Here is a 72,089-nt window from a genome sequence, read left to right on the forward strand (position 1 = left end):
TAAGTGACGTGTAGACTACAGGGTGGGTTAATGTTCGGAATCGTGGTCCTCGCGGATTTGATGCACAATCCTAAAGAACCTGCTAGCGGAAGCTATCTTTCATTGTGTATCCTATTAAAAAAATGATGTCTATTTTATTTTATCTCTATTGTGTAATGGTAGTTTAAGGGTGATTGAGAGATGAGGTATTTTCAAGGAATTGAAAATTGGCAGAACTACAAAAATGTGGAAACAAATTAAATTTGTACACAATGCACCTCAAACAAACACTATATAAAGGGTATCATTGTAAATTCAAGTCCAAACAAGTAAGTGAGGACATGCACTATAAAAAAAACTCCTTTACTGCCGACCTATAAAAGGATTTCACTGCCGATTTTAGAGCCAACAATGAGCAACGAGCAGTGATAGTCCCTAACTATCACTGCCGATCCGAGGACTGACAGTGAAGGGGTTATTACTGCCGACTGAAGACTTCAGCCGGCAGTGATAGTCGGGCACTGAATTAATCTTTTTGGGTTAGAAAAAATTAAAAAATATATATATATTTTACACTCGAGGAACCCCCACGCCGTCGCAAGTCAAGTCACACGATTTTTCACGCGAAATACGCGTGCGTGCGATTCGTGGCACTCGAACTTGGAACCTCTCAGCTCGCGCGATACGTCCTTACCATCTCACCATAGAAGTACTAGTGATACCATTAAAATATGCAATCCTTTTGACATCTTCTTTCTGAAACTTCAAACGATTATTTGGATATCTAAATGACATCGAATGAAAAGTTTTTAACTACAAAATTGTAGCTCTCGTCGAGGGCTACAGTTTTGATATAAAATTTGTCCTCATCCAACTTCATATGAAAAAATTATAAATTTTTTAAAATAAGCTGTCATCCACTGTCACTCCCGTCTCGAGCCATGAGCCGACAGTGATAGTATTATTACTGGCGCGTGACTAGAGCCGGTAGTGAAACATTGACTATCACTACTAGTTCTTTTCTAATGATCTTTTAGTGCCAGTTCATGATTCGAACCGCAGTGATATTTCATCACTATCAGCTCGTAAAAAATCAACAGTGATGGACTGACATATAAACCTATTTATATAGTAATGATGAAGGATCATATCCGGAGGTGGATCCTTAGAGGTTAATTGTAAATTGAACCAAGTGAGAATTGACTGTATCATATGAAAAAGTCTAGACTTATTACAATTGGTCAGAGTATTTATAGTTCATACCCAACTACATAAATCTTTGTTGTTCTACCCCTTACTAGAAGCATTTTCTATGTGTATAAGGGGTCCTTTTACACTGACCCTAATAACAAGTTATTCTCCTTTACACATCACTGTTCTGGACCTGCCACAAAGCGGTACTCAGCCTAAAGTCCTTCACCATTGGCGCCATGTATAGAGGATCTTCGCTTCATCTTCATGTGGTTCCTTTTCATCGTAACCTTCGTCACTGATAGGAGGCCCACCTTATAGCTTCACAGTCAGTTTCGTTTTATCTGCGCGGAAGTCTTGGATACATTTGTCCACATTCTTTTTCAACCAAAGTGAGTGATGATGTGCCATTCCCCCGATAGTAATCCCTCACGGTAAAAGTCCAGTTCGAGGTGCAGAACCTGTGAACTTCACATATTCTGGCTCATCGGCTCCCCTTTGGCCACGCGAAGCTTCGTTATATCGATTAACTATTATTTCCGTAAGATATATAAATGTGACATGTGAGAGTGTTCGTTATATCGATTAATTGTTCATAACACATGTAATTATTGTGTTGATCATAGTGCGTGATGAAGTTCGCAGCAACCCCGTTGGGGGACACACGTCACTTTGTGATGTACACGTGTCACATGGGTTTGAAACGGAACACAACAATTATTAAGGCATGTTTGGATCGTGACGACAAATTGCCACTTTACTACACTTCAAGTTAGGTAAGGTTCACCATGTTATTAGCCCGTTTGAGAATTACCTATTAAAAGGTACTTAACTTGTGGATCGATAGTATAAAATGGTGGATCCGAGGTACCTTCCCTATTATTTTCCAACCCTGTTTCCATTTCTATCAGAGGATGATGCCTCTCACGAAGCTAGGGGCACCGAGAATCATATGTTAGTTTTGGTGGTTGTCCTATCCTGTGAAATTTGTTTAATGTTTTTTCCCAACAGATGGTTGTTGCTACAGTGTAACTGGGCTCTAGTAAGTTGGAACAACGAATTTAATTTCACATCATTTCTCGACTTTAGTAGTTCGTAATTTTAACTAGAAAATAGTGTGCCATTTGGCACGGCCGTTGCCCTTAACAAGTTTGTAGCAAGGTGTTGGAGAAACATGATAGCTCTTCGATATTTAGATGGTGTATCGTGATATTACTATAGTGATTCTAGTATCTCAGTTATCATGTATCATATAAAGGAATGGAAGGTCTAAAATACCCTACTACACACATAATTATAATATAATATCATAAAGACAGGGTGATCCATCTCTAGACTTGAAGATAGCTTCTCTCCCTGCTCCTTTCTACCATCTTGGTTCTCTGTTCATCCTTAATCTTGAGCTTTCTCGTTAGAAGAGGTTCTCATCGTACTCTATCTGGAGCATGTTTCTTAACTCAACAGATAGCGCTATCCATGGGATCCGGAGCAAGAAGTCACGAGAAAGGAGATAAGGATAAAGAGAGTAGCAGGAGTTAAGATTCCCATCTAAGGTGGCTGCCAGCCACTGCGCAGTGTGTCATGTAGGCCAATCGATTGTCACATCCAAACTATGGCCCGACACGCGTGGACTCGCCAGCGTGACACTCGATGCCTGCAACTGCCGCTATTGGCACACGACGTGTTGCTTCGCTGTTTGCCATGGGCTCCATGACGCCAATACCCCCTAGGCCACTACCACACTCCCCGGGCGAAGCGGCTCCCATAGTCGACGTGTCGGCATGCTGAGGAGGTGAGCACCCCATCGTCGTGACACCTCATTGGCAGCGCGCCTGCAAGGGAGTCAGGCACCACCGCACAACGTTGACGGCACACGCGTGTTCTTGGACACTCTCACGGGTACACATGGACCTGTTGAAAGGACAATGATGTCGCCTAGAGGGAGGGTGAATATGCATTTTTACAAAAATTCGTCCCCTTTTTACCGTTGGCCTAAACTTGCAGCGGAATATAAACTAACGGGTTTTTCACAAGTGAAAAACCTAAATATGCTAGGCTCAACTAGTGCATAATCACCGTAAATAAGTGTAGAAATTATAATCCTAAGGTGACAAAAATTACTGTAATCTAGCAAGAGATATGCAATAAAACTTAAATTGATAAAGGCTGAAAAGCACTGTTTATATACCTGAAATTACTGTTCATCGGATAAGACCAGATTCTTCGGGTTGTACAGGTCCGGAATCTCCGGCAAAGTCCGGATTCTGTATAGAACTGAGCTCGAAATTGAATATAAAGGATGGGTAGAGAGTTCTAGCTCAAACCAAGTGATATCGTGTGTTCCTGGAGATGATTCCAAGTAGATCCACAGAGAACCTACACTCAAATACACACAAACAAGTAGATCGAGCAATATGCACAAAGATTTGAGCAAGAATTCAAAAGTAGAGGAACAAAGAGGAGACACAAAATTTGTTTCCCAAAGTTCGGATTCACCACCGTGAATCTGGCGTCTCCGTTAAGGAAGCTCCAACGAGTCGGGTCTCTTTCAACCGCTTTCCTCGATCCACTAGCTTTATCTCTTCCCTTTCGGAGGTGAGATCAACCTTCACAAACTTTCCCGCGGCTCACCACACGTGCGGGAGCTCACCGGGCAACACCTAGCCGGCTAGGAGGCTTCACCTCTAAGAGTAACAAACGCTTCGAGAACTTCTTGTCAAGAACTCAAGTGCTCAAGATTGGATTTTAGCTCACTTGCACTCAATCTTCCAATCTCTCAACCCAACTCACTTTTCTTCTCAAATCACACACTAGAATAGAGTGGGAGGGGTTCTTTTGGCTCTAGAGGATGTTCTTTTCGTGCCCTTACAGCTGCCCAAAGGATGGGGTGAGTGAGGTATAAATAGCCCACTTCAAAAAACTAGCCGTTAGGCTCTTTTCTGGACTTTACCGGAGAATCCGGCCTACACCGGAGTCTCCGGCCACTCCAGGTACCGGAGAATCCGGTCTTCACCAGAGTCTCCTAGTACATCACAGCTGACCTCCGAAAAACGGCGATAACTTTTGATCCTGGAGTCCGATTTTGACGATTTTGGACTCTATGGAAAGCTTATTCAGAGGGCTACACATCTCAACTGAATTCATGACCTAAAACACATAGGATCAAACTAGAAACACTCCAAACCCATTTTGGATACTTCCACACTTTCCGCTCCAGACTCTTAACAACAAACTCTCACTTTGTGTTTGGTTGGGAACTCTTGAGCACTGAGACACGACAATTAGCTCACGTTGCATCCCTCTTAATAGTGCGGCATACCTAGACTTAATTTCAAAGATAAAACACATTTGAACCAATTTGAGCCTTTTGAATACTTTCAAGTATCGCTTCTTGCTTTCACATCTTTGAGGGTTGCCAACTTCCATAAAATATTCACTCCATCTATTCTTGATTCCTCATGTGATTGATGCGAATCACTCATAGCTTCTCATGGCCTTGCATGATCCATTGGCGCAAAGCTTCACTCGCTCTTCACCATCGCCTTAGTCCTTCGGCGCCAAGCCATTTGCTTGCCCTTCACCACCGGATGGTCCATCACAGCCGAGTCTTACTTGCCCTTCACCGTCTTGCCATAGATAACCATTTTGTATTCGACATCTTCAAAGAATTCACTTTTTCATATATAGAGTCCACTTTTGTTCTTCACTCTTGGCATATGTGATTTCAATTCAACTTATACCTTTTTATGGATCCTAACCCCAACTCACTCTTAAGCACAAAGCATATGGGTTAGTCCATAAAACCTAAATGACAACTTTTATACCTTAAGTTACTTGATCTCCACAAGTAACTTATTAGCCTTCATGCATATTGTCAATCTTCATATAGAACTTAACCCCACTCATTCTTAAACACATAGCACACGGGTTAGTCCATAAAACTCTATTAACAAATCATACCTTTAGTTACTTGATCTTCACAAGCAACTTAGCCTTCAAAATTATTGCTAATCTTATTGAGCTTCTTCTTCTTCTTATGAGCATCACTAAAGTCTTAATGACTTTTGATGCAATTATTTGAACTCATGGCATTTCTCAAAGAATTCATGCTTCATCATTTATGCATCTTCTATGAAATAACCTAATAGCAATTCTCAATATGATTGTTAGTCCATAGGTATTGTCATCACTTACCCGAGCATCACCTAGAGCTTATTCATCTTGATGCATTTTCAATCTCCCTATTTACCTAGAGCTCATGCATATCTCTCATCCATGCATCACCAATGGAACAACCTACTAACAAACTCAACATCATTGTTAGTCCATAGGTATTATCATTAATTACCAAAACCACACATAGAGGCTAGATGCACTTTCACCCGTAAGTCTCCCTTAAACCTGACGTCACCAGTGTCTCCGAGGCCACCTTCCCCGTGCTCGTAAGGGCCACCGAGGGCTCCATGCCAAGGATGTGGCATCCTTTTTTCACTTGGAAAGTCTGCACAATTGTTTATTTATATGTAACTCAGTAGCTAAGTACTATTCCATGTGATAGCAATAGTTTTTTTTACTATGTATGGTGCTTCACGTTTGCTATGGCAGAATAGGGTGGCTACAATGTCATTCTGTGATTGGCTGACGGCATGCTCTGTGGCTGGCTAAACTGCGACGTGTGTAGTCTATATTGCTTTCTACTGTAGGAGTCATGTGTGGCTAGGACTGCAGTGAACTTCGTATTATTTTGTGTCTAGAGAGGCAGCATGCGGTGGCGGTTAAAATATCTCACGCTGGCTGCCTATTAGCCACTCCTAAAAAGATAGTACACTTAAATCAATCTAGGGCATGTAAACTTGGGGCATGGTCAAAAGACCTATAGTATTTATTAGGTGTTGTCAAATCACCACTATCTCCTGTCAGATAGTTGACCTCTAATATTTACTAAAAGCAAGCTAGTTGTCCTCTAGCTTGTACCAAAAGCAACATGGTCACAGTTGGACAGCGCTAAAGGTTAGTACATCTTGAAAATATTTTTCTCCGCTAAACCATGCATGAAGGATCCACTGTCACATGAGAGGTGCTTGAAGAGCTCGTTGCGCCTCCACAGATTGTTGCATCGAGGCTGTCTGCACGGGCCATAGCTCTGAACAGGGCTTCGAACGGCCTCTGAACCGATCTACGGAGGCTGAATTTTTTTGTTTATATATTTTTTTCTTTAATATTTGCATGAATAAATGCCTATTTGGAAAAATCGTAGAAGTAGGCTACCGTCGCTCGTCCATCGGTTGAGTTCTCGCCCGATAAATGAGCGACACCCTTTGGGCCCTGGCTGTCAGGTAATAAAAAACTGGTGGACATGTAGGGCCCACAAGGTCTCATTCGTTCAGTGGACGAGACCATGATCTCGCCCGTTCAAGGAGTGAGATCTTGCGCCAGTAGGCCCACCAAAACATATCGCCCATCGGGCGAGTACTTTTCGTGTGCACTGTTCACCCAGCCATGTCCGGTTTGTGTAGATTTGTAATGCTCCATTTATTTGGTGAAAAATTGAGTTACATTGTAATGCTCCATTTATTTGTATTTTTGTCATTTCAAGTGATATTCTCTTTTTAATTCAATTGGAATTCAAACAAATTCAAGATGCACAATTTTGGGCTCTAAATGACTCTGGTGGTCAGACCGATAGACCAACAGCGCTCGGACCACTAGGAGTATAGTTCTCCCGGTTGGATAGTTTCTAAGTGGAATACTTTGGGAACAAACTCTCCATTCAACATGGTGATGATTAGAGACATGTGAGATGCTCCAATATGCAAACATTACAATGATATTTACAAGTTCTCAAAAAGCTCAGGATATTCAAAGCGGATTTTGCTCTCACGCTCCCAAGTTGCTTCGTCCTCAGTGTGGTTGCTTCATTGGACTTTGATGAATTTAATAGAGTGACATCGAATCTTGCGTTCCGCTTCATCCAAGATTTGAATTAGTCGCTCGCAATATAAGAGATCCTATTGCAATTCTTGATTTTCAACCTTAATGACTTCAGTTTGAGATATGAAACACATTATGGATAGCGGAGAGGGACAGAGGTAGGTCCAATTGATAGACCACCTCTCCACGCCGAGCAATGATTTGGAAAGGCCCTACATAACGAGATGACAACTTCCCTCGGACTTGAAAGCGTTGAACCCCTTTGAGAGGCGATACCTTGAGATATACAAAATCCCATATCAAACACAAGTTCTCGTCGGCGGCAGTTCGCAAAGCTCTTCTAGCGGGATTAAGCTATGAGGAGACACTTGCGAATAGACCGAACATGCTATTATGCCTCTTTGACCAAATCCGGGCCTAGAAAAGTCATTTCACCAGATCCAGACCAATTCAATGGTGTTCGGCATCTTCGATCATAGAAAGCTTCAAACAGTGACATTCCAATGCTCGACAGATAATTGCTGTTATAGGAGAACTCGACGAATGGCATGCAAATTTTTCACTTCTTCCCATATGTGAGAGCACAAGCTCGCAACATATCTTCTAGGACTTGATTCACCCTCTCGGTTTGACCATCGGTCTGAGGGTGGTAGGTGGTGCTATGGAAGAGCTCTGTAACCATAGCTTCATGAAGGCTCCTCCAGAAATGTGAGGTAAACTGAGTGCCTCGATCAGAAATGATCTTCTTCGGAATCCCATGAAGGCAAACAATCCGAGTGAGGTATAACTATGCATATTACTTGACCGAATACGTGGTCTTGACAGGGAAGAAATGAGCGGACTTAGTCAATTGATCCACAATGACCCAAATTGATTCATATCCATGAGAGGTCTTCGGCAATCCAGTAATGAAGTCCATTCTGATCTCCTCCTACTCCCAGGAGGGAATAGGCAAGGGCTGAAGCGTACCGGCCGGCTTGAGGTGCTCGGCCTTCATTCTTCGGTAGACATCACACTCAGCAATATATCAAGCAATTTCTTGCTTCATACGAGTCCACCAAAATCTTGGTCTGAGGTCTTGGTACATTTTGGTACTCCCCGGATGAATAGATAGCAAAGAGTCATGAGCTTTGTCTAGAATCTTCTTCCTCGGTGCCTTAATCTTCGAAGCACTAGCCTTACCCTGATCATCTTCAGAAAAATATGTGGTCTTGCCTTCCTTCATTTTCTCTCGGATTTGGGCCATGCCCATGTCATTCCTTTGAGCTCCTTTGATTTGATCCATGAGGGTGGATTTGATCTCCAAGTTTGTAAGAAATCCCTCTGGGACCATTTCGAGTTCAACTCTCCAAAAATCATCACAAAGTATGGCATTTCTAGGCTCGACCATATGACAATTGCATCGAGTCTTTCAACTTAGTGCATCGGCGACCATGTTCGTCTTGCTGAGATGATAATGCACTTCTAACTCAGAATCCTTGATTAACTCGAGGCATCTTCTCTGTCTCATGTTCAGATCAGCTTGAGTGAATATGTATTTCAGACTTTTGTGTTCCATATAGATATGGCAAGGATTACCCAATAGGTAGTGGCGTTAAATCTTCATAGCGTGCACAACTGCCACAAGCTCTAAGTCATGAGTAGGGTAATTTCCTTCATGGCGCTTCAATTAGTGCAAAGCATATGCAACAACTCGGCCTTCTTGCATAAGGACACATCTGAGGCCTATGCGAAAAGCATCGCAATAGACGTTGAAACCCTTATCCACTTCAGGCTGAGCAAGAATAGGAGTGCTCATGAGCAGTTTCTTTAATTTCTGGAAAGCTGACTCGCACTCATTCAACCACTCAAAAACACTCCCTTGCTTCAACAGCTCAGACATAGGCTTGGAGATTTTGGAGAAGTTCTCGATGAACCGACGGTAATAACCCGTGAGTCCGAGAAAACTCCAGATGTAGGTGACATTCTTTGGTTGAACCCAATTAAGAATTTTTTGCATCTTGCTCGGGTCAATGGCAACACCGTTCTCGGATAAAATATGCCCTAGAAAAGTGACTTCTTTGAGCCAGAACTCGCACTTGCTGAACTTGGCATAGAATTGGTGATCTTGAAGTCAGCCAACAACAACACAGAGATGCTCAGAATGTTCTTCTTCAGTGTTGGAGTATATGAGAATGTTGTCAATGAAAATCATGACAAACTTGTCGAGTTCCACCATGAAAATTGTATTCATCAAGTACATGGAGAACGCTGGTGCATTAATCAATCCGAATGAAATGACGGTGAACTCATAGAACCTGTAACGGGTAGAGAAAACCGTCTTTGGAATATCCTCCGGTTGGACCTTTATTTGGTGATATCCCCATCTTAAATCAATCTTGAAAAATACCCAGGTACCAGTCAGTTGATCGAACAGAATATCAGTCTGAGGAATCGGATACTACTCTTGATAGTGACTTCATTCAACAGACGGTAATCAACACACATCTGAAGAGTTTAGTTCTTCTTCTTCAAAAAGAGTGTTGGGCATCCTTAGGGTGAGGAGCTCAGACAAATGCAATCCTTTGAGAGTAACTCCTGAAGTTGCTTCTTCAATTTTGCTAATTCATTAGGCGGCATCTTATAAGACCTCTTCGAAACTAGGACCGTACCAAACAAGAGATCAATAGAGAATTCCACTACTCTATCATGTGGTATTCCAGGCAATTTTGTCTCTGAAGACATCAGGAAACTCACACACAACCAGAATGTTTAGGAGACCCGTGACTATGACAACGTTCAGGGCATACATGCAAGGATTAACTTCCTTAAGCTTCAAATGGACTTGGGTGTCAGACATGACGTTAAGAGTGAAAGTCCTATGAGCACAATCAATGACAACCTTATTCTTGGCAAGCCAATTCATTCCCAATATGACATCCACTCCCCTAGTATCAAGCAAAATCAAGTTTAGAGAAAACTGAACTCCCTCAATGAGAATCTCGGCCAAGGGAACAACTCAGTTGTTTGCAACTGGGTACCAGGCACATCAATATGATAAGAAGAATGAAGTGTCTTGGTGATCATATTATGACTCAAGACATAACTCTCCTTGGCAAATGAATGAGATGCACCGGAATCAAAAATCACAATTGCAGTGTAAGAATTCACAAGCAACAAACCCATCAATACATTGACTCCATTGTGACCTTCCTCGGCGGTGGTGTAATTTACTCGACCGCGCTTGGGAACTTATGCAACCTTGGAGGCTTGGGGAGAGGGTTGAGCTGACAGTGATGGCCTTGGAGCTGTCAGCATGGCTCCCGGCTTCTAGAAGTGGCAATCCTGCGTATAGTGACCGACACGGTCACAATTGTAACACGGGCCGCGGAGGCCACCTGTCACACTCCCCTGAGAACCGACGAGTCTTGGAAGCTACCCTTGCGAAGCAGAGAAAGATGCGTGTCGCACTATCCACATTGGTTGTGGAGCAGTCAAAGCTGACATGTGAGATGGAGGAGGTTGACTCTCCATCCGTGTACGTTGAGGGCTCCCGCCCATGGAAGGAGATGGAACCCTCTTGCACTTCTTCTCCTCTTGGTGGTTCTTTAGCTTGAACTCAACCGTGAGAGAGGTGCTCACCAATTTGTTGAAGTCGTCGAACTCATGAACTGACAAGCGGTCTTGCATCTTGGAACAGAGACCATTCACAAAGTGGTATTACTTCCACTCGTCATTGTTGACCTCTTCTGGCACATATTGTGCAAGGTGATTGAACACCTACACATACTCCATCACCGACCCACCTCCATGCTTGAGGTCTAGAAACTTCCACCTTTTGATCTCCATAATCCCTTTAGGAATATGATAATCACGGAAGGCTTGGCGGAACTCCGCCCAAGACACTCGATGATTGGCAGCGTGCATGGCTAGACACTTGGGCCACCATACGTCAGCAACACCCTGAAGCTAATGGGCAACGAAGAGAGCCTTCTCATGGTCCTCACACTAGAGAAGCATGAGCTTCTGCTCGATGGTTCGGAGCCAATGGTCGGCATTGAGAGGATCCTTAGCCCACGTAAAAGTGGGCGGCTGAGTCCTAAGGAAATCCGAGAAGTCATCCTGGCGTCCGGCTCCACCTCCTTCTTGAGGGGTCGTGTTATGCACGAAAGCTTCGAGGAGTGCTATCTGAGCAAGACGGTTTTGCTCAATTTTCATTAAGACATCCGCCATATTCGACGGTGGAGGTGGTACGGGGTTATTCTCATTGGAACCCTCAAGAAGATCTCCCAGAATTTGGTGGGTTCTGATCCTATTAGAGATGATAGAAAGAAAAATGGTGAAAGGTTAAACTCTGACTTGATGGAAATAGCACCGATTGAACCAAGGAAAATGATGCACACTAGAGCATCATAATATTAGGAGAATGCATGATCAAAAGTGTAGTGCAACATATGCGAGAACGTAGCCTAGCTCACAAATCACAACGCATTTGGTGCAAGTGTCAGCAGTTAGACCGCCGTCTGGCGGTTAGACCACGGGCACCGGCGGTTAAACCGCTGCATGCATGGTGGTCAGACTGCTGGGAGTCTAGCGCCAATAGAAATTTTGCCACTGCTTTCTACACACGATGAGCTTATCAACATTGGAAAATGACTTGATTCTTATCTACGCAATTCTTTCTCGAGCATACCTCTCCGCAACAAAGATCAAGATCACAGGCATTCATACATACCACGACTACCAATCATCATGCCTCGTGCTAATTTTTCTTTCTCACGTGAACGTACTTGTGCATCTCGCTACACAAACGACATTTCATATGATGTTGCCAATGTATTTACTTCTCGTACGGCCGCTTTACGGGACCCCCATCTAATCGCCACATTGGTAGACGACCATAAGTACCATCGTATGGTGGATGTTCATACGTTATTGCTAACATATTCACTCCTTGTACCATCATCGTACGGGGCACACCAGGCCCCTGCTCGCACTGGTTGAACCCCTAATATTTACTGCCATCGGGATGTGTTTCTTACCTTTCTCGTCGATGCAACATGATTCACAAAGACATTACAATGCGAGAACAAACAACTTAAATGAAGCAACCAACCATACATTACACTTAGGGGCGTATTATAGCAGTTTATACATATTAGCATGAAGAAGTAAAAAGAAACTTTAGTGGGTTGCTTAGTGATGTTGACACCCTTTACTAACCCACGTCTTAAGTTTTTTTAGGCTACTTCACTAAACCAAGCTCTGATGTCACACTGTAAGTAACCGTCCAAATTGTATTCTAATTAATCATTAGGAATAATTATTAACATAATCACATCCTCAAAGATTAACCAGAATCTAATTCTGGTAGTCGCAACACGTGTTTTTGTGCCGAAAATCGGAACATATGCCTTTCCAACATATAGCATCATAACAAATTAAGAAAGAGTGAGTAATTAAATTATAATATAAGTTCTTAAGCATTCAACTATTAACAACAATTTACATCAAAACGAAGTTAGGAGGATAAAGAACAGGTCTAACCAAAACTAGAAACTACGTAGTGGAAGATTAACACCTATCAACACCAAAAGCTAGGTGAAGTCATATGCCTTTAGGCTCCACCCAAAAGCACGTCACACGAGTAGCTTGCACTACTCATTTTCGCCACCTACATCGGTGAGTGTGAACTAGCCAAACATGAGCTCCTCCTCACTGGTAGAATCTGAAAGAGCAGCGTGAGTAGGAAGATACTCGCAAGACTTAATACATAATGGATACATATAATAGTCCGACTCCAAGGATTATGCATTGAGTCATTAGCAAGGAGTAGGCCACAAGGCTAAGTATATTCATATGCGTAAGCAATCTAGACACCTATGTATGAGCATCTATACTTAACCAAAAGCACATTTCTATCGTGTAACCAACAACTTGAACATAAATGTAACTGGAAACATCTCATGTAAGCAATAACCATAAACAACCATCCCAACATACCATATCATATCATACATTCCCAAATTTAGAAACTCTACGACCGATGCAAATGGACAGAAGCATGCTTATGACCGAGAGCTCAACAATTTGAATTTTATTTTTACACCATGCAGGGGGTACTCTTGTACCTACACGACTTGAGGATCATTCGGCTCACGTGTCCACACAGGCCCACGTAAGGGGGTACTCGGGTTAAACTTTCCCAATAAGCCATAACTATTTGATAATTCACCGATAGGTGCGGGGTCATGCAGAACTACTTTCGGAGCAAACTAGATACCCCTACAAGCCTAGTATGCTCATGGCATCATCGACTCGCATGCCAAAAGGCCACAACTATAAACGTATTTGGCTTATCATTCCCATATGCGAAATGTAGTAAGTACAAAAAGTGCTAAAGCCAACTGCACTAACGGACGTTGCTTAAATGATGCAAGCGGTATATGTCATCTAGGTTCCTCTCCCGAACTACACCGAGAGACTCCTCCAGTGTAGAATATACCCCTAGCACCACCCACATCTCACCTCATCCTCATAACTCATCCGACCAACATCATTGTCATTGTGTTTGTAAATAACAAGTAGGCCCTAAGCTCGTGAACAATGGTGGCACTATCGCTCGACTTCTACCGGGGACCTATGCATTGCTAAGCATTTCGAATAACTCTTAAGTTAGACATCAACAATATTACCAATGCTACAAGGATATGGATAATCAACAACTTAAGGTAGAGGTAATGTAATTCAATATGGGTCCTACCCATATAAACCCGACAATGGACCCACTACTCATGCAAACAAACATAAAGTATAATTTACCAGATTATACAATACGAGATCCAAAGTAGTAGGTTGATTATGCTTAGATGCTTGCCTTGCTGCTCCGGCGATTACCGGATACTCTCGGCGCAACACTCACAGAATTCTTGGGGTCCGGTGTCACCCTCAACCACTTGGACTAGTGGCGCAACACTCTCTAAACGAATCAAGAATGCACTGCATAAACAAATGAACGATGGAAAAATATACAAATGATTCATGCTTGGATAACAATAGAGCGTCGTGTTTCAAAAACATTTGCAAAAAACCGCCAAAAGATTAAGGTTTTAATGTTTGAAACTCCGGACAAGGTAACCTAAGTACGCATAGCCTTGAATGGCGGGCGGTCAAACCGACATGGAGGTGGCGGTCTAACTGTTGACCTACAGAAGGTTTTGGCATCTGGCGATCAGACCGATGGTATGTCAATGGTTAGATCGTTGTCTGGTGGTCAGATCAACCCTAGTGGCCGTCAGACCGTGAGACTCTGTTGGTAGCACCTTTCAAAGGTCACCGGCGAAGGTTCCGGTGATGCCTTCAATCATGAAGGGTACCGAAATGCTCTATGAAACTAGTGGAGTACTTCTAAGATGATTTGGGCAACATTCACTGGGCTAAACTCAAAATACACTATAGAGAAGCTCTAGGCTAGAGTTAAGCTTGGGTCTAAACGAAATAGGGATCGACTCGAGCTCAAGAACCACAGAAAAAGGGTAGGGGATGCCTCACCTTAGTGTAGGAAAGCTTTCTATTGGAGGGGTTCACTCCAGGGGAGCTCCGATTTGGAGATCGGGCTCTGAGATGGTGTAGGGTATTGAGGTTGATGAACACGCATAGGAACTCCCCCGACAACGAGGATGAAGGGGATGACCTCGATGAAGCCTTCAGAGAGCTCAAGGAAGTTCCCTCCATCTATCTCCAGTCATCATGGACGTCGAGGTGGTCTCTCCCTCTCTCTTGGTGTGGGTGAAGGGTGAGTGAGAGTGAGAGTGTGAGAGAGAATGGGTGTGAGAGAGTTGGCCGATTTCGTTTAGTGGAGCCTCTACGTTGTGGCAGTCAGACCATAGGAGGTGTTGGTCAGACCGTGGGAAGCTTATGTGGTAAGCCTATGTGGCTGCCTGCTGGTGGTCAAACTGTGGGGAATCCCGGTCAGACCGCGAGAGGGATCCTTAGACGAGTTTTTCTAAATTTGCCCCTCTTTTCTTTCTTCTATCGTTTCTACTTTTCTCCAAGGAATTTAGGGCTTTCCTAAGTGTCTCTAAACCATGTTCACTCTCAAAATTATCCAAAAAAACAAGTAATCATATAAAACATAGCACTATGATGACTATGCATGCTTAATTGTGTAATTAGTGTTTTGGGATGTGATAACTACCACACCTACGCATCTACTCCGAGCATCTCCCTCACACCAGCTGCAACTCTACCACGATCTACCCTAAATCATCAAGACCTAATAATATCACTGAACTCAGGTGTGTTCACGCTTCCACATTAAGTTGTTTGATCTTAGGGCTATTTATTTTGATGATTATGTGTACAGTAAGACTAACACCTCACAAATCACTTCTCATCCTGTCCCTACCGCTTGATGTCATCGACTCTCCCCTCCACCTTCCCGCACTTTTGTAGGGCTACCACCACTCCTCGCTGCTGCCACCTAGATTCGGCTGATGAGTATGGGCGCAAATGACGGGGTCCCACAAAACGTGTTCTGCAAGATCGCAATAGCACACGACAGAGGTGATGAGCGCTTGTGGGAGGAGATGGTGGTATCCACCGCGGGAGAAGGCACACTGGTAGGAGGAGCACCGTGCCAAAGCATAGGGGGTGGTGCGAGAGCAGGGTGCAGGGACACGACAACCATCTCAGGGGTGACTTCAAGGCGGCGGGGATGAAGGAGGAGGAGGAGGAGGCTGTTTGCGCCGAAGAAGGGGCCGCACACGGCGTATGATGGCCACGACCATGGCGCGCTAGAGAGTAGGTGGTGAGGGAGGCCAAGGCATAGAGGGCGGGGCGGCGTAGGGAGGTGAAGACGCAGCTAAATTAGTGGCATGCAACCAATTTTCCTAAAGTCAGGCGAGGCAACCTTTTTTCCCTTTTCGGTGGCAATAGGGTGGCGTTAACGAAGGGGAAGGAAGAATTGCGAGAACACTAGATGTATGTGAGGCTCGACGTTAGCGTTGCCTCTGCTTATTCCAAGCAGATGGTGCAAATTTACTCGTACCATGATCCGATGGTTGAAAATAGTGGCACTGATGTAGTGTGACGTCATGCCGAGAAATTGACGGGATTTAGGCCCTTTTTGTTTTTGCTTTGAATTGTCACTATCTGGATTTTGTGGAGAAGCTCCTTCCTATCAGATTATGAATTGTGGGATTTTGTAGTACAACTTGGCTTGTGGATTGTTAAAATCAGCTTTTAAAATGTGATCGTTTGTTTTTACTTTTGCTTTTAGGACTAGAATCCATAATCAGAATAAAAAACAAAACAGAGTCTGAGATTATAAATATTTTGTATGCAGCGATTGTGATAGTGAGATTGGACGATTGGTAATACTTCTAGTTTAGCCTTTCTGTGATGTGAATTCAGTTACCCATTCGAATTGAGCGATAATCGATACTCTGAATTGGGCAAGCGCATTATTAAAGACGCGAGTTTGTGAAAGATGTGATCTTGAGGTGGTAGGATATACTCATATAGAAGTAGAATGTGGCTGAGTAGAGAACTCTGGTTTCATCTCGTGCACCCGCTGGGCTTGGGCGATCTGATGCCACCAGCAACAGCTTAACTGTCGGACTGGTGGCTATATAGCCGTAAGCGAGTTCCGGCAGCCATCACGAAGGGATTTGACTCTTCGGCGGTCCTTGCCACATGGACATTATAGTGCGAAAGCAACAACAGAGTTTTGCAGCAGGTTTCCAGGCACACCGTCGACTTGCTGAATCAGATAAAGATGGAAGCACGGGTTTGGCAACTAGAAGGAAACAGGTTTTTGTCGGTCTTTCTACAGTTATAATGTGTTGCCGCTCTTTCTTTTTTCTTTCAGTCGCGTTTGAGTTGTGTAATATATAGCTTGTTAGGATAATCTGTTGCACGGGCTTATATCTTGATTCAAATTTGTAATGGTGTAGCACACATCTAAATACACTATCAATGGTGTACCATAAGGGGTACCTGTGTGCATATTTGTTTTCCTACTGAATTATTTCTTCCATTTGACTGATGCATCATTCTAAAATCGAAAAATGCAGGGTGATGACAAAGACTTCTTCAAGTGTAAGCTTGGATCAGGTAATTCACTAGTTTCGGCAGTACTGATCACCTAGTTCGTCGCGTATACTATCTATCACTTTCGATAGTGTGTTATATTGACATGTCCATACACCATGCTATGGGATGCTATGGGACTGATACCAGGGCCTTTCTGACAACATTGGTTACAAACGTTTAGAATATCAATTACCAAACAGATGTTGTCGTTTTTACAGAAAATATAGCAAATGTTTCATAGCTTTGTCACAGATTTTACCAAACAGAACTCTGTAGCAGATTATTGTCAATACCTTTGTAACAAATAGCATTTTCAATAATATAGGTCATACCAGCTTTTGAGGAGGCTATAAGGGGCATGACTCCAGGAGTTGTTAGGAGGTAAGGTGCTGTCCATTTCCTGAGACATGGTTTTGGGATAAGTTGATCTCTAATATTGTAACCTGCAAGTGTACTATTGAAGGGCTCACACACTTCAGGATAATGACTACAACAAGTTGGGTCCAAAATCAACAACATTCTCGGTAAGTTTTGCCTTATTTAACAAGTTATCTTTGTCAGTTGTTGATTAAATCACATTGAACATCTAATATATGTCTTCCAGGGACTAAGAGCTCTTGATGATTTCGTTCTGCGGAATCAAGGCTTGATAGACAAAGCTCTACTATTCGACATTGAGCTTCTCAATTCGAAGCCAAGTATACGAGGTTCCTTTGTTACTCGGAAAGTGATTTTGGCTTGTAGTAATGTACATTTTGCATTCTTTTGTTTCTCCTGCACGATTCAGTAACATGACAGAGGCTTGCATTTTGCAGGGAAATTCTGACGATTATTTGGGAGGAAAGAAACACATGCCTTGAGCATTCTATACATCTACAATGGAAGATCGTTGAACATTAAATGTATATACCATGTAATCGAGTGCGAAAATAAAATTTCCCAAGTATATGTGCACATAATGATGTGAACGCATCTACATACTTCTCCATTGATGATGTTTCTTTATAGAGAGGACAATATGTACATTTGCAGTTCTGCAAAATCTGTATTTACCTGAGTGATTACACCTACTGACTACTAAGTAGATAGAGAAAGTGATCACCACTGCATGTTTATTTTCTAGTTGCCAAAGATGTAAATGGACCAACATCTTGCCTCCGTCTGTACCATACCGAGTAATTCAATTGTAGCGTCAAAGCAAGGTTTCCGCGCTACTAGTTGACTAACTGCATCATTGCAGGAGCCAGGAGGAAGAAGATCAATTTGATTTGTTTCATCCATTGGATTTGTAGACACCAGCAGAGTTCTAGGAGTCACAGTCATCTATATACCATCTTTGGCTGCAGTTTTCAAATCTCCTCTTACATTTGTTGTTATTCTTTTCTAGAAAGAGATTGTTCTCGTAAAGGGGGAAAAAAGGGAGCAAAATCATACATGCTGAGCAGGGAATATTCGAGCAATATAATGAAGTACAACTCCGTGTCTGTGGTGGCTATAGAAGTGGTGGCTAAATTGTGCATCTGTAGTTTGCATGACATGCTAAAATTCAAGAAGTTCCGGTTGGATGAGGTTCTGATCAGCATGTAAAAGCTAGCACAATCTCAACTTTGTGATTGTATCATTGCAACATCCTTGCTACTATGATATGCATATGTTGAGCTACGAAAAAGAAAAACAGAATCACTAATCACCAGGCGACTAAAATTTATTCGGAATCAACTGCAAAGGTGCGAAGCACAGCACGGGCTGCATCTTGTCGCGGCGACTCTCGACTCTCGTTTCTCCGGCCCACACCAGCCAGTCCCCGCAGCCCATTCACGCGCATTGGCACACCTCTTTGAACTGACAGGTATGATATCCGGACCATCCTTCACTTTACCCGCGGCAGACCGGGTCCACCAGGGAGGGAGCTCCAGCCCCGGAAGCGAATATATATACACCCTTTCAGGACAAAGCTCATAAAGACTACTCCCAAATCTATATCTGCGCGAGCATCCGAGCGCTGGCTCCGTTGGCCAGGACGGCACACGCAGGGCGCGGGCGTTCTGAGTCGGCCCGCGTTTGAGCACGTGCATGCATTCGTAATCTGCCTCCAATAAAGGTCGTAGATATAAATCTCACTTTTTAAGATATATATATATAGTAACAATAATCTATAGTTGTCTCTTCATCCGCACAAATATTGTCTCGCTTGAATGAACGCACTTGTCGGTCTCATCGATCAAAAATTAAAAATTATGGTGACGTGGGGTCTCGCTCACTAAACGGTGGTGAGCGCATCCAAAAGGTGTCGTCCACTGTTTAGATAAGATCTTTTGTGTATAAAAAACGGACGCAACAGCCCTATCGACGGCGCCTCATTTCTTTCCAACCGAGCCGCGAGAGAGGGGGGGAGAGGGGAGAGGGAGGAGAAAGTTGAGGCGAAGTCCTGCCGGAGACTGGAGGTATTTTTTTATTATTATTTTTTTACAAATCCGATAAGATAGTTATTATTACTAGATTTTAATATAGGTTAGAGGTTAGATCTATAATTTTTTTTACAAACCCAGCCAAATATCTACTAGATGTAAATTAGAATGTAGATCTAGGTTTAGAATTAAGGTTAGACATAGCTTAGCAATTAGATTATATTTGTACGTATATTTTAGCAATTAGATATAGTATTTAGACATATGTTAAGTATTAGATATAGAATTTAGACATAGTATAGACATAGCTAAGGTAGTAAATATATGATTTAGAGGTGTTTGATGTAGCGACTCGAGGATATTTTGTTGCAATGTAGGTTAACTGTTGGTCTATATTTTTTTAATGAATATTGCATTATTATAAATATATTTTTGCGTAATTTTTATGTTATATCGCAATAATTTAGGGTTTTTTGTCGATGGTTGGTATGTATGTTGGATAAGTGACATATGATTTTTTATGAAGACAATGATATATTCTATGGTCTAGAAGTGGTAGTACTTTCTATATTTGAGTCAATGAAAAGGGTATCTCCAAACCTATATAGAAGAGTCTCGTACACTTGCACGCCTAGTTGATGCGGGATTTTAAAATAGACGTCGAGGTTTAAGAGATGACTATTAGTATTATGTGCAACCATATGAAAGATGGTGTGTACTAGAAGGTGTACCCGCTCAGGAAAGATTAAGTCTAGATGATATACCTGCATGATATTATGCAAAGAGGTTGGACACCTATGTTGCTTGTGCAATGAAGAATAAGAAGGCAATTAAGGAGATACAGGGTAGGGGTACGTGAAGGAGGAGGGTGATAAGGAAGAGTGTGATGAGTATGAGGGTAATGACGATGTCTCAACCAGTAAGTATGTCCTAAAGCGATGCTTCTTCGTATTAGGACCATGTATCAAAGCTTTCGAGCATTATCAGTATATTCTCTATATTAACGGTACTTTTCTTACCGGCATGTACAAGGGACAAATCCTAACTACTATTAGGGTTAATAGGAACAACCAAGTACTACTATTAGTGTTTGCATTTGTGGAGAATGAGAATACTAACAATTGGTATTGGTTCCTGTATCATGTCAAGATGACAATTGTGGATGCTCGGTTGAACGTGTGCCTTATACTTGACCAGCATGCAAGGATGCTGAAGGCTATTCAGGATCTGCAGAATGGGACAGACGATTGCGTGATGGGACATGTGTGGTGATATCTGTAAAGTAGGTGATGCATGAGGCATTTTGGTGTAAAATTTTTCTGACAATTCAAGAACAAGAACCTCATGAACATGTTCAAGCAGTTGTGCGGTCAGAACCAGTAACAAAAGTTTGATGATCCTTGAAAGACACTGGATGAGTTGACAAACAAGCAAACACAGGAGCGTTCACAGAGGCTCTCGAGGAGACCAAAGGACAAACCAGTACCACTTGAGTCCCTGCAAACGAAAAATGAAGATGCTATAACACAGATGATTGGGTCATCTACTAGGTTATTTAGTGAGTGGATTGAGAAAGAGTCAAGGAGAAGTGGGCTCTTCTCTATGACACAAACAGGGTTAGGTTGACGCATGCTAGATCTTGAGGTTTGTACCATTTGAATGTAACATTTTATACGACTTATTATCGCTATTGCTCGCTAACTGTATTTAATTTGTAGGTTGCGTGTTGTTGGACTTCTTCCACTATGTCGGATGGTGGAGGTGAAGCTTTGTTGGGGGCTTGGAGGCAACCATGCAGTTCAACTACGACATGACCCTGCTCATGGCCCTTGTTGGTAGGTGACGTCCCAAGACGCACAAGTTCCACCTCCCGTGCGGCAAGGTGGCGCCCATGCTTGAGGACGTATCCCTACTGATGGGCTTGCCTTGAGAAGGTGTTGTTGTTGGAGCACGGGACGTGGGCGTGGAATGACACGACGACTTACTGGGACACTTCTTCATCGTTCAACAGAGTGACGATATAGCCCCGTTCAAGGCTTTTCTAGGGTCTGAGAAGCACGGCTCGATGAAGACCTTTCTCGTTCAGTTTTTGGTACACCCGTCATGTACTATTTTGTCATATCCTTTATGTTACTAACTGACAAACATATTTGTAATTGTATCTTCTTCGACAGGCGGACAACATCCACCCACTAGCAGGCGACGAGGATGTCTCTCACCACTTAGAGGTGGTGTACCTCATGTGGTTATTCGGGTGGATCATGCTCACCGAGACCCACGATGACATGGTATCGTGGAGCATGATCGCCTACACCAGAGAGGTTACAGACGCCGACCGAGGGGAGGTCCCACATAAGGGTGGAAACATATCATATATGACTCAGATAGTAAATATTTCACATTGCTATCTATATTTTAATTCGAATATGAATATAGATCCAATTATCCTTTAATACGAATATGAATACGAATCGGATAGTTTGAATTCGAATCCACATTTAGATATCTACTCGATCGAGTTGTATGCAAATATCCTACACCTTTAATGACAAGAATTTTTATTTTGGTGCGTATAAAATTCATTCACATTTGGAATTTATTGGAATTACCAAAATTTTAGAAATTTTGTTCATGTCAAAATTAAATTTTGGTTACATTTGACTAACTTTGTTCAAATTTGATTGGGTTGGAATATATCAATTTCGTTCACCTCTGAAATTTCTAAAACTTTAGCAAAATTTGGTTTCCTAGTTGGCAGATACAAATATTATCCTTTTTGTTTCTCTAACTTAGTTTGGTTGGACATCCGACTTGGTCCAATGTGCAAGCACACCGCGCGTACCCAAATTTCATTCACCAATTGTTACGTATATCATGCTTTATCAGTGCTAGCATGTTTTCTTCATTGTTCTATGTGTAGATATCGATGATCTCGAAGACATAGAGGCACATGGTAGCTATATGGAGATGCTCCTTAGGGACAGTACTCAGGTCCTTGCGTACTCCTACATCTTTGGATAGACTGATGAGCTTTGTGCGTTGCAACTATCTGGTGTGTCACTTATGAGGACACAAACCTCCTAGGATGACTACGCCACTCCACCACTTGATGGACAACCTACGCGGGTGATCGTTCCATCTGAAGCGCTCATGTACTCATCTCACCTGGTGCGAGCGAAAAGGCGTAGGGTTCTGATGGCGGATGCGACCAGGGGGCCATCCCCATGAGGGGACGTAACCTATAGGTTACTATATTATTATTAGTTTTATGGTGCTATGTTATTGTCGGTGTTATGGTACTATGTTAATATCAGTGAATGTTACTTTTTTTATGTTACTATGTTATTGTTAGTGTCATAATATCTTTCATGTACCATGTTTTTATTCTGTGATTCTATTTGGATCATAGAGTCATACCACGAGCATTCCATAACAATCATAATAAACACATCGACCTAACGTACAATGGTATATACGATACCCGTAGTGGTGTACCGGAGTTTCACCTAATATGCCTTAAGGAATGTAAAAGGGCGAAGATCGATGGAATAATACACAAATAACAACATCATCCTAATAGTGGTTCTTATCGTATTGACTTAGAATAAACTGCGATGAGGCTCCTGAGTCCCAATAATATCCACCATTGTATTGCGCTAACAGAGGAGGAGGAGCATCCCTATTGTGGCACTGGCAGGTGCACCATAGATCGATACATACAGAAGGATCTTTCAGGTGTATTACAGGAGGACTTGGCACTTTCTTCACCTCCCTCTACAAGTTGAAGATTTGGTGTCGCAGGTAGTGGACATAATCTTGGATATGATGCAGAACAAGTGGATCAACCCATCTCGTGTACTGTAAGTTGTCGTGGTCGTTGTCAGAGGCTTGCAGAAATGTGAAGATCACAATGTATAATGTTTTCAAAAAATGATACGGATGATCATGGTGATATAGTTCTCACCCTACCAAGATGACATTGGAAGAATCGATGCCCCCCATGAATGCTCCCATCATACATCTAAAAGACACAATTGTATCTATGGGAGCACTTGGGTCAAGGCTCATTCAGGTACTCGTAAATCCTTAGGTGATTTGGAGGATAAAAATCATTCATATCTTACAAAGGAAAGTTGTTGAAAGGCTCCTCGTACTCAGTTGGACTAAACGAACCCTCCCATCTCACCCCCCTCCTTCCTCGTCCCCTCCCACCCCTAGCCTCTGTTGATCATTGTGACTTCAGTTTCTAGATACAAGTGGTCACATTAGTAAACATACACTCCATTTTTATTTTCGGCCTAGACTTATCAGACCAAGTCTTTTCATAATTAGCCTTCTCATCAATAACCTTTTCAGACCAACCTTTTTCAGATCTAGTCTTTTCAGATGTAAGCTTTTCAAAAGTAGGCTTTTTGGAAGTAGGTTTTTTAGAAGTAGCCTTTTTCATATATGGGCTTTTCAAAAGTAGGCTTTTCAGTTGATATGATCACACCTTACTGTAAAATCAATTGTTTTCCCATGACTGATTTTTGTGGACTTAGTCCATGCACCAGCACGAATACGTTGTATAAATAGATGATCTCATGGCCACATATAGAACCAAACCACTACCCTCAACCTCCACAACTCCGACGAAAATGGCATCCGATCTTTCCCCAAGAAATACTTGCTGGATACTACGCCTAATAGGGTCAAAGTACCCATATGTTGTGTGAAGACCTTTGTAGGGTCATGAAGTCATCGAAGTTCTCCTACACCTATAGAAGGAGGTTCTTCATGTGTCGCAACTATGAGTACGATCTACCCAGTGAAGCGCCAATGTTAGCTCCCACCGCTAGATAATAACTTCTAACCAAACTACTCCAAAACAACTAAGATTTACCGCTTAATATTTTAGTCTTCATTGCAGTCGCCGTCATCACTATGTAACTTCTTACATTGACTGGATACTGAGAAGTTCGAAGCGGATGTGTTCCTCCTTCACACTCTGTACCGCATCATTTGGAGACGCTTCCATGAGATGGAAACCGGTGAGAGGAGGGAGGCTACGCGCAAATGCATTCAAGAGGAACAACAGAAGATGAGGGAGGAGCATAACCGTATGATGGCAGTGGCCTATGAGGTGGAGAGGGAGAGGAAGCGCGAGAGGGCACGAGTGCGTGAGGCAAGACTGGAAGTAGCGAGGAAGGAAAAGTACCCACGTTGCACTCAGTAGATTAGATGTTGTAATCCTGTTGTTTACATTCCCTAAAGCATGATAGGTTTAGACTGGTACTTATTTATGTTAGAATGATCGTGTACCGTACATGCCACCGTGTGTAGCAGTTCACATTAAAATCACCGTGTTCAGCTTTCTGTTTTCGTCAAATCTGGGTATCCAAAATATCGTACAAACATCTAATGGTACTAGATGAATCGACAATAAAAAAAATTGTGACGCATAGATGCCTATTCTGATGCAAATTAAATTAAATTCAACCACAACAAGGTGCTGCCCATTCATTGGGTGACACCTTGATGTCACCTGTTCACCGAGCGATACCTTAGTCTCGCCTGGTGAACAGGCGACATGTGGCACGTCATCGCAAATTTTAATTTTTGACCGACGGGGCCCGTAAGGTGTAGCCCGTTCGGGTGACACCTTGCTCTCGTTCGATGAACGGACGACTGTAGCCTATTGATGCAAATTTTTGAAACGGCTATGTAATTTTGCAAATATTTTATATATATATCCCCACATGGAAACCCCCTAAGTCAAATATTTTATATATATATCCCCACATGGAAACCCCCTAAGTCTCCGCAAGTTTTGTTTTTGCCATAGATGAGGAAAAGAAAGAAAAAAAGAGAGAGAAAGAAGAAGAGGAAGAGGAGGAAGAAGAAGAGAGAGGTGGATGCGTCTCATACCTGACTCCGTTGCATTCACCACTATCAGCGGGTCCCGATAAAAAACATACGGGGCAAAAAAATTCAGTCAAATTTTGAATTTTCTTTTGTTAATATAGGTGGAATGCCCCCTAAGATAAACCAGCTTAGGTGTGTAGCACAATGGTGAAGTCCTCATGTACACAACACATCCACTTTAGTCCCACCTTGCACCATATTCTTTTCACTAATTCTTCATCACTGACCAGAAGGGCCCACATCTGTCATTGAGATAATAAAGTTGTGGAGCATGGATGGAACACAGAACCTTCCTCTCTCAAGCGCACAGAGTATTACCAACGGGCTAGAGACTGTGTAGTTTAAATAAAACAAATGGTCTAAAGATTTGAATTTTTCAAATTTTAAAACCGTTTTAACATAAATTCAGAATGAAAAATCTGAATTTCATGAGTTCCGGTTATTTTGCTAATGAACGAATTTTTTTGGAAAACATATATTGAGATCATTGTCTGTACATGCAATGGCACATTAGATGAATATTGGCTCCATGGATAGACTTTTACACTAAATGTGCATTGCCGTAAAATAAACTATGTCAAGCTTGTTGTGGACATTTGAAAAATCCAGTAAGTGCTCCCATTGCTTTTTCGGACCTATCCGAGTTTGGTGAAGTCTTTGTATCACTATGACGTTGGATGTAACGAAGCTATCTAATGTGCTACAAAGTTGTGATATTGTATTCTTACTTTGTTGTCATATGCATGTGTGACATTTAATTGATTAGGGATATCTTGTGCAAGTTTTCAGAGAAAATCATGCCAAAATTCAAAACTTATTTGAAAAATTCCACAGAAGAATCAGAGATATATCTAGCATTTCCGGTTACCAGATTGGCGGATTTGCCGGTCAATTTTATTTAGCCGTTCCATTTTATCTACAGGTAAAGTGAAACGTTATGATAGGGACATCCAGCGAGGCGAACGGACCCGGCGGCACGGTGGGCGAATCCAACCAGCGGCGGCACGACGAACGGCGACGAGGGCATGAATGGTATTTCAACGGATCGAAGGTGACGGATGCTTGCTCGCTTCCATTCCTGCTGCTTGTATGCGCACAGGCGCAGACCGCTCCCGTCGCTTTCGAGCGCGTGTGACCCGCCTCCCACTCCCTCGGCCTCGCTCCCCTCCCCTCCCCTCCCCTCCCCTCACCACCAAGAAGCAAGAACCCGCCAAGATTCGCTCGCCCGCCGGCTCGCCGGGCATGGCCAGATCGGCACCGGGGCCGCCGCAGTACTACAACGCCGCGCGCGCCGGCTCCTCCTCGTCCGCAGCGGCGTCCTGCGTCGTGGCGCTGCTCTTCCTCCTCCTCGCGGCCGGCGGCGCGGCGGCGGCGCTGTTCCTCCTCTTCCGGGCCCGCGCGCCGACCATCGCCGTGACGGCCGTGCAGCTGCCCGCCTTCGCCGTGGCCAACGGCACCGTCGCCTTCACCTTCCAGCAGCTCGCCTCCGTGCGCAATCCCAACCGCTCCCCGCTCGCGCACTACGACAGCTCCCTCCACGTCGCCTACGCCGGCGGCGAGGTCGGCTCCATGTACATCCCCGCGGGCCAGATCGACGGCGGCCGCACGCAGTACATGGCCACCAGCTTCACCATCCCCGCCTTCGCCGTCTCCGGCCCCTCCTCCGCGCAGCCGGCCACCATCTCCGTCCCCGCCTCCGGCCCCTCCCCGGCCGTCGTGGCGCTGGTGGAACAGCAGGCGCTGCCGGTGATGGAGGTGGACTCGCTGCTGGTGGTGAAGGGGAAGGTCACCGTGCTGCGGGTGTTCACCCACCACGTCGAGGCCGCCAAGGTGTGCCGCATTGGCGTCTCGCCCGCTGACGGCCGCGTGCTCGGCTTCCGCTGCTGACCGCCGAAGCTCACTACTACTGCTGGGCCAAGATCTGACAGTCTCATCAGTCGGGTTGGTAGCACTCGGAATATCAAATTACTAATTTCTTGGATTCGATTCAGTCAGTGTCAATTGTAAGATAATGTTGTTTGATTTGTAAATTAGAAATGTTGCTGCAGAATGCAAGACGAGATGTCTCTTGCAAAATGCAGTTGAGAAGTTCTTGCCAAGTCTTGAGATGCAGCTATTTTGGGTGATTAAGGCGAGCATATTCTCCGATCACCAGCTCGAGCTGCTGCTGTTGTACGAGCCATGCTTGGCCAAGTACCAGTCGGTCGGGGTAGCTGCTGTAACATACTCTTACTTTCAGTGGTTGGTGAGCATGGTGGTTAGCAGAAGAGGACGGCAGTGGTTACTGGTGTGAACTGTGATGCATGTGCTGCCGACGTTTCTCGTTTCCCCCGTCTTGTGACCTGACACATTGGCCAAACGAATCAAACATGCTCGCATGGCATACCCAAGGTACAACAACAAGATTTCGATTAGTTTCGACGTAGTTAACAGAACGAAAACAAAGGCGCCTTGAGACTCAGAAATCTAAGGAATCCGTACAAATCCCGTCTGAAACAGGAGACCAATTTTTACGTGGATTGCAGGAAAAGAGACCTGAGTAATCTGTACAAATCCCGTCTGAAACACGAAACACGAGTCAGAATGTTCCCACCTTTCAAACGGGGTTGGACTTCGGATCCGGAGTACATGATGGTTCCTTCATATCTAAACTTTCGAAGTCCAGCTTCAGGGGGAAAAAACCATAGCAATCCCGTCATTTCTAAGCAATGATCAACCACAATGTAGCACCCTAACAAAAAGGAGCTGCTGGAACCAAATAGTAACATGAGCCGAACAATGTACTGTCGTCCTAAATACCATGAATGAAGGACATGTGTGCCTGACATTGAAAGGCTGCAATGTTAGCTTGATCACACAAAAGCAGCATTGTGATTTCAGTGACAAATTATTGCTGGGGCCATGTCGGCAAGAGTTTGCTAACGCCATTTGTTAGACCTAAGTTGTGCGTAAAGTATACCTTTTACTGACGGTTAAGATTGTGCACGGTTTTTGTTCGCTCGGCCGCATGCCCACCCATCCATCCAATTTTGCAGCAGACCTTCAAGTCACACATGGTATTCTTTTACTTGCCTATTTTACTAGATTCAGACGCGATTTAACGAGTGACTTTGATACCCCTAATTCGAATATGAGATCCTAAGACCATATATGAGCGTGTGCACGATATAAGGAACAAAGTGGACTGAGTCTTTTATAGAAAACCAAAATAGCGTCGATGAAGTAACCATGAGAAGAACAAAAGCTTTGGCGAAGCTGGAAATCGCTTCAGAAAAAATGCACAACCTCTAAGGAGTACAAGGAAATATCGCTCTCTCACAAACCTCTTTAACCTTTGAGAACCTCTGATCTCTGCCCTTCAAAAGAATCGTGCACAAAAGAATAGTCTCCTATCTCCTTGCACACTATTTATTGTGTCCAATTTCTCTTGGATGACATTTCTGTCAAATCGTCAACATAGAATTCTGTTCTAGAATCGTTACTCTTCCTATACAATTCTTCTAGGGTGCCCATGATTTCGGCCTAGCTCTTAAGAACACTTCTCCTGGTTGAACTAGGGTCAAATCATATTTCTGCACACCTTTATAAGTCCTAATAGGATCAGGATATGGGTCACCTTTTGTGTTACAATCTCCGCATCAACTCTTATCCCCCGGAAGTTATCTGACTCCGCCAAAAACTTGCTCCAATGTCCAATCCAATTACAAAGGCTTTTCCACATCACCGCAACATGCAAGCTCATGTTTTTTATTTTATTTTTTAGATAAAGAAAAGGTTTCAGCTTTTTCTTCAACCGATGCATACATCATGCATTCATTATTATAACATTTCATCATAAAGAAAAAGGAAAAAAACATTAACCACATATCCTATGGTTGTATGGTCATCCATTCTTGGTGAAGAATTGCATTGCCACAACCTCTAAATAATGGCATATCTTCATAATATCTTCACTTTATGTTTCCTTTTATAACAACATACATAAACACAACCAATAGATTCTCCTAAAAATTACTTACATCAAAGTCATATTAGATTTTTTTATTGAAAATAATATCATTACGGCAAATCTATATAGACCAAAAGATGACTGCTAGTCCTACTTAGAACCCGAGATTTACTATTATCTCCCCCCATTCCTCAGCCAATTACCTATTATGTGGCACATACTATTAGGTTTCTGTATTCCCAAGGCAATAGTGATTATGTGTCAGATGGATCTAGCAAGATGACACTCGAAGAATAAATGTTGTATGTTTTTGTTGTGATTGCAGAAACTACGCTTTAAGCTACCATTCCAAAGTCTTTTGGCCAAATTATCCTTGGTCAAAATAACTCATCTACATAAATACCATAAGAAAACCTTGATCTTGAGTGAGAGTTTAAGCTTCGATAGACCTTTTACTTGGACGGATATGGCTTATGTCATCATATATTTGTACATGCAAGCTCATGTGTGAGTTAGATCGCATAGATACTCTACTTGCACTATCACAGAATCATTGAAAGTAGGCAATATGTCACAAGATGGTTTCTCAGGATCTGTCATAGGCAATATCTTCATACAGTTGCTAAGACAAACGTATCTGTAACAAGATAAGCTTCTAGGTGTGAATGAACTCACATATAGTTTTTATGAATCCATCTATTTCTATCATATAGATATAGACGGTTTTTGAAAAAAAAATCCATCTGTGATATTATCAGAGATGATTTTTTAAGATCTGTATGTATCTATCGGCAGACAGAGACAGATTTTATAAGTACATATATGTATTTAAAGACTCATGAATATTTTCAAATCTAGCTGCTCGTCTTCCTAGAGACTTTTGGCTTTCCACACACACAACCTGCTCGTCTCCCTAGGGTCTTTTGACTTCCCACACACACAACCCCTAGTTTCTTCTCAATATAAAGCAACAAGGAGTGTTCTTCTGCCTCACTTGTCATATCCAAGTGTTCCACTGCACTGAGAAGCGTCCTCACTCACCATTAGCGTCGGACAAGTGAGATCTCAGCGGGGGTCAAATCCCTTTCACTGTACCCAGGTGAGTATCATATGGTTGTCTTCATGATTTAGTTAGAGTTTGTTAAGTTTTCATGCTTCGATCTATGCAACTGATGTAACAACCTTGTTTGCATCGTAGATCTGCAATGACGTAATTCATGGCAATCAGGAGGTAGGATGGGGTTGTCCCTATTGCAGTTTCGACGGCACAGATGCTTGGCGTCGAATCCGGCCCAGTGGACTTTGTCTTCTTCGCTGTTGTGAAGGGCCCCTCTATCGACCCTGTATATGCCATCAATCGCGTTCTCTATTATGTTCTACTAGATGAAAATTTCTTTATTATTGTTTATCAGAATAGAGACACTTTTGTTAACTGCAAGCCATACTTGAATGCCTATTTCTTGTTGAACCATGGCTCATGGTTTGATAGCAACACAGTCTGGTTCTAGCTTATGCATGAGATAGTTAAGGTGTAGCCAGATCTGGATAACTACAAGCTGCTAATTGAACATAATGCTTGGATTGACATTGTGCTAAAACACAGAAGGTTGAGATGATGCCTATCATCTCATCTTTTTGAAAGACGGCGTCGATTGACTCAAGTTTGTCAAATATTTTTCGCCTTTTTGGAAGACTGCGTTGACATGATACCAATCATTTCATCCTTTTGGAATACAACATCGATCAACCAATGATATATATCTAGACAGATTTATGTATTCTTAACAATGTGTGACTTGCATCTATATGATATTCTTAACATCTGTGATATATAAATGATTGTGCTATGTGTTATGAATAATGTGTGATCGATGTTCTGAATAATATGTCAATATATTTAATTTGGTAATCATAAAGTGTGTATTTGTGTGACCCTTTCTCCCTATAAGCAAATTTACTTTCTAGCTACATAGCTAGGAAGCAAATTTGTTTACTGGGAAAGGGAGACATAGATAATTTTTTATAAAATCCATCCATATGTGGCAATTAGCGCATCTAGGAAGCAAATTTGTTTATAGGGGAAAAGGGAGGCACAAATGACTTTTTATAAAATCCATTCCCTGTGACAATTAACACAGACATGTTTGAAAAAAAAAACCCGTATGTTACCCTTAGTACTCACATATAAGTTTAAACAAATATCGTATGCGACTCTTACTACGTATTGACAATTATCTAGAAAATATATCTATGTGTAAGTTTATTGCAGACGGTTTTAAAACCGTCTGTAACAAGATTGATATCGTAGACACTTTTGCAAAGACAAAATCTATAACTATTTATGATAGAGTTTAAAATCTATTTATAATAAACTGTTCTGAGGTAGTGTTAGATGCACATATATTGTTTAGTTTGATAAACCGTGCTACCTGATTTTATATCCTTCTATGTCATATAATTCTATTACCTCCAAGCTCCACCTGCTCACAGTAGGTATCGTGTGCTTGGTCCTGCCACGTCTTTCTCCTTCAATAGTCTGCACCTTTGCCTTTTCAGGTGCTAGAGTTTGCGGTCATCCACTCAAAAGTATTAGTGCAGCAATGCATTACCATTGTCCAAATTCAAATTTCGTACCAAGACACTCTTAATTAATTTAAGGCTCTAGTTAACAGGCGACTGAAAACAAACAATTTCACAGTTGACGTGTGGCACCACATTTTTTCTACCTTTAATGCAAACTGTGCATCGGTCATTAGTTGGATCCCTCCTCCCGTCTCTAACAGCTCCCTGTCACTGGATCCATGCCCACAAACTGTCCCCGTGCTAAGCGGCATCGTAGTCACCCAGCTCAACCTTTCTCAAGCAGCAGTCCTCCGTCACTCATGGCCGGTGGCATCCCCGCCCCTGCATCCAGTGCCACCGCTAGGCTTGCCTACTGCCCTGAGAATCCCTCTATGCTCGAGGATTGGAGAAACCCCACTAGGAATCAAAACCCTACGGGCGAACTACCATTGACCGTAAGCTTACATGTTTTCATGATTGCCGGTAAGTGTGTCACAACAGTACTACCTAGTCAAAAAATTCTTGATATTCACCTGACAACTCTCATGGGCCAACACGAGCACTTGTCGAACTTGGTTGGTGCTGCAACGACAGTCAGTTATAATTGGATGTGCACACTTGGAGCGAGTGGTTAAAGAGCTCTATATCTGATTTGGATGACAATCTAATCTTCACTTGGAAGCCTGCCACCATAATTGAATTTTGGAGACATGTTCTCCCTTGATTTACTGTTGTTTCTCTTTTCTTTGTTTTATTAGATTGGCTGAGTGCATTTATATGCAGAAACTGAGGATGAACTCTTATGTGTTGTATCATCTTAAAATTACTATTAGAGTTAATAAAGCTTCCCTTTTTAAAAAAATCAAGACATAAGAAAAAAAACTCGACCGACTTAGGTGAAACGAGGTACTATTATAAATAAGAAAAAATATCAATAAAATTATTTTCTAAAATGGTATTTCATGATAGGAATGAAATAAACAAAGATAAAAGAGAGAAAACTACAAATATGCACCAAGGTTATGTAATAAATAAACCTTATAGGAGATCAACAGCTGTAGCCCAATGTATGAAAACCGAAAACATATTTGAAACTTGGGATACTTGATATCCTGAGTTCCTGACGTCGGTCCAACGGATCCAACAGCAGATTGATTCCCCGAGAGGAAAACAACAAGGTCCTCCAAGTGTGCATGTCTGCCAGTAGCCTGTCACTGACAAACGAAGCTAAACCATTACGTCATGCAGCAGGGTAGACAATAGTATCCTTGTTTTGGCATGAATTGCAACAAGGTGCAGAAGTTGGTACTGCCTTACTGCCCACAGTCAAAATTACCTACCAGCGCCACGGGATCTTGTAGCGGTTGCAGAAAGTGATCCAATTCTGTATCACTGTTTCTGCCATATGCAGAGGGACTGGCTTGGCTTCACTTTTGATCTGCACAGAGATCACGATAGATTCGATGTCCAGTTCCCAGACACAAGAGTTTTCAGAAGAAGAAAAAATGTTCTTTCGACTGGCTCCCACGCGTCACTGGAAAGTATGACAAAATACCATAGGGAAAAGTTTATCTTAATTCAGCCATCAATTTTCTTTGCCACCATTTGATGAATCAGGTAAATTTTTGGGTAAATTTAGAAACCCTTAAATCTTTGTCTATCAACCGAACATGGAGCTCTTCTTGCAAAACTGTGCAGCATGTCCTCCTAAAAAACTGCTTCAAACAATGGAGGAACGTAAGACAGACATTTTATTTGCCAACTTGTATGATTTCTTGGATTCGTTATACACAATTACTTTACAGCAACATTTTACACCCCTAAAATTTTCTTAAGGTACAACGCTGCAACAGTGACGGACTACAGTAAAACGCACAACAACATGGCAATGGAAAAACAACAAGCCAGCCAAATAGCACAACCTTTTTTTCAACCGTCGCCTTTGCTCAGCTGCAAAGGTTCGGTATGCAGGCCCCATCCGGGTTGGTCTGCTCCTTCCAGATCCGGCCAGTCACCCTCAGCTTCAGCTCCTTCCTATCGCCGCCAGAGAAGAACAGTGCCATGTTCCTCTGAATGATGAGGCCGTCATGGCTGTCTCGGACCTTGCGGTGGCTATCACGGATGCTTCTAGGAGTTCCTTCCCATACCATTTTCCTCCCGTTACCGCCAACCTCGAGGCTATATGTATAGTTCCTCGCTTCATTCTCATCCCCCATGAAACGGAGGAAAGCCATGTAAACCGGTGCCATTCCAAGCTGGAAGGCCTCAAAATGCAGGCAGAAGTACTGCCCAAAACAATGAAATACCTGATCCAGAAAAAACATCAAATCAATTAGACTAATTTGTAACTAAAAATAAATATTGACTTAAACCATGGACCACAAGAAGTGCAAGAGCAGATAGATATCTGAGAATAAATACTAAGAGCTAGTATAAGACTTACTGTTAGCATCCACGTGGCGTTTTCAACCTCTCGCGGGTTGGATTTGACGTATCTATGATTGAATGTGCAGCCGCTGTGCATGTCAACTTTGTGATCATCCCTCAAATGTGCAACAAGGAATGGAATATCACCAGCCACAGCACATTCAGAGCCAGCATAGGGGCAGTTATACGGCCTGAAGCTGCACTGTGCCTCATGCTTTATCTTGCTGTAGTATGGGAAGATCTCTGGGCAACCTAAAGAGCAGTACTTACAGGGAAGCTCGAGTGACTCAGCTACTTTTTCCAGTGCCAAGCACCTGATATCACCAAGCTCTTGTCTGCATGTAGGGCACCGGTTGTGAACTCTGGCCTTGCATGTCGAACATAATGTATGTCCATTTTGGCACTGTAAACAAAAACAGAACAAATAGGTGTCAACAATCAAATTACAAAACTATGCTACTGAAAGGTTACAGTTGATGAATGATCTTTTTATCACCACAAAATTGAACTATTCTCATTTGTTGTCTGTTGGTGATCATATATACTTCTAGTCTAGCACTACGAAATAAAAAGAATGTTTTCTGAATTGAGGTGATTCCACAATTCAAAGAACAGCTGGCACTCACCGTAAAACAAGTGTGGGTTGTCCTGAAATAAACAGCACAGATTACAGTAACAGAATCAATGTTCTAAAAGGTAGCTGCCTGTGGGCACTTAATCACCGCTCAGCCTGCCTAGGGGGCAATTAGACAGTAGGTGCCCGTTGCCCGCCTATCTCATTGGCACTCAGCCTGAACAAGAACAATTCCACATTTTTCGATTGTCCTTACTACTAGTGAATTCATCCATTCACTATGGCAAAACAGGCCTCTTGAGACGATAGAAAGAGACGGACCATAAAACCGTGTGCATTAGACCAACATCCATATGTGCACAATGTCATAGAGATGGTCGTTAGAGACGGCTCCTAATGCCGTCTATAATTTGACGTGCCAGCCTAGCCCCCCACCGAAAGATGCGGATAATCAAAATTATTTCCGTTGAAACAGATTAACTTTTCAAAACAATCAAGATTATCTTCTGATATTCATTTCATTTTGTTGGAGGCAGTTACGATTTGGCCACAAATATCCCTAATATCCCCCGCTCCTATCTCATTGCACCTGTTGGGGGAACGCTCCAACCTTGAGATATTTAGATGATATAATGTAGCATTACTGTAGAGACCATAATATCTTAAGGGGCCGGGTGGTAATCTCCCCCACTTCTTCTCTCTATAAATAGGCCCCATAGGGGTAGATAGACGGGGACCCCTGGAAGGATTTTTCTCCAATCATTAGATACGAGTACTCTCTGTAACCAGTTCATCAAAACCATATAAGAAGACACAGGATGTAGGGCTGTTATCCTGAGGGAGACCTAAACCTGGATAATCCCGCATGTTCTTGAGACCCCCAGAGGTCTTTTCCCATTACACAGAGGCACACCCCTTCTCTCGCTCTCTCCTCTCAGCTCACTGCTGTCCCTAAGCTTGAGCTTCCTCGTTAGAAGAGACTCTCGCCGTACTCTGTTGGGGAAAAGACAAGATTTGCTCCAACAGGACCATTACTCCGGCCAAAACTACTACTCCTAGATCTCACGGCACCGCCAAACCGCAATGCTCCACCTGAGGTTTTGGCTGCCGGCTTCACAACAGCATCGACGACCTCATAGAAGCACAAGCATCTCCTCTGCAGCTTTTTTCAGGTCACCATTGCCAATCTGTCCTCACCCCGCCAAGCCCATCTAGCCCTGTGGTAGTGCGGAGTGAGCTGCAAACTGGCATCGAGCATCATTGCTCTCCGATGCAATCCAGGATATGTCTCCCGCACCTCCTTTTATGTTCCTCGTCGGTCGTCGCGCAGGCACCGGGGCAATTTTTAGGTTTTCTCCTCCCTGACGCATCTTGACCAAGCCATCTTCTTCAACTTCCAAGTGGAAATTACCGTCTCAGTTGATTTCTCCTTTGGAATTGCAATTGAATTGTATTATGTCATATTACTGTGCACACCAGGTGCTCGATCCATGTCCCATGCAGCAAATTGGAACTTTCTTTGCATGATTAAACTTATATGATAGTTGGAGGATACTAGATTCATTGATTTCAGACTTTTACAGTTGCTGATTGTGCAGATATGCGGTTGATTTGGGTTCAGTTCAGTTGGTTGTACAATCGGGAAACAAGGATGCACCATTCAAAAGCAGAATTACACAGGATCCACATCAGCTAATCCCTGTAATATTCGTTAGATTTGGACTTAACAGAGAATGTTGAGAGGTACCCTGAAACTTCCAGGTAAAGTTCTTCTGCAAATAATGTTTACTGCAAGAATGACCTCCTTGTAATGCTAGTCAGAATTTTATTAGAGTTTTGAATTTGTCCTTCTACTGTCCTAGGAAATGCTGGTTTCCTATTATTCAGAGCTGACACGTACCCGTTTTCTTTTCACCAAGGTACTATCATTTCTACTGTTCATTGTTGTTTCAGGTATGGGATTCCATATATGTTAACTCAGATTGATATAAAAAAAAAACTCACATTGATATATCCGTACTTTGCTAAAGTCCCATTTTTTAATCTGTTCGCTACAGTTAGATATTACACAGAGGGACATCTCTGAACAAATGCTGTGCTTATTTTTAAATATGCAGTATGATATAAAAATGAATAATCAGCTCATTGGGAACTTGTTTGCAGCAGTGAGGGTACGTAGCAAAAGAAAAAATGCCTGAAAGAAAGCTTCAAAAGGAGATTATGTGGGCATATGGTCCATAGTGAACCAGGATTTTATTTCTCTTTTTAGAATGTATGTTATAGGAAGAATGAGTACCTAATCAGTAATTATTTGGTATACATATGTCAATTTCGAAATATGAATGTTTGTTTGCTTCAGAGCATGTAAAATCAAGTCATGTATGCACAGTTCCTTCAATGCAATGGAAGTATCTTTCTCCTTATATTGATATTTTTTAATTGTATAACTTTTATCATTATAATATACTAGAGCCAGCTGCTGGTGCTCGTATCAATTACTCTTTAAACAATTAGACACAGGCAAAACAGTATCTACAAACTGATTCAACTAAAATCTGACTTCATAGAGATGGGCATCATCGTGTCTATTTTAATGTAAACCATCTCAATTCAAATTTCATTTTCGAATTTCAAATATGGCGTTCATTCATGTTCCAATTTGGATTCGAATTCACAAAGTTGAGACTGTTTTTGGAGTCTCTAAGAACCATCTCTCTGATTTAGATGCAGGCCCATCCAGCATAAGCACAAACAACCACGAACATCAAATACCCATTTTATTTATTTATTTATTTCTAAAAAAAGGAGGAAATATCCCCTACCTAAAATTGCATGCTAATTCCAACGCATACTAAAACAATAGCTACTCCAAACAACGGTTATGCAAGGAAGCTATTGAGGTCGAAACATAAACTTATGTATTGACGGTTATCTAAATTTAGCAAATAACAGAGTTTCAAATGTACATCTAGCTTCTCCTATTTCTTTTTTTTTTAAAATATTCTTCAATGGTAGACCCTAAAAAGTTAAGACAGTATGTGGGAGCTGCAGCTCTCCATGTGCCTCATTTATGAAGAGTAATGATCGAATGGATCAAAAAGGAAACATGTTAGATCAAGCTGCCTTAAATAATTTGTTTCGTAAGCTGTCTCATTTAAGAAGATGAATTCAGTGCCAAAAATCCAAAATCGTGGATAATGGAAAGAATCAGTCTCAGAAAGTTTACAAAAAAGAAAAAGTAACTTCCCTCCCTCTATTTCTCTCAGCTGTTATTTCTTGATTACTAAATCCGCGGGGTTAACGAGAAAGAATGGAATAGGGGCTACAAAAATAAAATGGCCACTTTATCCAAAATAATTTGCAGATTAGCTAACCAATCAAGTATATTATAGAATTGAGACTGAGTACAGTAACGAATAAGATCGCTAAATAGAACTCAATGGTTTTGCAGATTAGCTAACCAATCAAGTATATTATAGAATTGAGACTGAGTACAGTAACGAATAAGATCGCTAAATAGAACTCAACGGCAAGGTCATCCCAAAACTAAACTGAGAGAATCAAGCATGCTTAAACAAATTAGCATGTCATTTGCATTCTAAGAGACAAAAATAATGCTGTTGTCTTCCAATCCCTATTCTGCTCCATCAAAATAAACATTCTATGTTCTCAAAATTCTGGAGTCAATCAATGACAATCAAGCCATCGAATCCAATTAGTTCTGCAGTATCACATTTACATGCTAGACTACAAAATTACCAATGTCACACACATAGGCTTAAGCAATTACCAGCGTCAACTATAACTGACAAGACACAGGATGAGCACAAAGAAGCTAATAAATAAGCAAGTCAACATTTTCTTCCCACTATTTCAAAGCTAGGAAAAGCAATAAACCTAATAAATCATCCCCAAAAAATCTAAATAAATCCGCTGACGAGGAGAGATTCCATACCCTATCACATCCAGATTTCAGATCCAAAGCAGAACACAGGATTCATTTCGAATCTCATGGAACAGGAACCAAATGGTCACGGAAGCCTAAAAACAGCCCCAATTCGCATGTGATTTTACGGTTCACGAATCCAAATGCACCTAATTCAACTCTGAATCACCCAGTGAAACAGGGAGCAAAATCCCCAATTCCGACCACAGCAAATCCGCCTGGAACGAGTCAATTGAATCAGATGCCTCCGAAAGCTGTCATAAAGATACCGCCTTTACCTGCCGAAATCCCCAAATCCGCATCCACCGGATCCCATCTCAGGCCCAAATCCGGACGCAATCCCATCCCAGATCGAAGCGCTCAGACGAACCACCCACGAAATGAAGGACGGGGAGCGAGGCAAGGACGGAGGAACCCACCTGGTGGATGGGCGGGAACATGGAGTTGGTGCAGACGGGGCACTCGAGCAGCTCGTGCACGCTGGTCGCCGGGGGCCCGCCCGCTCCCGCCGTACCCACCGCCCCCGCCGCGCCGGCGCCGGTCCCGGCATTCACCTTCGGGTAAGCGCGGCCCGCGCCAGCCCCACCACCAGAGGCGCCGAGGTGGGCGGGGTGGAGCGGGAGGCCGAGGTGGTGGGGGTGAGGGTGGTGGCCGCCGTCGACGTCATCCACGTCCATGGAGGCGTCGGGGAGGGAGAGGCACTCCACGCTGTCCATGTCCATGGTGACCCGCCGCCCCGCGCCGTGCCGTGCGCGCCCCCCGGCGTGTCGCGCTCGCGTGCGCTGGGATTTGGGGTCCGCGCGGCCGCGGTGCTTTGGGTTCGTTTGGGTGTCGGGCTGGGGAGGAGGGAGACGACGACGCGGTGGCCGCGGGCGCTCTGCCTGGTCCGGATCCTGACTTCAGGGATACTAAGGATCCGGATCCACTGACTTTAGGTATAAAGTCACGAGGAAACAGTAAATTGTGAGTAGATAAATATTGTAGCAGTGCATCTGGTCCATTTATTCACGATCCAATGATCTATAGATGTTTGAAGTCACTAACTTCACCTGTCGGTGAAGTCAGAGGATCCGATTCCCTGCCTGCTCACCTCACCACACGCCGTTTGTTTGTTTGGCTATGGGAAACAGGGAATTAACTTATTTCTTTTGCCACTTATGGGATGGTGCATTTTTAAATATCATATTACCAAATTTTCTCACCCAGATATCACTAGACCCATTGGACTCCATTGCACCGTGCTGGTCCAGCCTCCACTGTGCAGCAACCAGGCCAGCGAGGCCGAGTGGGGAGGTGACGGGGGCGCGGCAAGCAGAGCACGGTAGGGAGGGAGGTCGGCCTTGGCTGCTATGCGGTGGAAGTCAGATCAGCACGACTCAGTGGAATTCGATGGGCCCATGTGGTATCTGGAAGAGGAAATCTGGTATGATGTATTTAGGAACACACCATCTGGTAAGGTGGAAAAAAAGTTAGTTTCCCTTAGAAAACACGAAGACAGCGACGATACCATCTACAGGACGTGTGTTGTCCCTTATAGGACGCAAATTTTAGTTTTTGACACCTAAGGAGTGTGCCTTCTCCATCTCTGATACTAGTCGGTGTGCTTTTTTTTGACACCATGATCATACTAATTCTTTGAAACATAAAGCATTGAATGGTTTTGCCTTTTTCTTCTTCCTTCCCACGGTCTCAACTATGATTGTCTTCTTTCTGTCTCCGGTGAGTCAGCAAGCGCAAAGCAAGGCGACACACTGCTACAACGCGGACCTGGGTTGGAGGTGTCGATATGGGCGAGGAGATCATCGACGATGTTGTTGGCGCACTTAAGGACGCCATATGCGAGGGTGGGGAGGTTGGAGGAGTACTTCTCGGAGGTTGGGAGCATGGATGGACGGAGTAGGGGGAGACCTTGGTGGAGAAACTCTAGAAGCTAGAAGAGAGCATGGAGGAGGCAACTGAGGCCTCGGCCTAGAGCTTAGTGAGCAAGTGCACGGTGGCGGTGACCTCGATGAAGAGGCCGACACACTTGCAGAGCACGTCATGCATGAAGGCATTGAGGCAAGCGAAGCAAGCTATTGACGCTCACATAATATTACTACCATAAGTGCATGGGTCATATGTAGGCTTTCGCATGGAGTATTCCAAGGTTATTATATCCACAAGGATCAACATAAAAACTTAGTCAGGTGTAATTACTTTATTCAATAGATTAATTATATACATGAACATTTGCATAGGCAATGAATTAATTAATTACAAAAGTGGTGAGAAACTACGTATGAACATATAGATCATCAAGCCATAGCTAGATATACATGAAGCACTATCTCCGTAGCTACTAGTTGTGATTCTTAGTCAGAAAGATATTATTACATGATAAATGTGAAGCATCTTTAAATCTATGCCATTATAAATTCTTCGGTTTTAAAACATGTCACTACATAGTCGAAAATTGGAGCCATAACATTACAATTCCGTACGAATTTAAACCATACCATTATGTACGTGTCTGGCTCATTTGGGCCCACTTGCAAGCTACTGTATTTTCGTATGGGACAATTTTCCCTTGCCGTGGCTTATACGAGTCCTCGGTTCAACCCGACTAGCTCGCGCTGTCATTGCTCTCGTGCACGACAAACCCTAACCCACTACTCTGGTGCCTGACGGCGGTGGCGGAGGCGATTGGACGATTGAAGCTCATTACCAGTGATGGAGGTGGAGGGCACATGAGGTCCAGGAAGATGCTCGTCATCGACCCCATCTCTAGCCCCCTGCGCTGCCGCTGGAGGAGAAGGGCCACTCCGAGCCGAGGTAACATCCATCCCCCTCCCTCCACCCCAAAATGGATGTGGATTGGCTGGATTTAGTAGATGTTGATCCGGATTCGAGTAAGTTTGACTCGATTTGATCCCCTTTTTCAGTAGGAACTGGTTTACGCTAGAGCTTAAGGTTGAAGGTTTTGTGACTAGAGACTCAGATGGTAGGAAAGCTTATAACAAGGGTAGGACTGTGAAATGGGTTATGGAGGTAGATGGCTTTTCACTAGATTCACCGATGAATAGCTTATGCACCGAGTTGAAATGGGGCACGAACTAGACAGCTTATTTGTGGTTCCATGACAGGTGGTTGGGTGAGGACATCATGCTAGTAGATGACAGTCAGATGGTAGATTTCTTTGAAATGTACAAACCAGATATGTGTGCTCAGGTTGTTGTAGGAGTGTTTGATAGTGCAGTGGTTGAGGTATGTGAGCTTAATGTATTGCAACATCTATGTGTTGTGACACCTGAAGTACCTACTGTGAGTGTGTTGCCATCTGAAGTAGCACCTAGTGAAACATGTCATCCCACTGCACCACCTCAGACAGGCCAGAGAGCATCTGCATCTAAATTGGCAGATTCTAGAGGACCTACAGTTGAAGAAGCAAATGTTCAGTGCCTGATCTCTTTGGCAATGCAGAGGAGTATGTTGGTATAGATGATGAGTACTTGTATGTTCATATACCACATGCACAACCTTCTGAGCCAACAGGCAATACACAACCCTCTGAGCCAACAGACATTACACAACCTTCTAAGCCTGCTCAATCTACCGCCAAGGGGTGCCTCCTGAGGCAGAGATCACTAATGTAGACCCAGAGGAACTTAATGTCCTGCATGATATAGACAATCCTGCCATTGCAGAGGGTGCTTTATTCCTTGACATCATAACATTCAGAAAAGTAATTAAGCCCTATGCCATTACAAGAGGATTTGAGTTTGCTAATTTGAAGACAGATATCGCTAGATTCATTGCTAGTTGCTCACATAAGGGGTGTCTATGACTCATTCATGCTTCTAGGCTCCAAGATGGCCGCACAATAAATTGCGGTTTATTTCAGTCTAATAATGATTGTGTGATAATAATTCCTTTTTTACCTTTGCAGATAAAGGTTCTCCCATTTGAACACAATTGTTCAACCACCAACCTGAATGAAGGGAAGATAGCCACTCAAGAGTGGGTTGCAGATAGACTTGGAGACTAGATCAAGAAGAACCCACATAAAGGTCCAAATGATGCACAAGAGAAACTGAAGGAACAATATATGATCAAGTTGAAGTATTCCAAGGTTTGGGCAGGGATGAAGCTTGCACTTGACAAGATTCATGGAAATTATGAAGAGAGCTTCCAGCTGCTATTCAACTAGAGAGCAAAGATTAAGAAGAAATCCCCGGGTTCAATTGTGGAAATCGAGCTACAGAAGATTGGTAAGAATATGTGTTTCAAGAGGATATTTGTGACTCTAAAACCCTGTGTAGATGGATTCTTGACAGGTTGTAGACCATACATAGCAGTAGATTCAATTAGCTTGCAGGGCAAATATATTGGATAGTTGGCCTCAGCTACTTCTATAGATGACCACAATTGGTTGTATTATGTGGCTTATGCTATTTTTTACTCTGAGACAGATGATAACTGGTTGTGGTTCATGCAACAGTTACATAGAGCTGTAGGTACTCCTATAGATTTGGTTGTATTCACTGATGCTTGTAAAGGGTTGGAAAAAGCTATGGGTGCTTTCTTCCCTAAAGCTGAGCATAGAGAATGTATGAGACATCTCTATGAAAATTTCATGAAGAGATATCAGGGTTCTATCTTCACCCAGCACTTGTATCCAGTTGTAAGGAGTAACACTAAGGATAGGTTCAAGTGGCACATGAAACAGATTTATGAAGCTGCTCCAGATGCCATAGAATATCTACAGAGTCATCACTATATGATTTGGTCTAGGTGTGGTTTCTCAGATATAAAGATGGACAACTGGGATGTGCCTACTGGGCCGGCCCGAGGAACGACGTTGTAGGCACTACCCAGACACGGCACGACCCGATGGTAGGTGCACCGGGCCGTCACTACACAACTAGTCGGGTCGTGCCTGAGCTCACACCACTCGTTTGTAAGACACAATTTTTCCATCTAGAATCAGACGTATCTAATAAACCATCTCCCTTATTTTAGTCCTGCAAGAACTCCCTATTCCCCTCCCCCATCTAGTGGCCCCCTTCCTCAGCCGCTCTCTCCTCATACCTCCACCATGCACTGGTGATGCTCTCTCCACCTCTCTTCCACACCTGTGTCTCATCGCCCTCGTTACCGCCACCTCACTCCCATGGGAAACCGTAGCACACACTAAAGGAGAAAAATAAGGTAATTTGATTCGATGTTGAATTTTCCAAATTCTGACATGTTCAAAGTTACATTTTACTTGACTTCAAAGTTATTTCCTTCAATCGAAATTTCAATTGAATGTTCTTCAAAATCGTAGTTCAAAGTTGGGTGGGTCGACAAGGCAAGACAACCATGGTGGGCTTTTCGTGCCTTCATGGCCGGGATGAAGAAAAGGGGATTGCGCATGAGTTTCTCTACTTACGAGCTAGCGTGAGGCAGGGGTCCTCGCTGATTAGCGTGGCAAGCAATATCCATCCAGCAGTGTGTGAAGTGACAACATTTTTTTTCGCTAAACCACAAACCATGGCGTGGCCAAAATATTAAGTTCTAAAAGTATCTTGCAATAGGGATTATTTAAAACACTATTAAAATTTTAAATAATAATAAAATAGTTGTTTGCTTTGATCTTATAATTATAAAAGAATGTAATACAATAATGGACACTAACTTGTCCCTCCTCGATCTTACCCTGGAGTAGGAAACCGTAGAAACACACTTTTTTTGGTTCCTAAATTTGTAGGTGGTTCCCAAGAGACTTTGTTTTGTCAATCACGATGGTTACCGTGTTGTGACTAAACATTTGTAGTGAATAGAGGGAGCTATTGTGGAGGATAACACCCTGCATCCAAAAACTATTCCGGATCCACATATACATAGCACGCTACTTAAATTTAGTTCTCGCTTCGTGCAAAAAGATTACCCCAAAATACTATATTTTGAACCCAAGGCTCTATGCTGGCTAAAGTTAATTAAAAAAATTCCATGAAAAATATTAATAAAAAAACTCATTTGCAAGTTTTTCAAAGTTTAGTCCGTTTTCAGCCAATACGTTCATGGGATGCAAGTTCTGAACACGCTGAACAATCCGGTATGAAAAACGTGCGAACCGACCCATCAATGTGATTAGTTGTCCACATGTAATGTTGTTTGCTTGAAGCATATACGCAGGCTAAGGAGAAATAAACTTAACAGAGTTATATTAGTTAAAAAGAAGAGTGTTTGATTGGTTATATCTGTATGAACTAGGTGAGTTGAAATTCTGTTTGATTGATTAAATCTGAGGTTGCACGAGTGGATGTAAGAGATGAGATTCTGAATGGTTACTCATGAAGGTGATTTTGTGATACTGACCAATGCAGTCGCTTGTATGTATTATTTCAGTCTAGTTTGGCGGATGCAAATGTGCATCCATAAACTGGCCTGGCAGATATAGAAAGATTAGTTTTTGAACGTACATTTGTATCCGTCGAACTAGATTGAATACATCTATCAGGTCAGTTTATGAACATATATTTACATCCGTCAAACTAGACTGAAATAATACATACAGACAATCAAACATGGTTGTCGCATCTGCCATACCAGTTTATGGACGTACATTTGCATCTACAGAACCAAACTGAATGCATGTACCAAGCCAATTTATAGACGTACATTTAAACTAGACTAAAATAATACATACAATCAAACACATTTTTTATATAACATTATACGTATCTGCTAAGGGCTTGTTAAGGGCTTGATAGGATGCCCCAATCCTCGTAAGGATCCCGACCCATTCCCTAGGCTAACGCAGCCCGTGGGTTTGCTCCCCTGCCAAACCTCGGTGACCATTTGGGTGTTAGACGGGCCAAAAATTCCGCGGCTTATACCATGTCGAAACCCGTGGAATAACGGGGAAATAAAAAAATACCACCTGACTCGTGGTAGAAGAACCTCGTCGTTGTCACCCCTTGCTCTGCTCTTGCGACACCTCGCCATCGTTGCCGCCTTTGCTTGCTCCGATCTCACGAGTTGCTACGCCGCAGCCGTCATCTTCACCTTGACGTGTGGCCTCGTCGCAAGTATCTCCTCCACGACCATGTGCATCTCTGCTTCGATTCAGTTGTGGCTGCACATCTCTGCTCCGCGCATATCCTATTCGGTTGTGACTACGCATCTCTGCTCCGCGTGGCCTCAATAAGATTGGCTTCGAAACTCGAGCGGCAGAAATCAAGGCCAAGGCAGTGAAGGTGGAGATCGACACCTAGCGGTGGAATCGATGGACCTCCAATGCTTGCTCCCTTCTCGACGATGGACCTGCGCTGGCTCCAGATCAACCTCCTCACTTCAAACCTTTGCCAGATTGGACTGCTCCCCACCTAGATTGACATCCCCCACACCCAAATCGAGCTCTTCTCTGCTAGTTCCAAGCACGCCCTTCGTCTCCAATCCTGAGGCGGCCCTTCATCTCCAACTAATTCAAGTGATTCCCTACAGTCTAGATTAGAGACGGATGAAATTGCTATAGCGCATCTCTTTTTCTTCTCTAAATTTTCTAGCTTGTTTATGTTTTCTACATTTGTTTTTTATTTCTTGAATGGCAGGGTTTTTTTCGAAAAGACGTGAATGGCAGGGTTTTTCACCCCTCGTTTTTCTCAAAGACACGCATGTAATTTCCATAGGGGTACGATTTGTCAAAAAAAAAAAAAATCTGTTCTGGCTTTTATTTATTTCCACGGGGAATTATACCCTAACACTCAAACAAGCCCTAAAGGATATATTTGTCGGGCAACCAATCACCGTACGGACCGAACGCAGCAATTCGTTCACCGGCCGTGGTGGCCCCTTTTTCCCCTTTCTCCCGTGGCCTTCTCTCTGAAAGCGACCGACCGGTCGAACTTCCACGGTGCCGCGCCGCCCTTCGCCGGCGACGACCAGCCACCCGGTACCTCCACCGCCCTCGTCGTCGTCCTCCTCGTCCTGCTCCTCCCTTCCCTTCCTGTCTCGCGAAGTCGGGCACCCGGAACCCTAGACTGACCTTCTCTTTAGCGGCGGCAAAGGGGAACGGCGGTTGAGGGGGAGGTCGACGTCGGGCTCCGGCCTTCCTCTCTCTCCGTCCGTGGCTTCCTTCAATCCCTGACCGGAGGTACGGGATCAAAATCGCTCTCTTGTGTTGATTTCCTGAAAAAACCTAGAAGATCCTGTTAGCAGTTATTTGAGCAAATTTGATTGATTGGGTGCTATGGTACCATGTGTCATGTATACTGCTTTTTGTTAAGAATCCAATCTACTCAAAGAATCTGGAACAATGTCTAGGATGAGTATCTCAAACACACGCGCTAGTACTAACAACAGTGACATATCGTTGTGCAGCTTTAAATCATGCACAGAGATCCATTGTATTTCATTTGGTTTATACTCACGTTATTTCAGTGCAGCAAATTAACAGAACTGATTCTGTTTCTGATTAGGATTTGAATTTGCACATGTACTATTTTGAATCGTCCATCAATTTTTTCGTTGCAAAATTTTCTACATGTTTGCATAGCATCGGGTCATGTAGATGGACAAGAGGAAGCTTAAAAGGAGAAAGTAGTTGCTCGTTGGTGCTGCTGCATGTGTGTCTGTTTCTATGGTGGTTTTGTTCCAATGAAGGAAATGAATAGGTCTAGAACTGACTACATGTATAGTAAAATTTACAAGAATGACACAATCTCCAAGAAAAAACACTAAGGCTTAGTAGAGCTCATTTCTTACAGCTGTCTCAAGTTTTGAGGCAATGCTCTTTGCTCCGTGGCATTATAGATGTATGCATTCAAGTTGTGAGTGAAGTTTGAAGAGTCAATGGTCATCCTACTCTAAGCTCGAACTGATCAAGCGGTGAACTCAAGGGGAGGGGGAGGGCATAGTGATTTTTTTCTGCAATTTGGTGACATGCTTCTCTTTCAGAGGACCCACTCAAAAACTTTTGCCTTTTTGCATGTTGAGGTAGCCCGCATTTATTGTGTTTACATGCTATATTGATTACATTTTGTTGCCAGGGGAGCTTAGATTAGCATTTTGCATAATTAGCCATCTTCTGGGCCGAATGTGCTGAACATAAATCATGTGCTGAATTGCGCTAGCTTTGTTGGTAGGTTCTCCAAAGTTGAAGCAGGGCATCAAATGATAAAAAAGCAAATCTCCGTCCCTTCATCTTGTTAGAGCGTCTCCAACAACGTACGGCAGAATTACTATAGCGATTATAATATCTCAGTTACCACCTCACATATAAAGAGATGAAAGACCCAAAAATACCTTATATGCACATGATTGTAACATAATCTTAGGGGCAGGATGGTAATTTCTCATGCCCCTTCTCTCTATAAAATAGGCCCTTAAGAGGCCGGCAGGGGAATCCCTCTCTGGACTCAGTCACAAAACGCTCTTCCAGCTTCTTCCATACCCCTAGGTTCTCAGTTCATCTCCAAGCTTGAGCCATTCTCACTCCGGTGAGAAGGACTCTTGCTGCCTTGTTTGAGGCTCTTTTTCGTGCCCTAATAGATGGTGTCGTCCGTGGGGATGGACACTACAGCCTATGTGAAAATGGAGTCGGGAACTCACCATGAGAGGGGAGAATGGGGGTTCAACGCCTTCGCAGGCGCGAGGGAGTCACCGCCATGCTGCTCCATGCATGAGCTCACCATGTTGCATTGCTTTGAGCATGCGGCTCACCGGCGCAATGTCGCATGCGCCGACAGCGAGCATGGCACGTAGTGAGCCACGCCCAGCACGAAGGTTGCCATCGCGATAGGGGACATGTCGGAATTGTTTACCGGCCCCTCTCCGCCCTGGGGGGTTGGTCCAGCGCGTGGCAACGGGCACGAGGGCCCCCCATGTACGTCCAGCCCTCGAGCGAAGGCTAGTTCGTGCGATGGCCAGAGCGAAGGTAAAATTCGATGTGGGCCCCCATGCGCATGGTAAATCATGTACAACTATCAATCCATTGTGCATCGGATGGATTGGCCCCTTGTTTATTCACTGCTTTTAGCTGGTTGGCTTGTTGTTCGTCCTAGCATCGTGGCTAGTCCTAGCATTCTAAAGATTAGAGTGTTTTTATTTAATATGGTACCCGGCATGGTCCAAAGCCTTGGTACGACCGCCATACAACAGCGCGTTTTCAGGGTCGCATGCGTGGATCGCCTCGTGCATGCACCTAGAGACCCTTTTCATTTATTGTGACATGGCGTTGCGTTGAGCTTTATTTACTCCTTTTCATTTATATTGTACCGCTACGCATGTGAATAGCTAGCCACTCTTTTAGCTTTTTGCTTAACGGATAAAGTAGTGTAGCTGGTCGCCTCAATGTTGCCACCGGTGCATCGCTGGTTGCAGGCTGGCTGGTAGCGCGTTTGGTGAGCATGACACGCGTATAATAAGCAATGATGCTGGTGTCGGGTCATGCAAGCTGCGGTGCGGTCAAATCGCCTAACACGACATGGGTCTTGGACATGCGTGTACGTTGGCCAGTGGCGTACGATATGTTCACTTTTATGGCCGTATGATAGTAAAAAAGTCACCACACTTTCGTGGTAGGAATAGCAGTCATCACACCATGGCTACAGTTGAAGCTAACACTGTCGATATATTTATTATTCGCACCTACTTGCTGCCACACTAACCATGCATGGAGTATCCACCTTCGCACGGGAGGTACTCGAAAGCTCCGCAGCGGGGCCTCCGAACGGGGCTCCTTCGGCCTCGGTCGCTATTGAATAGGGCCTCCGAACGAGGCCCTTTGAACGGCGAGATAGCTCTACAATGGAGCCCCCGAACGGGCCTCCAAACAACGAGGCCGCTCCACAACGGCCCCCCCCCCCCCAACAGGCCTCCGAACAGTGAGTCCGCTCCGTAGCGGGGCCTCCGAATGGCGAGGCCGCTCCGCATCAAGACCTCCGAACGGGCCTCCGAACAACGAGTCTCTCAGAACCTCGGAACTGGCAGATGAGGGGGTTGCTATTGGGGAACACCCTAGCCTTGAGATATTTAGACGATGTACGGCGGTATTACTATAACAATCATAATATCTCAGTTACTATCTCATATGTAAAAGGTTGAAATACCCAAAAATACCCTTATATGCACATGATTATAATATAATCTCAGGGGTAGGTTGATAATTTTCTCTGCCTCTTCTCTCTATAAAATAGGTCCTCAAGGGGCGGGCTGGGGGGACCCCTCTCTCGACTCAGTCACATAGCTCTCTTCTAACTTCTTTCTCCCCCTAGGCTCTCAGTTCATCTCTAAGCTTGAGCCCTTTGAACCCTTCTCACTCTAGTGAGAAGGACTCTCGCCGTGTTCTGTTTAGGGCTCTTTTTCGTGCCACAACAGCGTAGCTAGTTGTTATCTATTATTTCTTCCACATCATCTATAGTTAGTGCAAAAGCTTACCTCTCTAATGGTTGGTCTATAGCACAATTAAAGTTTTAATTACTCCATCCACCAATGTTCTCTCTCAACCAATCACCATGTACCTTTTGTCTTGTATTTAATCCCTCATGCCTTATAGTCTATCTATAGATTAAGTGGTAGCTTTTCTCTCTCTTCTTTGCCTCTCCTCCACCTTGACAAAAATCTGATGCGGACTATAGCTAGCTGACATGTATTGTTGGAGACGCTCTTAGTCTCTCTCTGCCTTAAAAGTCCCTTTAGAGTTGACATTTATTTTGTTTTGAGTCTAGGTTATGACAACCCTTGCCTCTTGGGACTTCACGTGCAGACTTGAATGCATAACAGCTTCCACTAAGAAAGCTTCACAGTATAATTTAGTTACTAACTAGATCTTGCCGTGCAATTGCTGAAATATTCGCAGTGTATTCAAACCTCATCCGATTTAATATGAATTCTGCACATGGTATACTATTTTAAAAGCCAGATATGCTTTACTCTATATCAATCAATTCATTAAATCTAGAAATAGCTGTATTAGTACCATTAATGTTCCTCTCCTTTTTTGACAACACCTTGATTTGAGGAGAGTGCTCATGGATGATGTCATGAAACTATACTCTTCTTGCTTAGGTAGGCGCAAGGATAGAGAACCTTTGATCCAAAACATCTGTGGATCGATTGAGCAGTCTTTCAGTTGAGCAGAGCTTTAAGAAGTTTGACAATTGGTATCTTCTCAATAATACAGTAAATTGCAAGATGCCAAAAATAAAGAACCTCTCTAATGCTTGTAAAGTATCATTTTCTCCAAATGGGCCCATATCTGAAGAGGCACTTGAGAGAATCCGTGCATTGTTAGGTGAGTCAAATTTTTATTTTGTATAATATAATAAGTGGTTGTGATTTTACCATTGTCAACTATTGTATTTCTTCATACTGAACTACTGTATCTTTACTTTAATGTTTGTTCTGAAACTACATCTCCTTGTTTTGTTTTTTTACTGTTTTGCATTTAATATTCTATATCCAGCACTCTTCTGTGCAACAGTTCTATTGCAATATAATGTTAAAAGTCAATGCAGCTGTTATTACTCACCTCAGTTTTGTACTCTGATTATGTGATTTATCTGAGCAACTTCTTAAGGTATGGAGTGTGTTTAGGTGGGTTAGCTAAGGGATAAAAGATAAGTTGGGGACAAAATAAGTTAGATGCTGACAGTGTGGGGATAGGCTGGCAGGCATAGTTGGGAAGCATGCTGAAGTCATTGAACTGGAGGGCATGAACCTGCTATAGCCAATAACACACCTTTGGAAGTTGAGGATGGATTTTCTGCAGGCCGTGCATAATTTTGTTGTAAGAACAAGCTATCCGCTACTTCCTTAGTTGTGTTCATTACTGCTATGAAGAGTTGCTGCCAACACTGAAATACAGACATCACAGAATTGCATGTAGAAAGCAGTGTGCTGGATTGAAATAACTAGGAAGAGTATTTCTTGGCCTGCAATAGAGTGTGACGGAATTGATTTGTTTATTGACTGGTCCATCCTCGTTGGCTCGTTGCTACTTTGCTAATTTTGTTGGAGTTGCTCCAAACTGCTGGAGATAGCTGAGAACACAACAGAACTTGAGTCCTGCCATATTTAGTTACATTGGTGTTGGGTGCATATTTTTGAAGGCATGCCTCCAAATGGACATAGTTGGAAAAATACTTCCTGTTTTTCTAGGATTGCTTAGTATTTTGATAAAATTTCGTGCTGACATTACTTTGTAGCTCAGTTAGTTTCATAGTTTTCCATTGTAAATAACTTTGTACTTCTTTCCTATATATTTCATATATGCTATTATTAACAGCAGGGTTTTCTCCTGCTGCATTCCCTGAAAAAATAATATCTTGGTTATTGCCTTCTTTACTGGTCATGTTTGTCCAAATCAGGATTGAGGAACTAGATGTTTCTCATGTGTGGTCTGAATTACAATGTGACATTGTTTGTCTAGAGTTTACTCCAGTGCTAAAATAGAGTAAAAAAAATTCTATCTGATTATGAAATAAGAGCATCAGCAGACCTAAAGATCAATTCTATTTCTTTTCGCCAGATGGGATAAGACCTTTAGATGTCGGTCTAGATAATGAAGCACAAATTGCACGCAGTTGGAATAGTTCTTCACATCAACCAAACGCGAGACGAGGACGAAATGGGGCTAACCAGTTCGCTCCTCCGATCAAATATTTGCACATCCATGAATGCAAAAGTTTCTCTGTAAGATCTCTTATTCATTCGTACTCTGTAAGATCTCTTATTCATTCTTACTGAATATTTTACTTTAATTATCTGCGGCTTTCAGTCGGTATATGGTATGTCTTCTCTGTGGTGCTCATTGCACTCGGCAAGTACTGAATTTATAATCTACGCAGATGGGTATATTTTGTATGCCACCGTGTTCAGTCATTCCACTTCACAACCATCCTGGGATGACTGTACTGAGCAAGCTTCTTTATGGAAAAGTGCATGCCGAATCTTATGATTGGATTGATATAGCTGATCCAGTTGACCAATTACAAGGTGAGGTCTGACATTTGAATTGATGTCTTTCTGCAATGCACCATTCTCCATAATCATAATCTATTTGACTAATTCTTTAAGGGATGATATTTAGTATGCCTCAATGTCTATTCTAGTATTCTTTGTTTCTCGCTAAAAAAAAAAAATTTAATGGATGTACAAAAATAATATTTTTTTTAAGAAAACAATGAAAAGGACATAAATTAGTAGTTTGAACCAGATTAATTGTTTCTAAAACCCAACAAATGATTACTTCACAATCAATTGTTTCTTGCACATCCCTAATGGTCACTGATTGCTTTGCTGATTCGATGATTAAGCAATGCTAAGATGTGCCGCAAACAGAAGTCAAGCAGAACAATGTTAGGAGGTTATAATGCAAAAATTTCTTTGTGTCAAGTGAAGCACAATGGTACAAACCCACATCATTTTTTTTTGATGGAAAGGTACAAGCCCACCTCTTTGAACACCTATCATAGGAGAGGCAGGAATTATTAAACGTAGGGATAGGAAAAACGTAGGAATGGAAGGATATTAGAGTGGAGAAGAAAGCATTGGACTTCTGAAAGGAAAAGTAAAATGAGGTTTGATGGAAAGGTACAAACCCACACATAGTTCTTAAGGTGGTAAGGTGAGGCATGGCGACCCACCCCCTTCCAACGCCTAGGTGCTTGTAAGGCGAGGCGAGGCAAGATGACGCCATACCAACTAAAAGCAGCAGAACAGCAGTAGGGGGAGGAGGAATGAAAAAGTAAAAGGAGAAGTGACTGGGCTGGGCCAGCCCACCATATCCCTTCCCTCATCTACTCGCTCTGAACCCTCATCTCTCGATGCTCTCTGTATCGCTTTCAAGTGCTGCCGCTTGCTCTTCGTCTCTCTCTATCAGCAGCACCGTTGCTCGCTTCCCTATCTTTTTCTCCCCACCAGCCAGCCACTCCTTTCCCCTGTTGCTCCCCTGCTCCTTGCTGCACTTCCCCTCAGATCGACCGCCGCCGCCACCATTTTCAGATCGGTCACCGCAGCTGCCCAGAGGAAGTGTTGTGCCAGCCACCAGCACCGGAGCCGACGGGGGCGGGGGAGGCGGCAGCTGCTGTGGCCTTGCTAGCTGGTTCCCCTCCCACTCTTCCTTGCCTCTCTCTCTCTCTCTCTCTCTCTCTCTCTCTGCTTTTTGGCAAGGCATAGGCGACGCCCAGGCCTGCCGGAGCGCCTTGTCACCTTGGTGACGCTTAGACGACGCCTCAAGAACTATGAACCCACATCAGTGGACACCTATCATAAGAGAAGCAGGAATTATAAAATGTAGGGATAGGAAAAACGGAGGACTTCTGTTGTACGAAAAGTTGTATTTTCTGCTTTTGCTTAGATTAATGTTAGATGAGTTCAAGCTACGGCTATTTAGCACACTCTTCTATAGATTATTTGTCTAATCATGCAAATGTTCTTATTAAAAAAAATCTTTGCATCTAGTGACTCCATGATGTAATGCCTTGACCCGTCGCAACTTGCAGTAAGACCAGCAAAGCTTGTCAGAGATTGTGAAATGTCTGCACCAGAGACAACCATTCTTTACCCTAATAGAGGTGGTAACATCCACACTTTCAGAGCAATCACACCATGTGCTCTCTTTGACATCCTTTCTCCACCATATTCTGCTGAGGAGGGGCGGCACTGTTCATACTTCCGTAAATCCCTAGTGAAGGAACCACCTGGTACATGGAGCTCTTGAAACCTTTTACTTCTAAACTTCTTGTTCGTTATGCTAATCCTGACTTTCCTAACTTGTTATCTTTAAAAATTCACCTGCCAGTTGATTTGCCCAGTGAAATTGATAGCTCAGAAGTAGTCTGGTTGGAGGAGTTGGAGGATCATCAGCCCCCTGAGGGATTTGTTGTCACGAGAGGTCTGTATAAAGGCCCTGTTATAAGGAGATAATTTGGTTTGGAGCATGTAGTCCACGAACCGTCAATTCTACAGAACAGGAATGAACGTTCATGGTTTGATCACCATTTTAATTCTGTGCCCACCGCTGGAGCTTTTCTGACGTAGTTGTGCGTCTCTATCAGATGAAGACCATGGAGTACATACTTCCGAGCATAGTTTATCATAGCACTTGTCATGTTGTAGTTGGTACATCAAATGGAACAAGGTTTCCACCTGATGGTGATTTCAGAAAGAATTTGGTGTGGGGGTATCATTTTGTCACTCATCGTGTAAGTGTTACAGCTGCAGTACTAGTGATTGTCTATATTATATCCGTTCCGGTCACAAAGAATTACTCCCTCCAGTCGTTTTGGATATGGTTCCGATCAAATTAATGAAACTTTGACCATCAATGACTTCTAAAATATTTAGTTTAGGTACATGAAAATCATGTGTAGATTTGTTTTACAAAATACTTTCAAAGCATCATAAATCCATTATATTTTATAAATATATCCTAATAGAATATAGTGGTCAAAGCTACATAATGAAGACTATATCATATCCAAAACAATATTAAGGATCTGCTAGAGGGAGTATCCTTTTAGATAGCTTTAAAGCATAAATTTGACAATAATTTCTACTATTATATATTTATAGAGCCCAATCAATTATAATATAGTCAAAGATGGAAAATTTTTGTACATGCGACAAGTTTTCATGACCCAAAGCGGCAAGGGCAAAATCCATATACAACTCTAAAGTCACCTTTTCTTTTTCAATTTGGCCCGTCTCATTTTCGTTTGCTGACTTATATGATGTTTTTGAATAATGGCGAGGGGTAGGGGGAGGGGTGATTTGGATAACTTTTATGGATTTTGAGACCAATCTTCTTAGTAGAATGGATATCCTGTCCCTAAACACCTTCCCCATTATCAGCTGTTGCCGTAACCACCATCGCATCCGCAAGCCGTCCCTTCACGACTCCACCTCGCGCAGCAACTCCCCTAGCCTTTTCATGGTCGACCTTACCGTCTCAGTGCAATCGCCCTCGTTGGCCGCTAGGACTACTTGCCTCCTTGTTCATCACTGCTCATCGTGATATTCTGAACTTCGGACTCCTGTAATGCCAGAGGCAACCTTCTTGTTCTTTATTTTTTAGAGAGAGCCTTATTGTTCTTGTTCTAGAGCACTTTTTAATAAATTTTCAATTCCTTGGAGGAAAGAGGGAACTGTATCACAGACATGTTTGTCAGAGAAAGTTTCTACAAGTATTGCGGTAACTACATCAGAGAAAGAGATTTGGGTTTCATGTGGCAACTGACGAGTGAACACACGTGTCATTTTTTCTAGCAAGCTATGTGAAATATCACTAGTAACCAAAATCTGGAACCAAATAAAAGGGAACCCCCCACCCAATAACATGATTCTTTTTTCTATAATCAATACGGAATTAAGGGTGCATTTGATTAGAAGGTGCGGTTGGATGGAATAGGGTCATTTCTGTTTTTTAATAAGATGATTAAATTTTTTGTTTAGTTTGAATGGATGGGATGAGTCAGTTTTTTGTTTGATTGATGTGATTAGAATGGATATGATGATTTAATTTTCTATTTGATTGGATGGATTGTATGAGCTGAGTTTTTTTATAATGATCTTTTGTTGAACATACCCTTGATTATGTAACATTTAGATGAATCTGTACATGTTTGACTTCAAAATGAATTAAAAAAAGAATATCACATAAAATGATAAAAATACATATGCATAGAGCGTTGCAAAGGAATTTATTTTTTTACCAAATAACCTAGGGTTGAAAATATTTTTATAAATTAGTACATCATATAAGAAGAATATTAGTGAATTGTTCCAGATTTTTGAGAATTTATTTGAGCCATTAAAAATTGCTAGAAGTTATAAAAGTAGGTTTTTTTGGAGAATTTTAATTAAATATTAGCTTATGATTTTTAGACCAAACAAATTAAAATGGGTTGCTAGTAAGCTCTAGTTTGCTCATGAAAATATTTAGAATTTTTGAATCACTCTTTTACTCTTAGATAAAATCGAGTGTTAAATAAAAAACATGAACACACAACACACACAAGCACGAACGAGCAGAACCTGGATGGCTCGGTCCGGCTCTTTTCACTCGTATCTGGTCACCCCATCCACTCTATCTATCCAACCAAAACACCTTGGAAACTGAGATAATCATCTCCCATCTATGCCATCCCATAAACCAAATACACCCTAAATAGTTGCTTGGACTATTGAGAGGTAAGATGTACTTTACTAACTATTAGATGCTCACTCGGTAGTGATTGATTTCATAAGGACTCACCTCCCACTTCAGTGACAGCGGCTGTGACCTAATAGAGTTTAGACCATTTTCAGCAAATACTTTAAATATTTATTCCCTATAATACTATTACAATATCCTCTAATACTATTACAGTACTCCATACATTTTTTTATCTTCAGTCATTACTCCATTTCCTATATTTTATTACTTTCCATCTCTCTTTGACACACAACCATCTTCTGTGAACAGTGATACGGATAGGAGAGAATCTCCAAATATGGAGTACTCTTTTCTCTCTCCGCATCACTATAGTAGCTGAAACAGACTCCCTGGATCTCTTTTGTGAGCTACATGTAGTCCGTATCTGACGTGGATGTCGGTCTAGGGTCGGATACCGACTTTGCTGGAGTTAGCCTTAGGGTCTTTTCCTCCCACTACTATAAAAAAGGTCACCAGTGACAACTAAAAAACACTATCAATTGCGGAGTTGGTATCAGTGCCAGTCCATAATAAGGAACCGTCAATGATACTCAGACTATCAGTACTAGTTTATAATACAAATCATCACTAATAGTCTCTATATCAGTGTTGGTCTTTGTCATGAGACGCCACTAATGTCCCCTTCGCCCTATACAAAATCTAGCCATTGCCGACAACAACACAAATAATATCACATACACCACATATAGCAAGATAAACATATATTCAAGTTTCACATGCACATATAATCATCTTAACTCATATAATCTCACATACATACACAATTCATTCACATCTTATCTCATTCATGCATACATAACCATGTTATTTCATATGTCATTGACTAGAGTTCATAACTAATACAAGTTTATAACAAAAGTTCATAATTAACATAAGTATGCAACAAAAAGGGTAAGAAACAATGTCATTCAATTCTTCTTCTTAACCAAAGATCCTGAACTACACTTTTTGCATTGACAAGAATCAGATAACGAACTCCACGAGCTAGGTGAAGAGACGGCATCCGAACAACACTATTTGAAAACAAGGTACCACTCGGACTCTAGAATGACTTCATCATCGATGAACCCACAGAGTTTTTCCTGAAGTACGTTGATTTCTGTGGTGTGAGGATACCTATTTTCAGCTTGAGGTCTTGCAATTACCAGAATTGAAGAAATCAATTTATTTGAACACAAGTAGGAACTAAAAATTAATTACCACTTACCTCAGTATTGGTAATGGTACTATAATTATTTTCAATGAATCCATGCATGAATTCATATACATAGTAGCCACATAAATTGTTCTCCTCGATCTAAATCCTACAAGAAAAGTTGGTTACGTTCCTTTCGAAATTGAAAGTGACGTTCTTTCTTCTTGACGTAGCGCACGTACACCATGTACCTGTGTGATTATTGACCATAACTAGACTTAGATTCAATAAATTTGAAGTTTATTAAAGCATTAATGAAATGATTACTTTACCTTTGTAGCAAGTCTATGACGGATTGGTATTCGGCTACTGGATTTCTTTTCGCGTCAAGGACAATGATACTGCTATAGTTAGTCTGGATGTCAAAGAAGGTTCAGTGAAAACTGCACATATGTCACTATAGGTAATTAGTCCTAAGTTCTAACATCGTGATGCTAAAAAAGAGTAGAACAAATATGGAGGAAAACGTTACCCAAAGTTGTAAGGTAAAAGTATGTATCTCTTTAATTGATACGTTTGAATAAAATCAAGTGCATAGTCTTCGGTTGCTTATGGCTGGGTGGCAACCATCATTTGTTTTATTTTTATTGGGTCGAGGAATCCTACTTCAGTGATGCCCTTTTGTCCATATATATGTATCTCCATTCTATATACACAAAAGTTAAGATATTCAGTCTTATGGTACAAGAATATATATACTATGAATTATACATATAAAACACTTACAAATTCCAAAAACTTATGAGTTGAATGCTGAGGGCATCTTGCTAGTATAGATGATAATTTTCATCGAAACAAATCTAGACTTCGCCGTCTCTATGGAGGAAATCACAATGATTGTATTCAAACGCGAACATTTCTCTACTGGCCTTCGACTGTTTCATGTATCACGAATGGAATCTCCGCATTTAGGTTGTTAGCTCCGGTAGGGACTTGACTAGTGGTTCACCAAGCTTAAATTGCCATTTAGTTGTTGCTTTTTCAACCTTGACTCGTCATGAAGTGCTTCTTTTGTCATTTCAGTCTCAATTATAAAGTTTCTTTCTAATTTCCTGTTGTTCTAGCGCTCTTCATTTTTTTTACCTCCTCACACGACACCTTCCTCAACTACTTTTTACCCATGATGTGCACGTAATTAAATTTTAGCGGCGGATCCACAGGTCTGGCCAAATTCCAAAGAAACTTGGCGGTCGTTGCTGGATCGATAGCACTTTTCTCGGGCTCAGTACGTTTCAAATGTGTAGTGACATTGGCGTTCACTTCCCATCTGATCTCCTCATCAGTTTTATCATAAGGCAGAGGAGATGACGACTTCTTAGATGATGCCTGCCACTTCTTAGTTGTTGCTCACTAATATGATGAAGTTAATTTTTGAGATGACCTCGACTTATGAGATTGTGCATGTGCTACCAGCTTCTGAAGTGGGATAGGTTGTGGCGCCAAAGGGGTTGGAGATCTTCTTGGTGGCTGTGGAGGCGACGACGGAGGTGGAGATCTTATGGGGTTATGGAGACGACAACGAAGGAGGTGGAGATCTTCTGGGTGGTTGTGGAGGCGATGGTGGAGGAGGCAGAGATCTTCTAGGTGGGTTTGATGACTCCGAACTAGACCCAAACTTGTTTGTGTCTTCGCCAAACAATATGTTGCGCTTGCGCCGCAGGACGTAATGGGCTACATTTTTTGAGAGCCTCGTTTCCCTTGCCTCTCCAGGGTAATCCAGCTTACTTTTATGGTACATTTGTATTACACTGTCCATATGTATCCTAGCATATCCCTATGGTATTGGACGACCGTTGAAGACAGTTCCTTCCACCCATTGCTCAGCCAGACCCCTAGCTATCATGGTGGGAACACCCAAGGTGGAACAACAAGCTTGCATAGTGTGCTTTCTGTGAAGTCGACCACCGGGTGACGGATTAAGGCTTCTCCTTGATGCCCCGTGAAAGCGCAGCTGCTTCGGGGACCCACAGGGCTCGTCATCAAAGCATTATCCGCGACGACTAACTACTCGCCTGGCTTGCTGCTTAGCTCCTGCTATTTTGGCCTCTGTCATCCGTTCTCCTCTGCAAGTTCTTTTAGAATGGCCATTATTTCTAACATATTTTATTTTCTTCGTTTCTTGTAAGTGTCGGTGTTTTGTTCGAATCTGACCTTGTCCTCAAACCCTTGCCTCATGTGCGATCAATGTGCTCCTTGTTTCTTAGTGCTAAGGTTAGCTCATCGTTCTCCCTATGTGCCTAGAAAGAACCCTGGGAACACTGGATGTGGGCATCTCTAATCTTCTGTGTACCGCTTTTAGTTACATCTTCCATCCTCTCCCACTCGTCAAGTTTACCTAATGTACCCGTGCGAGCCGCATCTATGGGCATATAAGTTCTTCTTAGAGTTAGCCTTATTTTCTTCACTTATCTTTTTTGCTTCCTCCGAAACCCTGTACTTCACAAAATCATTCCAAAAATCTTTCACCATCGGATAATCATCCCAATCCAACATTCAACCCTTCAAGTGATAAACTCTATATAATTTACCCTTAAAATTCTTAAAATTCTGCCCATTTTGACTATGACCTAATGCTTTGTTATGGCCATGTTGCATCCTTAAGGGTACTCGAACTTTTACGACAACTTGTCTCGCATAAAATCCTTGATGCTATTGGGAACCGCCCACTTGTCATCTCGTATTTGCGTCTTTAAGTTCTATAAGTGATTGTGACGTGGTCCCTTACGAGACACTGGCATGCTGTCTTGAATGGTCAATTACATCTAAAGGTTTTATGGACTACCCGACTGGATCGACCTTTGTGATGACAAAACGTCCCTCAAGCATTTTGCTAGGACCTCGACCATGTCTCGATTCTTTGGACGACTGACCCACCGGCTCAGCATCAGTGGTCGAAGACGAGAGCGCATCATTAGTGATTGGAAACTCCGGAGCATCAGCGTTAGGTTGATTCAGGTTGAGGTATGCACTCGAGCTTTGCTCTAGAGCATCATCCCAGACTGGATCTTGGTCAGAGGAGGGGCCTTGTATCGTGGGGCATGTCTGTGAGTGGTGACTTAATTTTGTACATGCCATTCCTACATAAAAATTCTATCTATTCAAATTTCTTGCAACATCAACTTTAGCATATATAACATCTAGCGGTACATCAAGAAATAGCAACTATATTAACATAGATTATGCTTAAATACATCAAATAAATATTTCAACATACTACTTAGGATGCAAATGACCATTTCATTAACCTAACATCTTTATAATGACAATAGCACTTCCTTCTTAGCTATGACACCCATCTCATTGATAGAATTCACGAAAAGCTTATAAAGGTGAACTTGGAGCATTAGAATGTGGAGACACCTGTAAAGGGGATATGTAATGGTTTACATTTTCTACATGAAGAGTAAGATCGTAAATAATCTGGATGTACTTAGAAAAGTACTATAATACCCTCGAAAATGCCAAGCATGTGGCAGTTGGAGGGGTAATCTCATAAACTGTAATATGAAATGGTTGAGTACGGTCTATAAATAGGGCACAACTGTAACTGACATGATGGGTGACACTAATTCCAACAAAGGCTTCTTCACTTTGTGTACGTTTCCCTCTAGCCTTCGGATTTCTCCGGGGTCCGAAGGCCCATCGCTCTATTGGTGACGCTAGTTTCCAACATAAAGTGAATGTAGGGTTTGTGTGTCCTTCCCTATATACATTGTTTGCTTGCATGCATTGAAAATAGTCTTTTGTGTTTAAAGTGAATGTATGATTTGTGTATTGTTCTCTATACTCTTGGTTATGATGGTTTATGCATACCTGAGATATTTTTCTTCTGTTTATTACATTTATTGTGTTTAAATTACTAAGTGAATGTATAGTTTAGATTATTTTTTGCGTTTCAATTTTCTTATTTAAATTTTGACACCAATTCACATCAATTACAAGTTAAAAGAAACATATCCTAGATCCTTGGTTGGAGCTCACAAACATCTGAAATAAGAATTTGTCCCAAATAGCTTCTCAACCAAATAAGATAATACACCATTATCACTGTCGCTATAGCTTTAACAGGTAAAAAATCGTCTGAGATGAAGGGCCATGAGGTGTGAAGACATATGTTTTTAGTAGTGGTTCCATTTTTCCAGCCTCCCACACGCACCAATACATACTAGTACAATGCTTGTGCATTGCAACGGTATCCAAATGTTTTGAACTCATGTCCTACTAGTATAATAGTGATATTCTCAATTGTTTCACCATAAACATGATTAGAAACAAAATATTAAATTGTTTTGTATTGAATATTATAACATGAATACAAACAACAAACTAATGTAGCAAATGTGTTGCAATGGTTCCTAAATGTACATTTTATCTCATATAAATTGAATGGCTATAACATTGACATGAAATGCAATTTACTTTGTGTCGTAGGTACAACAATGGGGATGAGGACGGCGGGGAGACAGCGTCGGCGACAGGGACGAGACGGGGATGGCTATGGGGATGAGAACGGTGGGGTTCCGGGGACGGCGACAGGGATGGGGATGGCGACGGGGATGAGGAAAGTGGGGCTCCGTTGACTGTGGCAGGGATGGGGATATCAGAGCTCCGGGGACGGGGATGGGGATGAGGACGGCGAGGCTCCAAGGATGGCAGCATTGGGGAGACAGCAAGGCTCCGAGGACGGCGACGTCAGGGACGGGGACGATAGTGTCGGGGGATGGGACAGTGGCGACGGGGAGGCAACAGAATTGGTAGGCGCACAAGGGAGGAGTGGAGAGGTTGCGGGTGAGTCCTGCTTATATAGGGATAGAGTATTAGTACCGACTGTGATCTATAATCAACACTAATACTAGCATTAGTTCCAGTTGTAGAACCCAACCGACACTTATGCTTGGACGATCAGTGCCGGTTGTAAAATCCAGCTAGCACTAATGAGGCGTCTGTATGCAGGGAACGCCAGATGATCTGGCATGCACAGACTCCAAACGCCATACCATCCGGTGTGTGTTGTCCAATGAAACTTTACAATGCGAGCATCTGGTGTGTAGAAAATTTTGGACGTCGGACCATCCGCTGTGTGTCTTCACAGTGAATCATCAGGTGTGTATGCCGAACTATCTGGTGTGTAGAGTATCAATGTCAGTTGTGGTCTAAAACCAGCACTGATACCAGTATTAGTGCCAATTGTTAAATTCAGTTGGTACTGATGCGGAATTAGGGAGGCAGTGAACGTTGGATGATCTAGCATGCACAGACTCCAAAAGCTAGACCATCTGGTATGTGTCGTCCACCAAAACTGTACACAGGGAACCATCCAATGTGTAGAAAATTTTCAATGCCGAACCATCCGGCATGTAGAAAATTTTCGGATCTTGTCCAATTCAACCTTCTTTAGTCCTATCTGCACTTCAACTCATCCATGGGCTATAAAATTTTTACTTAATGCATATTCTTTGTACTAATCAAAGTATAAATGATAGCTGTAAACTTTTTACTTAGTATAAAATAAAGCATATTCTTACTTTATACATGTCCTTGATACAAATTATAGGGAATCCTGAATTAATTATTACATCAAAGCTGCTTTCATTTAAAGAATTATAGCTTTGTTATGATTGTGGTGTATGTAGGTAGGTTCCTCAGTGTCATCAATGAGAGGCAGGTCGACATTCACTCCAAAAGGAGGCAAGTCGTCAAATTAATTGTATTCTTCCTCATTGACGACATCCTCAACACCGATAATATTTCTTTTTCCTTGAAGAACCACATGATGCTCCTCCTTATTAACTGGGTCCATGTCCTTTGCATAGAAGACTTGTAACATCTTTGGCAAACACAATGGTTCTTCTTTGTATCCGACAAGTTTGAGGTTGATAGTAGTTATACCATACTTGTTGATATTCACTCCACATAGGAATCTGACCCATTGGCACCAGAACAGGGGGATCTAGCTTTCGTGCTAGCTTCATCGATGTTCCCCACCAAATAAAAAGCCTGTTCGGGTAGGCCATCTAATTCTTCAGAAAGGATTAGTTGAAATCCCCTAATTGTTTCTGCAAGACCAACAATTGTTCTCCATATTAAAGCTCATGAATCTCCTTTATGAATCCATAGTAGGTCTCCATGTTACCATCGCGGTCATAGATATCAATACGGACACCGCTATTTTGGTTAGTGCTCTTGTTGTCTTGTGCTTTAGTATAAAATGTATAGCCATTAATGTAGTATGCTTTATATATATGAATTGTAGTTGCCGACCAATTAGCCAGCATTTTTAATAATGCATCATCTATATCTTTATCCATCATGTGTCTACGTAACCAACTGCTGAAATTATCTTTGTGCTATCTTGCGATCCAATCCTTTGACTTTGTTGGATTTATGGACTGTACAATTTGCATGTGCATATTGACATACGGACCCACTATAACTAATTATTGTAGAACTATGAAATGTGCTTGGATGAATGAAACATAATCATTGAAATGGACGGTATTATGACCTAGCGTCCCTTTCCCCTTTAGCCTTCTCTCATGGTGAGATACATGCTTACCAATTGCTTTCAGATCCATGTAGTTGACGGCAAACCCAACGACCTCCTCCGTTCTCCAGCCTTGGGCCATGCAACCTTCCAGCTGACCTTGATTACGAACATATTTCTTCAAAACTGATATGAACCTTTCAAAAGGACACATCTAATGCAGAAACACAGAGCCAAGATACTTTATCTCATGCACGATGTGAACAATGAGATAATGCATTATGTCAAAAAATGATGGAGGGAAAATACTCTGAAGCTGGCATATAGTATGGATCACGTCTTTCTGCAGCTTTCTTAGTTTGCTCAGATCGATTACCTTCTATGAAATTATGTTGAAAAAAGAACACAACTTTATGATTAAGTCTCAGACCTTATCTAGCAGAATACCTCTAATTGCAACAGCAAGCAACTGTATCATCATCATATGACAATCATGGGACTTTATGCCAACTAACTTCGAAGTTTTCATGTTCACTAATATCTTTACATTGGAGGAGTAATCGGTCGGAACTTTAATTTCATGCAAGCAATTGCACAGGCTAATCCTCTCTTCCTTGCTTAGGGTGTAGCAAGCCGTGGGAAGTTCGTTTGCCCCGTTGCATAGGATTTTAGGATGCAGAATTTTCCTTAGCTTCATATCTTCCTGGTACAACTGTACATGTAGTGTATTTTTTATTTTGCCAGGTATGTCTAGTAAGGTACCGATCAAGCTGTCAAACATGCAATCATTTTGCTGATATTCCTTACTTCATCTTTGAATTTCTTGTATTTTGTATCGAAGTTTCTCCATTGCATTACGTCAGCAAGGTGTCTAAGCATCCATCTTTCTTGTGCCCTTTAGCGTACCATTGTATCAACTCGGTATTCACTTTATTGGTAAACAATTGCTTCAAACAAAAGATAATAGGAAAATACCAAACCGTCTTAGTAGGGGTCTTTTATCCTTACTCTTCTCCCCTACCTATCGATATCCTCACTATCGATATCGTCACTGTTGCACTTGTACCGTGATGCACTGCAAACATGACATGCTTCTAAGTCCGCATCCTTGTTGCGATACAATATGCAGTCGTTTCGATATGCATGTATTTTCACTATTTCCAACCATAACGGGCAGAGAACCTGCTTGACGTGGTACGTGTTTTTAGGCAACTCGTTGCCCTTTAGAAGTAAGTCCCTCAAGAATCATAACAACTCGTTGAAGCCCTTATTAGACCAACCATTGCTAGACTTTATTTGCAGCAATATCAGCACAACATGCAACTTGTTGTGCTCTTTCTTACAGCCCTGTAACACTAGTGTTTTATAGTTTTCTATCATGCGCTGGAACTTTTCGTGTTGCCTATCACTGGTGAAGTCTTCTTCCGTATTACACAACATTTCATCTAGGTTGTTATCATCGTTGCTGATAAAAGTATCTTCAAACACCAACTTATTGATATTTTCGTCAGTCGTCATATTGTTGCCTCTTTCTTCTCCGATTGTGGGCTACTCTCCATGCACAACCTCCTCATGTTCATCATGCTCGGTCTAGAGGATATAGCCAGGCTTGAAACCCCTGTTAAATAAGTGTGCATGGATCTGCTCTATGCCCGAAAACTACTTCTCATTCTTGCAATCATCGCACAGACATCATATATAGTGATCATCACACTTGTTTTTTTGCTTCTTGTATGCTGCGACAGCCAAAAAAAAAGCATCCATGCCATGAAAGAACTCTGGGCCATGACTACCAGCCTTATATATCTATGTCTGATCCATCTATAAATTTATGATTATCATTATATTTTATCAATCATTAAAAAACCATTGAACTGATAACCATGCAATATTTTAAAATGCACATCTAATTTATCGAATTACCTCGCATCTTGACTGCTCCATGTTAAATGGCTCATCATCTTCCGGCACTTGGTCCGGGTTGGAGGACCCACCTTCTAAATATTGTCACGTCCGCTTGCGACTAGCGAGCGGATGTGCCATCCCTACAATATAATATTCATATTCAATATGTTGATCTATTTATAGGTGATTTTATTTTTTTCTACTATACTACTAGAAAATTGGAAATAGGTTTTAATCTATTTAGAGGTGATTTTAACATTTCTTTCTTAAACCACTACTGGAAAATTAGAGATCTAGGTCACCATTGCATAATCACATATTTTCAAATCTAGGGCAATCGAGCAAATAAGTCTAGCCACAAATGAAAAGTAGATCATTTCTATGTTCCCTACAATGAGAAAATTATATTTTTTACTCAATTAGAGCTCAATTGGAGCTCTAAGTCGTCCCAAAATTCATCACCATAGAGCAATCACATACTTTCAAATCTAGAGCAATATAACAAGTGAATCTAAGTAAAATATAGATAATCTTACTAGCCTTGGAGCACCTTGATCATGTAGATTCCTCCAAATTTTGAAGTCTCTAAGCGCAAGGTTGGGCACAAATGGTGGGAGCCAAGCAAAATAGAGCTCCTCTCTATTCTGTTCGTGCTTGGGGGAGAAGAATACATCTTTTATATACCGTGCATTTATTAGCGCTGGTTCGTAGTATGAATCGACAATGATACTGATACTCAGTATCAGTGTCAACTCATGGTTACTAGCTATCACGGATAATTCAGTGCCAATTTGTTCCAAGAGTCGGCACTGATATTGAATACTGGTTTAACCTGGCTCAATTGATGATCGAGCGTGAAAAAGTTATAAACCGGCACTGGTACTTTATCAATGCTAATTCAATCCTAACCAGTATTAATGGAGCAGCACAGATGACCTATTCTATTATAGTGTCCCCAGTGTATGTAGGCCCAAAGGTGAGCAGCGGCGGTTGGGAAGTGGCTAAGATACCTCTTGCCAAGGGTTGGCGAGTGGCAATAGCAATCCCAAACTAGTTTGGGCATGTAAAGACATCAAAGATGTTGACAAGAGGCAACACATGCTTGCATGCATTGATGTGATTGCTAGCAACAGGTGGTGGCAAGAGATGACAAGGGAACTATGGTGGGCGCCAACTCACTGGGGTAGGGGTGGAGTTGCATTGGCATGACTCATTGAAGAAGTGTTTGTGCTGAAGAAGGTAAGATTGGAAGGGGGAGAGATCCTATGATATAATTGAATGTCGTCACTCACACGTGAGTCTATTGAGAGTTGGCTCACGTGTTAATAGTGATGTTATACCTGTAGTTATGTTAGAGAAATCATATTTAATTAGGGGAGGGGCTTATGTGAAACATTCTAAAAAACAATGAAATACGTTGCATGCATTCTTCCAACTGACGAAAAGTTGACGTTGCATGCATTCTTCCAACAGACAAAAAGTTGGCGTTGCATCCATCTTATATTTTTCTCTTACTAAGATTGTACTCCATCCGATCATAAATACTTGTCGCTTTTGACTTTCCAAAATCTTCGATGTGCAACTTTAATCATTATTTTCTATAAAAATATAGTTATAATATTTAATAAAAATATAATATTATAAAAATATTTTTTTAAGATAAATCTACACATATGATTTTTATGTTTTCAAATTAAATATTTTAGAAGTTATTAATTTTCAAAGTTTTAAAAGTTTAATTTTATCTTAGTAAAATATGATAAATATTTATGATCGGAGGGAGTAAGATTTACATAATAATTACTAAACGACCAAGAACGAGCTGGCAAAAATCTGTTATCTTTGTCGACGAAGAGCCGGCGTTACCTGCATCTTATTATTTTCAGCACCGTGTTACAGTTCAACATAATAATTGCAAAATTTAATTTAGGCCTAAAGGGGCAGGAAATGAGCTGGCCCGAATCTGTAAGATCTTTTCATTTACAAGAAGAATCTGTAAGATTTTCTCTTGTTTTTTTAATTTCTTTTATTTAGAAGGATTATCTCTCTATTCACCTACGGGTATCCAATCTGACTCGCCCGTAGGAATCTCCGTCGAGCCTGAGAGATCTCTGTGAACTGAATCTTGTTCGCGCTGGACGCCCCATAAATAGCCTGGCGACCTGCCTTCCACAACAGATCGACCGGTGAAGCCGCGCCGACGCGTTCGCACGGGGAAGTTGAGAGCGCCGATCGAAGTATAGCAGCCACGCGCGAGTCAAGAAGCACGGCGATCGTCGGCGTACGCACCGCGCGGCCGCCGCGACGCGACCCAGCGTCCCGGCAGAGGAGTTGGCGGCGTCGTCCGATATTATGGAGGGGTACGTGGAGACGGTGAAGGAGCGGAAGCAGGACGAGAAGCTCAAGAACGTCAACCTCGACGACTGGCTCCCGATCACGTCGTCGCGGAACGCCAAGTGGTACTACTCGGCATTCCACAATGTCACGGCCATGGTCGGCGCCGGCGTGCTCGGCCTCCCGTTCGCCATGTCGCAGCTCGGATGGTACGTACGCAACTGTGGATGCCATTCTGTTTTCTGATCTGTATATGTGAACGCGCACGATTCTGAATCACGACGTTGCCATGCCAACGATGAACGTGGATGGATGCAGGGACCTTGGAACGGTGGTGATCGTGATGTCGTTCTTGATCACGCTGTACACGCTGTGGCAGATGGTGGAGATGCACGAGATGGTGCCGGGGAAGCGCTTCGACCGGTACCACGAGCTCGGGAAGCACGCGTTTGGGGACCAGCTTGGGCTCTGGATCATCGTGCCGCAGCAGCTCATCGTCGAGGTCGGCACAGACATCGTCTACATGGTCACCGGCGGGCAGTCGCTCATGAAGGTCCACGACCTCCTCTGCAACGGCCACTGCAAGGACATCCGCCTCACCTTCTGGATCATGATCTTCGCCGCCTTCCACTTCGCCCTCTCCCAGTTCCCCAACTTCAACTCCATCTCCGCCGTCTCCGCCGGCGCGGCCGTCATGTCCCTCACCTACTCCATGATCGCCTTCGTCACGTCGGGGGTCAAGGCGGCCCACACCACGGCCGCCGTCGACTACGGGCTTAGGGCGTCCTCCACGGCGGGCAAGGTGTTCGGCGTGCTGAACGCGCTCGGCACCGTGGCGTTCGCGTACGCGGGGCACAACGTGGTGCTGGAGATCCAGGCCACCATCCCGTCCACCCCGGAGAGGCCGTCGAAGAAGCCCATGTGGCGCGGCGTCGTGGTGGCCTACACCATCGTCGCGCTCTGCTACTTCTCCGTCGCCTTCACCGGGTACTACGCGTTCGGCAACTCGGTCGAGCCCAACGTGCTCATGTCGCTCCAGAAGCCTCGGTGGCTCATCGCCGCCGCCAACCTCATGGTCTTCATCCACGTCCTCGGCAGCTACCAGGTCTACGCGATGCCGGTCTTCGACATGATCGAGACCGTGCTCGTCAAGAAGCACAAGTTCACCCCGAGGTTCTGGCTCCGCTTCTGGGCCCGCTCCTCCTACGTCGCGGCGACGATGCTCGTCGGCATGACCTTCCCGTTCTTCGACGGCCTGCTCGGATTCTTCGGAGGCTTCGGGTTCGCGCCCACGACATACTTTGTGAGACATCACGCTTGCACTCTTCTTTCTTGTTTCAATTATATGCAGGCGACATGTCGAGCTATTTGGTTTAGAGCGTTCGATTATCTGCTTCCATGATCTGCAGATCCCTTGCATAATCTGGCTCATGCTGCGCAAGCCCAGTAAGTACGGCCTGACATGGTGCATCAACATTGTAAGTTTCTTTTCCACTACATGACTGTTTAATATTGATTCTTAGTTCTTAGTATATCTGTTCATGTTCTTATCACTGTTGTCTCTGTGTTTTTGTTTGGTCAGATCTGCATCGCGATCGGAGTGCTGCTGACGGTGATCTCCCCCATTGGTGGCATGCGGCAGATCATCTTAGATGCCAAGAACTTCAAGTTCTACGCTTAAGCATCCAGTAACACAGAGAGAGAGAGAGAGAGAGAGGAGAACGACTGCTTTTGTCTCGTTTTCTTCTTCTTCTTCCAGGAGATGCAATTTATATTTGCTTCACTATCCATGTATCTGAAACAGCGCTATATCCAACATGAGAATCTTCTGTTTGACGCTTCTTGGTTATGTCGTGGTTATTTATTTGGATTATCACTATTGCGATAAGAAATTTTAAAACATGAGATATATACGAGGTTTGAAATTAATATAGCGGGAGATATACTACGTCTTATCCGGTTGCAATGTTTGAAAGGTATATATACGAGGGCTAAGGTGGGAATGGATTCGTGTTGTCCATGCCTCCATGGATATTTGAATTTTCTTAGCAATGTGACTTAGATGGTTTGGATGAAGCTGGATTTGGATTTTCAATTGAATCAAAGTGTTGTGGAAAATTGGTTTTTCTAAAATTTTAATTTGGAAAATTAATTGGGCTTGAGAATTGCTAATGGGCCTTAGGAGGATGCCCAGTAAGGCTTGGCTGATGGAGATGAGAGGTGAGAAGGGGAACGAGTCCTCTGTTCTCATCGATGGGAGTTGCGGCGGCACTACCCGTCACACGCTTCGTGCGGAGGTGGGCGCAAGGCTAAAAATGTGCATGCATGCGAGATTAAACGTGAGACAGAAATGACATGCTAATTTATTCTTTACACACAGTAACATGTGTCGTACATGCGTGCTAATTAATTCTTGGCAGGTCTAACAGAACAAGAGGAATAAAAAGAGGCATACACGGGTGCTGATCAATGCTTTTCATGTTAGAGATAGAAAGAGATATATGTGCATGCATGCGGGAATAAATATATATAAGTAAAAAGAAGCTATCACGTGTGCTAATTAATTTTGTACATACCAGATGCGGGAGAGAAAAGAGGTATGAATGCATGCTAATTAATGCTCTGCATGCTACTTCTAATATTTATCCATTGTATCGAGAGTATCTGTCTTAAATTATTTATTTATTATAGTAACTAAGAATATTTTATAGTTTATTTTTTTATTATACTCTTAAGTAAAATTTGTTGGGCTATTGTTTCTAAGAAAGCTTAAGGTAGCGTTTGGTTGGAGAGCGAGGTAGGATGAAATGATTTTATTTATATATTTGAGGATATGATGATTCTATTTATATTTAGATGTTTGTTTAGTGGGTGGGATGAAATGAGTCTATTTTAGTATTTTAGGTTCACTATCAGTGTCATGTTCGAAGTGGGATGGCTGTGTTCCACCGTTATTTTGGAACGTCTCTGTCTCGAATCTTTGAAAAATATTCCCTAATTCTAAACCATTCCATTCTGCTGCTCTCCATCTAAATAGCTCAAAAA

The 72,089-nt window shown here is 42.5% G+C and overlaps 4 protein-coding genes across 13 annotated transcripts; 3 read left to right on the top strand and 1 right to left on the bottom strand.

The window, feature by feature from the left end:
* Positions 1-26,382: 26,382 nt before the first annotated feature.
* On the top strand, positions 26,383-27,638 carry LOC133885180 (uncharacterized). The gene has a single exon (XM_062324845.1). It carries the CDS (start codon positions 26,517-26,519, stop codon positions 27,372-27,374), a length of 858 nt encoding a protein of 285 aa, XP_062180829.1. The 5' UTR covers positions 26,383-26,516; the 3' UTR covers positions 27,375-27,638.
* Positions 27,639-33,730: 6,092 nt separating this feature from the next.
* On the bottom strand, positions 33,731-39,843 carry LOC133884479 (E3 ubiquitin-protein ligase SINAT5-like). Its single transcript, XM_062323909.1, has 3 exons — positions 39,365-39,843; positions 34,442-34,828; positions 33,731-34,304 (listed from the first exon to the last, which is right to left on the bottom strand). Exons 1-3 carry the CDS (start codon positions 39,665-39,667, stop codon positions 33,945-33,947), a joined length of 1,050 nt encoding a protein of 349 aa, XP_062179893.1. The 5' UTR covers positions 39,668-39,843; the 3' UTR covers positions 33,731-33,944.
* A 6,845-nt stretch (positions 39,844-46,688) lies between these two features.
* On the top strand, positions 46,689-55,106 carry LOC133884639 (plant cysteine oxidase 5-like). 10 transcript variants are annotated; one of them, XM_062324119.1, is made up of 7 exons: positions 46,696-46,860; positions 46,965-47,061; positions 50,976-51,201; positions 52,438-52,628; positions 52,757-52,904; positions 54,413-54,613; positions 54,712-55,106. In XM_062324119.1, exons 3-7 carry the CDS (start codon positions 51,102-51,104, stop codon positions 54,834-54,836), a joined length of 765 nt encoding a protein of 254 aa, XP_062180103.1. In that variant the 5' UTR covers positions 46,696-46,860; positions 46,965-47,061; positions 50,976-51,101; the 3' UTR covers positions 54,837-55,106. The 10 variants fall into 10 exon arrangements, with proteins under 10 accessions (XP_062180111.1, XP_062180110.1, XP_062180103.1 ...); XM_062324121.1 differs by having other exon boundaries at positions 50,980-51,201; XM_062324120.1 differs by lacking the exon at positions 46,965-47,061.
* A 13,947-nt stretch (positions 55,107-69,053) lies between these two features.
* Positions 69,054-70,725, top strand: LOC133885524 (lysine histidine transporter-like 2). Its single transcript, XM_062325251.1, has 4 exons — positions 69,054-69,253; positions 69,363-70,347; positions 70,454-70,522; positions 70,627-70,725. Exons 1-4 carry the CDS (start codon positions 69,063-69,065, stop codon positions 70,723-70,725), a joined length of 1,344 nt encoding a protein of 447 aa, XP_062181235.1. The 5' UTR covers positions 69,054-69,062.
* Positions 70,726-72,089: the final 1,364 nt, after the last annotated feature.

The sequence above is a fragment of the Phragmites australis genome, chromosome 11 (assembly GCF_958298935.1).
Source record: "Phragmites australis chromosome 11, lpPhrAust1.1, whole genome shotgun sequence".
Classification (NCBI taxonomy): Eukaryota; Viridiplantae; Streptophyta; class Magnoliopsida; order Poales; family Poaceae; genus Phragmites; species Phragmites australis.

Coding starts and splice junctions, on each gene's coding strand:
- LOC133885180 (XM_062324845.1), top strand. CDS start 26,517: ATGGTATTTCAACGGATCGAAGGTGACGGATGCTTGCTCGCTTCCATT.
- LOC133884479 (XM_062323909.1), bottom strand. CDS start 39,667: ATGGACATGGACAGCGTGGAGTGCCTCTCCCTCCCCGACGCCTCCATG. Junction 34,829..39,364: donor TGTTCCCGCCCATCCACCAG/GTGGGTTCCTCC, acceptor TTTTGTTTACAG/TGCCAAAATGGACATACATT. Junction 34,305..34,441: donor ACGCCACGTGGATGCTAACA/GTAAGTCTTATA, acceptor TTTCTGGATCAG/GTATTTCATTGTTTTGGGCA.
- LOC133884639 (XM_062324119.1), top strand. CDS start 51,102: ATGCCAAAAATAAAGAACCTCTCTAATGCTTGTAAAGTATCATTTTCT. Junction 52,905..54,412: donor TCCAGTTGACCAATTACAAG/GTGAGGTCTGAC, acceptor CGCAACTTGCAG/TAAGACCAGCAAAGCTTGTC. Junction 54,614..54,711: donor CCTAGTGAAGGAACCACCTG/GTACATGGAGCT, acceptor TTCACCTGCCAG/TTGATTTGCCCAGTGAAATT.
- LOC133885524 (XM_062325251.1), top strand. CDS start 69,063: ATGGAGGGGTACGTGGAGACGGTGAAGGAGCGGAAGCAGGACGAGAAG. Junction 69,254..69,362: donor GCCATGTCGCAGCTCGGATG/GTACGTACGCAA, acceptor GGATGGATGCAG/GGACCTTGGAACGGTGGTGA. Junction 70,523..70,626: donor TGACATGGTGCATCAACATT/GTAAGTTTCTTT, acceptor TTGTTTGGTCAG/ATCTGCATCGCGATCGGAGT.